The sequence below is a fragment of the Benincasa hispida genome, chromosome 8 (genome assembly GCF_027475165.1).
Source record: "Benincasa hispida cultivar pf3 chromosome 8, pf3_genome.v1.1, whole genome shotgun sequence".
Lineage (NCBI taxonomy): Eukaryota > Viridiplantae > Streptophyta > Magnoliopsida > Cucurbitales > Cucurbitaceae > Benincasa > Benincasa hispida.
This window is the reverse complement of record NC_143485.1, coordinates 19102080-19173327: the sequence shown is the minus strand read 5'-3', so window position 1 is coordinate 19173327 and position 71248 is coordinate 19102080. Positions and strand designations below refer to the sequence as shown.

The 71248-nt window shown below is 34.7% G+C and overlaps 5 protein-coding genes across 10 annotated transcripts; 3 read left to right on the top strand and 2 right to left on the bottom strand.

The window, feature by feature from the left end:
• The first annotated feature begins 25869 nt into the window (after positions 1-25869).
• Positions 25870-30441, top strand: LOC120083486 (transcription factor PCL1-like). Of its 3 annotated transcripts, XR_005483433.2 has the most exons (4): positions 25899-27189; positions 28742-28927; positions 29104-29227; positions 30084-30441. XR_005483433.2 is itself a non-coding variant. In XM_039039258.2 (2 exons), exon 1 carries the CDS (start codon positions 26170-26172, stop codon positions 27169-27171), a length of 1002 nt encoding a protein of 333 aa, XP_038895186.1. In that variant the 5' UTR covers positions 25933-26169; the 3' UTR covers positions 27172-27189; positions 29104-29308. The 3 variants fall into 3 exon arrangements, 1 of the variants encoding a protein (XP_038895186.1); XR_016531362.1 differs by lacking the exon at positions 28742-28927 and having other exon boundaries at positions 25870-27189; XM_039039258.2 differs by lacking the exons at positions 28742-28927; positions 30084-30441 and having other exon boundaries at positions 25933-27189; positions 29104-29308.
• Positions 30442-40255: 9814 nt separating this feature from the next.
• Positions 40256-45042, bottom strand: TOC75-III (translocon at the outer envelope membrane of chloroplasts 75-III). The gene is made up of 7 exons (XM_039038902.2): positions 43708-45042; positions 42737-42958; positions 42507-42614; positions 42211-42402; positions 41857-42105; positions 40944-41198; positions 40256-40853 (listed from the first exon to the last, which is right to left on the bottom strand). Exons 1-7 carry the CDS (start codon positions 44857-44859, stop codon positions 40614-40616), a joined length of 2418 nt encoding a protein of 805 aa, XP_038894830.1. The 5' UTR covers positions 44860-45042; the 3' UTR covers positions 40256-40613.
• A 3664-nt stretch (positions 45043-48706) lies between these two features.
• On the top strand, positions 48707-50896 carry LOC120082885 (low-temperature-induced protein). The gene is made up of 4 exons (XM_039038272.2): positions 48707-48858; positions 49145-49405; positions 49485-50627; positions 50713-50896. The coding sequence occupies exons 1-4, from the start codon at positions 48789-48791 to the stop codon at positions 50754-50756; spliced, it is 1518 nt and encodes a 505-aa protein (XP_038894200.1). The 5' UTR covers positions 48707-48788; the 3' UTR covers positions 50757-50896.
• On the bottom strand, positions 49055-55099 carry LOC120082884 (Major facilitator superfamily protein). Of its 2 annotated transcripts, XR_005483327.2 has the most exons (15): positions 54772-55099; positions 54584-54690; positions 54005-54083; positions 53824-53883; positions 53671-53737; positions 53477-53601; positions 53277-53378; positions 52801-53178; positions 52636-52683; positions 52456-52518; positions 52274-52354; positions 52066-52164; positions 51726-51863; positions 51277-51599; positions 49055-50664 (listed from the first exon to the last, which is right to left on the bottom strand). XR_005483327.2 is itself a non-coding variant. In XM_039038270.2 (14 exons), the coding sequence occupies exons 1-14, from the start codon at positions 54985-54987 to the stop codon at positions 51465-51467; spliced, it is 1698 nt and encodes a 565-aa protein (XP_038894198.1). In that variant the 5' UTR covers positions 54988-55099; the 3' UTR covers positions 51116-51464. The 2 variants fall into 2 exon arrangements, 1 of the variants encoding a protein (XP_038894198.1); XM_039038270.2 differs by lacking the exon at positions 49055-50664 and having other exon boundaries at positions 51116-51599.
• Positions 55100-63589: 8490 nt separating this feature from the next.
• LOC120082592 (splicing factor PWI domain-containing protein) lies at positions 63590-70747 on the top strand. Of its 3 annotated transcripts, none has more exons than XM_039037834.2 (11): positions 63590-63993; positions 64406-64495; positions 64633-64755; positions 65125-65292; positions 65387-65473; positions 65611-65744; positions 66701-67804; positions 68968-69147; positions 69306-69392; positions 69657-69767; positions 69932-70747. In XM_039037834.2, the coding sequence occupies exons 1-11, from the start codon at positions 63973-63975 to the stop codon at positions 70542-70544; spliced, it is 2718 nt and encodes a 905-aa protein (XP_038893762.1). In that variant the 5' UTR covers positions 63590-63972; the 3' UTR covers positions 70545-70747. The 3 variants fall into 3 exon arrangements, with proteins under 3 accessions (XP_038893762.1, XP_090172570.1, XP_038893763.1); XM_039037835.2 differs by having other exon boundaries at positions 63616-63993; positions 64406-64491; XM_090316444.1 differs by lacking the exon at positions 66701-67804 and having other exon boundaries at positions 63592-63993.
• Positions 70748-71248: the final 501 nt, after the last annotated feature.

Sequence of the window (71248 nt, the reverse complement as noted above, 5' to 3'; positions counted from 1 at the left end):
AGAGGTTTTGGATTAGGGGTGTTTATTGAAGATGATGTGAATTCAATCATTGAACTATTACATGTATTCGAAGGAGAAATTACAAGTAGGAAGACAAAGAATATTCAAGAGGTTTTCACATTACATCTTCAAAAACTAGTAAATTCATGAGAAGCCACAAATAATTTTGAGTCCAGTTTTTTTATATAATGTTAGTTCAATGAGTCAAGAAGAGAATGACATGAAGATGACGCGAAAAAGGTCATATAGTTTGGAAGATGGCAAAAAGGCAAAAAAAAAAAAGTGTAGATTTTGTCAAGAAAATGTTGTCAAGTGTGCACTGCATGGGAAAACGTTATGTCAAACCTTGTCAAACGTGTGAATTAAGCTTGTTGCCTCCTAGAGAAGATATTTAAGACAATTTGGAGACTTTCTACATGTTTAGTTTTGCATTTTGAGTTATTAATTAGTATGCAATTAAGTTTTAAGTTCCTAGTCTTATTTCCTACAGTTTGTAATTAATTATTTTTTAAGGACTTTTGAGTTCTTGGTCATATCCACGACCATTTTGCCTTAAAAATGGCTTGTAATGCTCTTGAAAATTCAGATTATCAATATTAAAAAACTTGTGTTTATTCAACCCCTTTGGTGTTGTCTTTTCTTTCAAATCTTGATTTAGATTTGATGTTTAAATAGATTCATTGGATTAATCTTGATCAAGCTAATTCTAGAGTGAGTTGTATTAGGATCTAAACGTGACGATCATAAATTCTAAGTTTGATCTAAGTTAGCTTTCTTTGTGAGTGTTTGCAAGGATCTTAGAAGGACGTCTAACTTTACATCCAACGAACATTGTGGCGCTTATTATTTGGTATAGAGAATTTGGCCATCAACCTTGGCCGACTCTTAATTCTATTTTATGTAATACAAGACATACTAAAATTTGTCTTGAAATCCTCTTCAGATTTGCTCTGAATCATTAAAAAATATATTATCAAAAAAGAAAAAAAAAATCAAAGATCCCAGACACATTTTCTTGTCATTACATATTACTTTGTTCAAAATTTTCTAGTTGTTGATCTTAAGGTTGAGTTACTTAGTCTTAGTTTGTGAGAGTTGAACATTTGAATTGGTTTCATCAGATTTTTAGTGAGATTGCACAAAAAATTTAAGCCAACTCTTACATCTTTGACCCAGTACTAAAAGTCTACCATTGAGTGATAAGCACGAGTGTCCTTGAGTGAAATTCGTGAGAAGTCTAGTGAGGTCCTTTTATAACTAACTTGAAAATGTCACAGGGTGAAGGAGTACCACAAGTACAAGATCCTAATATGGCTATTCTTCAAGTCATTTAAGGCATGATGGAGATGATGAGGGAGGATAGACAAGAAAGGAAGTCACAATAACAAAGAGAAGAACTAGCCTTACAAGAAGATGAGGGAGCGATTAATTTAATTGAACAAGAAAGACAAGTTGGAGGAAGAGGAAAAAATAATTTTGATGAAACCTAAAAGAGGAGAAAGAATTCAAGAAGATAGAGATAGCAGAGTTGAACTCAAATTTCCACCATTTAGTGGAATGGCAGACACATAAGCATACTTGAAATGGAAAAGGAAAATAAAACATGTGTTTGATTGCAACACATATAGTGAAAATAAGAAGATGAGACTTGTTATTGTCGAATTCACCAACTATGCTGAAAATTAGTATTAACATCTCAAATCCAAGAGAAAAACGAAAGAAGAAGATCCAATAGAAACATAGGATGAATTTAAACAAGTCGTGAGAAAGAGGTATGTTCCAATATATTATGAAAGAGATTTAAAAACTAAATTGCAAGCATTGAGTCAGGGAACAAAAAAGTGTAGCTAAATATTATCAAGAGATAGAGAAATTAATGGAAAGAGCAAAAATTCGAGAAGATGAAGAAGACACATGTCTAGATTCCTTGGAGGTTTGAATCGAGAAATTGCTCATCTGGTTGATAGAAATGTACAACTTTACTTGGAAGATATGTATCATTATGCAATCAAAATTGAAGATCTATTGACAGAAGAAAATGAATATTCCAAGAGGTATATTCTAAAGCTAATACCTTTTTAAATTCTAATATTTGGAACAAGGATAGTTTCCTAAATAGGAGTAAAGCAAAAGAAAATTTTGTGGCTGCCAAAAGAGTGAAGGTTGAAAGCTCCAATGATAAAAAGAATAAAGTTTCAAAGGAGGTGAGAGAGAAATCTAGTTCTATTCAATGTTGGAAATGCAAAGGATTTGGACACATGAGCAAAGATTGTGTCAATAGAAAAGTCATAGTGACAAGAAATGGAATTCTTGATTCGGAAGATGAATGTGATGAACAAGATGCCCAACTTGAGGAAGAATCTGAAGCATATAATGATGAATACATTGAAAAGGATAACTCCATATCCTTAGTTCCAAGAAGAATAATTAATGGGCAAATCAAAGGGAGAACTTGTTTCACACAAGATGCTTGATTGAAGGAATTTCATGTAGCTTGGTGATTGATAGTGAAAGTTGCACAAATATTGTAAGTAGTTTTCTTATAAAAAAGACTCCAATTCACTACTCATGAACATCCAAAACCATATAAACTTCAATGGTTCACAAACAAAGAAGAATTGAAGGTAAACTCCCAGACTCTAATTCCTTTTACTTTAGGAAAATATAAAAATGAAGTGCTTTGTGATGTAGTATCTATGCATGCGGGTGATATGTTATTGGGTCAACCTTGGAAATATGATAGAGAAGTCACATATAATATATTGTTGAACAAGTACACATTTTCTTTGAAAAGGAAGAAGTTTACTTTGCTTCTATTATCTCCATATGAAGTACAATGTGATCAATTGAAATTAGAAAAGAAAAGAAAAGAATTTGAAGATCAAAAGAGGAGAGAAGAAAGTAAGTCAAAAGAGAGAATAGTGAAAAATGAGAGAAAAATGAGGGAAAAGATTGTGTGAAAATCAAGAGAGAAAAAAGAGTGATTTTGAGGGGGAAAAAAAAAAGAAAGACTATGAATTTGGTTATGAGAAAGGGGAAGTGAGGAATATATTTTCATTCGAAGCACCAAAATTTGTACCCATATGCAAAGGAATGTGTTTAGTTACTGAACATAACTCTGATGGTGTCAGAATGCATTAAGGTCAATTGATTGATGGTTGATCGGTTAACTGAACCCCATAACAAAAGATTCCCTTTTTATGTGGATTATGTGAAAAAGGTCCGTATCAAATGATGCTTTTCCTAGTGCTTTAAAATCTCTTTTACAGGAATTTATTGACATGCTTCCACATGAAGATGCACCTGTAGGTCTACCACCTTTAAGAGAGATTGAACATCAAATTGATTTTATACCCTGGACAACTCTTCCAAATATGACTGCCTATAGGACTAATTCAACTAAGACCAAGGAAATTCAAAGAAAATTGAAAGAACTCATGGATAAAGGTTATGTTCGAGAAAGCATGAGTCCTTGTTTGATTTTGGTGATTTTAGTTCCCAAGAAAGATGGTACTTGGAGAACGTGTGTTGATTGTCGAGCCATCAACAAAATAGCGATAAAGTGTCGATATCCTATTCCTAGACTAGATGACATGTTAGATGAATTACATGGTGCTAATCTGTTTTCAAAAACTGAACTTAAAAGTGGTTATCATCCAATTCGAATGCATGTGGGAGATGAGCGAAAAACAACTTTCAAAACAAATTTTGGTCTTTATGAGTAGCTTGTTATGATTTTTGGTCTTACTAATCCACCAAGTACTTTTGTGAGGCTAATAAATCATGTTTTGAGAGAATATATTGGAAATTTGTTGTTTTATACTTTGATAATATTCTTGTTTACTCAAAAAATTTGGATGATCATACTTTGCATGTTAAGGAAATTTTGCTTCAACTTAGAGAAAAAAAGTTTTATGCCAACTTCAAAAGGTGTAGTTTTTGTCTAGACCAAGTCAATTTTTTTAGGACTCATTGTTGGAAAGGATGGGGTGAAAGTTAGTGAAGAAAAGGTCAAGGCTATTCACTATAACGATCCAGCTCCCTAGGACTTAAACGAGGTCGTTACTGTAAACATGCATGCATACATTTCAAAACGACACTTTTTTGTGATTTGATAAAAGACCAAAATTAATAATTTTATTAAAATAAATTAAATGAAATTCATTTAATAGGGTACCCAAAAAAATGAAATGAAGAAAATATCACAATAAAATATGATCCAAAACATCCAATGTGCAAAAAGAAAATCAAAACTGAAAATCCTCTAAATCTAACAATTAGCTAAATTTAAAATCATGAAGATAGAGAAAAAGATGAGCAGAAGCAATGACTAGTCCCAGTGGCTTGATCACGAATTTTGCTTGTCATTCATTGACATGTTCTTACCTTTACCTGAAAAAAAAACATGAGAAAGAATGAGTAAGTAACCCCACTATCGGGGTCAGACTAAGTATCTATGTCCAATAAATGTTACTTTCTAGTGGGACATGCATGAACCTATACTTTTCATGGATGGTCGTCTAGTGAATTATTGAACCTGCCCTACCGTAGGTTAGATGTACTTACAAACCTCTAGTGAAAACCCGAAGGAGATCACTAACCTCTAGTGAAGTCTTGAAGGAAATCACAACCTCTAGTGAGCCTAAAGGAAACACTAACCTCCGATGAAATCTCGAAGAGAACACTAATCTCTAGTGAAATTTCGAAGAAGATCACTAACCTCTAGTGAAATCTCGAAGGAGATCATTAGCCTCTGATGAAGTCCCGGAGGAAATCACAACCTCTGGTGAATCTTGAAGGAAACACAAACCTCTGTAGGATATATAATTATGGGTAGGGGATAATTATCTCTAACATAAATAACATGCATCATAAAATAGAGTCACACAATCATGCAAGTATCTTCATGCTGATACAACCTCTTAGCATATCGTATAAAAATTTAACTCATGCTCATACTCATAACATCCCTCTTAGCATATCGTATAAAAATTTAACTCATGCTCATACTCATAACATGCTTCAAACATAATAAAGATAACCTCATACCTCCTCAAGCATATTGATGCATATAGTCTTAGAATCATCAAATTATTCTTAAATTTATCGTCTGGCACAAAAGCGATTCCAGTAGTAAGAATACTTATTTCGAGAATATGCCCAGATGTGATAAGAAAACCAATTTTTTTTTTATATTGAGTAAAAAGATCTGGAACAAACCCCTAAACACAAATTGAAATTATCTTAAATTTTTCGGGTCTAAACCAAACATAAAATTCATGTCTTATAAGAAAATTTACTAAAAATCTTACACAAATGTAGATTATTCCAAGATCGATTTCAAACGTTAAGTAAATTCTAACTTCCATCAGATAACACACTAAAATTCCAATACTTAAATTTAAGACCCAAACTGTAACATCCCGAATTTCAGGAAAATTTAAGTTGATTATCTAAAATTATTGAGTTAAAATTTTTCTTTTATTTGGAAAATTGAAATTAAATTGAAATAATTAAAAAACTTTTATTGATTAAATTGAATTTAATTGATTAGATATTTGAAGAGATAATTAATTTAATGTGATTTTGAATTGATTTAAATATTTGGAAAGATTTAATTTGTATCATGATTTCGTGCCCTTTAATTTTGGTTTTTGAAGTCTAAATTAAGATAATTTAAAAAGTTAATTGATTTATAAATTTAATAGAATCTTTTGGAGATATTGTGATAAAAAAAAAATTGAGATTTTTTAAAAATTAGATGAGAGTAAAAAGAGGCCAAAAATTGGGGAGGGAGCAATGCGACACTTCCACAATTTATTGCCAAAGTTTGAACCGTTGGATATTGCCAAAGTTTGAACCGTTGGATATTGCCAAAGTTTGAACCGTTGGATATTGCCAAAGTTTGAACCGTTGGATATTGCCAAAGTTTGAACCGATTTGGTCAGTCTGCTGTGGTAGACACGAGCCGACACTTATTTTCCTTATAATCTGGGAGGTGGAATTCACCCATTTGATATGTGAAACTTAGATTAGACCATTTTTCGTATAAGATCGGTTTGGGTAAGTTGTTAGTTGGGGTGTCGCAGGGTGCCTGAAACAGCCCTCGAGAGTAAAAATTAAGTTATTGATTTTGGATTTAATTCTTGATCAGATTGGCTTGTTTTGTTAGAAGCATGATTTTTTCTTTGTGATATACTTGTTGCATGACAATTATAAATATTATGAGCGTCGAATTTCTAATTATTTTTCATGCTATCAATGTAGTTGTTTGAGCTACAGGCCATCATTCTCTGCTCATGGATGCATTGGGATGCATTGGGATCACTTACATTTTATAATGATAGGAATGACGAGAGAGACATGTGATCGTGCATATGAGACATGTAAATCACTTTCAACTATAGCTATTTAAAAATTTTGATTTGAAAAAATGTTGGTCAAAATTTTATTTGTTTAAATTATTTTTTTTCTTTCATTATTTTAGAGACGTGAACAAATATTTTTCTTATTTGTTATTTATTTTGGAAAATTGTCTTTACTATTTTAATGAAAATTTATTTTCTCAATGGTCAAAAATATATATATGTAATTATGAATAACGACCCTTATCGGAGGTCGGGTCATGGAAAAATCTTGCCGGAGACTCCGAAGAAAACATCAAATTTCAAGAACCCAACACGTGGGCTCAGCCCACTGAACAACTCCGGCAAAACCACAAGAGCGGCAGCGCAAGGAGGCACGATGGGCAGTGTTCAAACGACGGTCAGTGCCTGAATCTATGGCGATGTGCAGCTGGCCAGATCCGACGTGGTTGCGAGCAGCCAACGACACGGCTGAAGAAAATCGTGCGAACGAGCAATGGCTACAATGCACGCCCAGATCTGAGGCAATGTACGGCGTTGTGACATCGCACACCCACGTGGTCGAACAGCGACCAGATGAACCGACAGAGAAAGACAGAGGCGCAACATGGCTTCAATGGAGACAGAGAGAAGGCGACGCGGCTTCGACGGCTGACGACTGGCGACTGAGGTGCGGCTAGGGTTGAGTTTCCACACGAAGAAGAAAACAGGGGGGTCACGAGCGTGAAGAGGAGAGAGAGATTCTATATTTATTTATTTATATTTTTTCTTTCCTCTCTCTTTGTTTCCTTCTTCTTTTTAAATTCAAATCACCCAAAACACAAATATATATCAATTTATAAATCCAAATCCAAATCGGATCTTAACTGATTTCTATATATACGAATTCATTTTCCGCTCCTAAATTCCAAATATCTTTTGCAAAAAATCAAATTCCAAATCTTACTTGAATTTATATCCTAAAACCTTTTTTTAAACAAATTTAAATCAAATATCTTATAAAAATTAATTTAAATTAATTTTCTTCTCCAAATTAAAAGCAACTTCTAAACCTCTCAAATTTAATTCAATTTCTCAAATTGAATTAAATATTGAATTAAATCCAAATTCTTCTTAAATTAAATTTAAATCTTCAAATCCTTCATCGAAGTAAAATTTTAAATTAAATTATCCTTGCACAATAATGTAATTTAACCTCAGAATTCAAACTAACTCCCAAATATTTCAAGATGAATTTAAATTGCCTAAAAAAAATGTAGTACGTCATATTCTTTTCTGGGTACTAGACTTTCATCTCACCCAACCAATGGTTTCCCAGCAGAAGCGAAGATCATTCTCATTTTAGGTTTCACATCATTCATAAATATTACAAAATCAAAACAGAGATTATGTATTAATAAACAAAAAACTATAGCATGCTTTTGATGGAAAATTAGAGAAGAAGATGACACTTACCCTTGAAGCTAATCAATTCTTCATGTATTCCCTCGACCCAGGTCTTCTTCTATTAGATTTCCAATTTGAAATCCCAATTGGGCACCACCACTTGAGAACTCCCTGTATTCTTGGAAAAAGGAGGATGATTGGATAGAGGAGGATGAGAGATTGAGAGGGAGAGAAAAAGTAAGGAGGGAGTTCTCACTTAATTTTAATTCAAAATTAAATTAAATAAATTATAAATATAAATATATAATAACCAACTTATTATATATATATATATATATATATATATAATTATATAATTATATGTTATATCAAATATAACATAAAACCTATAGTTTTTTATATTGTATCAAATACAATATAACCTATAGTTTGTATTTTCTCTCAACATGACATGACATTTAATATAAATCATATTTATATTAAATTCAATTATATGAATCTCATCCATATATATAATTAATATTCGAATCATATTCAAATATTTAATTCCTCTCAACTATTTATGATATTTAACATAAATCATATTTATATTAAATTTAATTATATGAATCTCATTCATATAATTAGTATTTGAATCATATTCAAAATCCTCTAAAAACATAAAATGTCTCTAACACATTATACTAATTATATCAAATATAATTAATTTAAATAATTATATCATATATAATTAATTTCCCTCAAAGAATTTGAATAATTCAAATTTATCCAAAATTAATTCTCAAGTAAATCCATGTTGAGCTATGGAAGAGACTTTATAGACCTGTAGATTGAAGCTCTAAGTACTTGGATAATTAATTAAAATCTTAATTAAATTACCCAACATCTATTAACTGCTAGTCCCAACATCTATTAACTGCCAGTCACTACAGATATAATTCTGTGTCCATTAGATATAACCAGTCAACAGTGCGATGACCCTTCACAAGTTGCTCGTAAGTACAGTTGGGCCAAAATTATCATTTTTCCCATGTGGTTACATCTAACTCCTTAAGTACCACTGATTCCTTTAATGAACAATAAGTCATAGTCCAACTATGACCAAGTTCTTCTCGAACCAAGAAAGGGTGTGGCCACATTGTTCAAGCCCTGGAATCAGCCCTTAAGGGTCAATTTATCTACTTATCCCGACACGGTCTTATGCAGTCGTGTTCCCAACTCCCCAATCAATACCTAAAATGGTAGGTATATTGAGTTGGCAATCTGGTCACTCTCACACATACAAATCAAAGAACCACCTTCATAGGCAGGAGTTCACAACTCACTCAGGATTCAGGTCATGTCACCTATGGTCATCCTTGTGAAATGTAATTCTCTATTATTAACGTGTTATATAATAAGACTAATCACTTTGTGGTCCAATCTTATACAAATTTTGTATAGGATACCCCCGCTCACATGTTTCCACATGAATGATTAGGATCATATTATTTGTAGCACTTTATAACACTTGTAACATCTACAAAGCGGGTCGTATCTGTAGTGTCACCAGGATAAAGTACCCAGCCTTATCCATCTACTACAGACCATTTAGGTTATTATTTAAACAAGAACCACTTGTATGTCTCTACATACTTGTTTAAATTACGTAAAATAACCTAAGATCTTAGTTTATTAGATTAAGTGTTTGCTCATAAAATAATAATTATTTTATTAATAACATTTTGTTTATATAATATTTACAAACTACGAGAATACAAGAGATTAGGACACCAATCCCAACAGTTGCCTCCTCGAACTAGTGATTCTACCACAAAACTTTTGCTAGAGTTATCTCTCTATTGTATAAAGTCTTCACCTCTCTGGCAAGAATTTGAACAAGCTTTTCCTCATAACTTAAGTTTTCATTCAACTGTAATGGTTCAAAATCTACCACATGGGAGGGATCTGTCACATATTTCTATTGAGGTTGATGCCCTAAAGTCTCGTATCATGTAGTTTGTAAATAGTTTGTACGAACGCTTGTGTTGTATATATATGATATTTACCTCACATCTTGTTTTTTGCTAAATTGTATGTTTTATTTGCTTTACCACAAACCAATAAACATAAAATCCCTGGTTATCAGTATGTAACTTAAGCATGTATGTGGTGACATATAAGTGGATTATGTCTTGAGTGATAACCAAAATTGTCTGTAGTATATGGATATAGGAGGAAAACCTTATCCTGGTAACGCTACGGAAGCAGCCCGCTTTGTGGAATGGTCACAAGAATTGTGACTTGTCACAGATGGTCTAATCCTGATCATTCATGTAGGGGTCATGCAAGCGGGGGCGTCCTATACAAAGAGTTTGTATAAGACCTGACCACGAAGTGTTAACGTCTCGTTATATAACACTGTTCATGACAGAGACTTCACTTCACTAGAATGACCATAGGTAACATGACCTCAATCCTGAGTGAGTTGAGAACTCTTGCCATTGAGGGCGGTCCTTTGATTTGTATGGGTACGAGTGGCCATGTTTCCAATTCAAACCTACCATGTTGAGGATTCATCTGATTTAGGAGCTGGGAACTCAGCTACATAAGATGAAATTCACTTCTTCCACGAGGCAGGGGCAAGTAGATAGATAACTCCCTTAAGGGCTGATTCCAAGGCTTGAACGATGTGGCACACACACCTTCTCTTGGGCCGAAAGGTGTTCACACATAGTTGGACTGTGTTATATTGTTCATTAGAGGAATTAGTGGTACTTAAAGAGTGTGATGTAACTACAGGGGCAAAACGGTAAATTGGTCTAGCTGTACTTACAAACATCTGTGAAGGGTCATCGTACTCATGATTGGTTATATCCAATGGACACATAAATATATCTGTGGTAAGAAGAGTTTAGCTGTTGGTCTTTAGTGGAATGTCTGACAGTTAACGGATGGTGGATCTCGTGGCTAAAGAGTTTAATCAGCTATTCACGGACCGTTGGAGCTTCGAGCTACAGGTTCATTAGATCCCCTGGGTAGCTTGGATAAAGTCAAGAATTAGTGTTTAAGTCAGATTGACAAGAGGGAGTTCGATTATATATGATATAATTGACTGAATGTATGAGATACATTATTATGGAGGAATTTAGATATAAATATGATTTATATCATGTGGAGGAGAAATTACTATAGTAGATATGTGATATAAAACTATAGGGTAAGAATATAATATAATTATATTCATTAATTATACAATTGGTTAATTATATGATAATTGACCTAAAACTTCTCTCAGACGTGCGTTAGTGGGAGAATCTGAAGTCGGTTATTGTAACCAAAGAATAAAATGAAAATTTGTTTCATTTTGCAAAAGTTCGAAAATTCGCAATCGGTGTGAAAACGTAACGATCACATAGTTTGAGAGCTTATACGATAGTTGCTCATCACTTAAACGATCGCACGCCAGCGCCTAAACATTTGCACGCCCATCCCTAAACAATCACTTAACTTTCCTAAACGATCACATAATGTGTCGCGTTTTCTAAACGATCGTCTACCATTTATTAAACGATCACTTACTAAAACCTACACGATTGTATAGCTTCTTCTAAACGATAAGCACACAACTATACAATAGCTCTTTCTCCCTCACTTGTTTATCGTCTACATGATTAGTTCTTTCTCCAACCTCTACCAAATTCACTAAAGACTACACTTTGGATTCTCACTCCGAGAATACCAAAGGCTCCATTTGGTGGTGTCATCCCCGCTGCTGTTCACTTGTTCGTGATTGTTCATGTTGCTGTCGTTTGTGTAGACGATCATGCTACTGCAGCCGATTGGTTTGTTGGGCGATAGAGTTTGCATAGAGGTCTTCCGCTGCATCTGGGTTCAACGATTGAAGAGGGTCTTCAACTGGTATAAGAACTCTTTCCATTGTATTTTTATTTTTCGAAGCATGCCTTTAATTACTGTGAATTTGCATAACTGTCTGTTAGAATATATGTGTTGTATTTTGGTCACAATGAAATCGGAAAGATCTGAACGCGCTCATGGATGCTCTTTATTAAGAGTTCCTTCAATTGGTATCAGAGCCAGGTTCTGATATTCCAATTTCATTGTTGCAATGAATTACATATACATTCTTGGTAGATGCATGTTTGCTTTGTTTAATTGTTAAATTGTTGTGGATGTGCAAATTAATGGATGTTTTCATGGAAGTTAGCCTCGATTTGATTTAATTCTTTTATATTTTCGGTTGTTTGTAAAGGTGATGACGGGCATAAATGCAAGTTATTATAGGTCTTTTATTTAGAATTATGAGGGCTGTTAAGTAGAATATGCGATGATTGTACTAAGAATTTATGAGAAAATGAGCTTGCGTCGATCAGCAATGAGAATCTCGGCTAACCCACTATTATGCGTTATTTTGCGTCCAATTGTCCATCTTTGTAGCTAACACAGGAATTGATCGCATGCGGTGAATCTCGCCATTACAGAGGCGTCGCATACGTTCGACGCAAGGATGTTGCGGCCATTAACCGCATGCGTCCATCGTATAGAGGTTGCTACTACGGAATAATAACCATAATAGAGGGATGAATGCAAGGGTGGTGGAATGTGTTGGTACTTCGGAAATCAAGCATGAACGCATACCTCGAGAGTATCAAAAGGCGATGTTGACATTTCACCTACCACGCCGTTAGCAGCAAAGATTTAGAGTAGGTCCATCACGCTGTTAGCTACAGAATTTCAGAGGAGGACCATTAATGTTGTCGGTGATCAAGCTCTATAAATAGAAGCCTTAGAGCACAACTTGAAATGATTCGAGCTTCTGCCTTCGGGCAGATCCTTGTGATCCAAACAAAAGCATGAGAAGATATTCTTAAGAGTTCTTCATTCATTCAATCATTCCGAGCGATGACCGGAGCCCCGCTGGAGATAGATCTCGAGAGAGACTACTCCACCGCCCAACTGGCAGCCTTGACACACATTTGATGGATGCAAGACATTGCCCATCTGGCCCTCCATATCTCTTCTACCTCTGTATTGTATTACATTGTGACTTAAGAGATCAACACATTTTGTGATCAATGCATTTTTCTATTTCCTTCGATTCTATCTTCATTTTCCTATCATCTTTTACTTTCATCGCAAAGACTAAGTAAGATTGCTAGAGTATCGCATACTTAACTATGCGGCATAGACATATGAAGCATGTAGAAAACCACCGAGAGATGTCCGTTGCACGAGTGTTGTGAGAAAATCCTATTTGCTTAGTGTGATGTTGTAGCAATGCTTGTCTATGAGTTGTTCAGTGGTAGTTAATTGCTCAGGAAGGTAAATGGTGGAACGCATTAAGCAAAATAAGCAGTGTTCCTAGAGATAGGAATAATCTTATGTCAACCATGTTTATGTGATTACTTTGTCTTATCAATGCACCATCCATCATTTAGGCATACTTGAGAGAGTAGTCTAAAAACCAAATATAGGCTTGAGAGAGTCAGATTGGATCGCATAGGCAAGAATAGAGGTTTAGAGATAAACTCTGTTTGCTATTACATAGCGTATGCACCCTACAGATAGGATATGAAAGTATGTGGTCACATCACATGCGTCAGGGAGTAGGATATAGTGGTATGCGGTCATCTTGTTTATGTGTGGGAGCACGCGAGCAAGAATAGAGACTTAGACATAAGGCCTCTCAACACTATCGCATATACATCGCATGCATCTTTGTCAAGTGTATGTAGCATAATCGCATAGCTTGTGTTGGTTGGGGTTACCCTTGCTATCAAACTTATGGATGCGGTGAAGTCATCCCCGCCATTCTATCTATTTTTTTATGCATTTTATTACGCGTTAACAGTTGTCGTGTCTCTATCTCTCACAGTCATACTTCCACTACTTAATCTATTAGTTAGGAGTAGAAGTAGCGCATAGCCCATAACCTTCAAATTCTTTTATTCTTCGCCGCAAACACATTACTTCATAACATTTAGCTACAAGTCCCTAAGTTCGACCTCGGATCACCCGAGAAACTTGCGATCTCGTTATACTTGGCGAGAAAGCAAGAAAACTTATGGCAGGAACGCATGGTCATCAACGCATATTGCATATCCCTTAGTCCAACGCATGACCAGCGACACATGGAGAACGAATGATGAACGCATATTTATTTACCTCCATTTTCCACGCATCAAGTTTTTGGCGCCATTGCCGGGGACTTGGCAGCTAATAGTTTGTTGAGTTTTGGGTTTTTGCAGGCAACCTTTTTACCTTGGGAGTATTGTAGTTTGTGTGACCAAGTTGCAAATAATATTTGAAGTGTAGGCGATGTGCTAAAAGCCAGTATTGACCCCAAGATAGAAAGGCAATCAGTCGCATAAGCTGAAGGAAGTTATAAGCACGTGACGACCAACATGCGTTTTTGGGCATTAATAATCGTTATCGAGTCTTTAATTCAAAGTTTGTTTGAGTCTTGAGTCGTTCGTGACGAAGATCGGAGCAAGGGTTGCAGTTCTTCGAAGAAGGAGACGATCAAGGGTTGATCAGGTCGTGTAGACGATGGGGTAAGCGATCGCTGAGTATCGGGTCGTGTAGACGATGAGATGCTCACGTATGGTTTAATTCACACGCGCACTAGACGATCGTTTAGCTCAGCAAGCTTCATCGCTCAGTAACTGATTAAACGATCGCTTAGTAACGAATAGTAAATCGTTTATCTGTCGTCGTGTTAAGCCATCGCCTAGACGATCAGGCTTCGCAACCTCGTTATCGTCTACGCGATCGTTTAGTTTTTACGTCTATCGTCTAGTGCACGTTGGGCGATCGTCTACCTTCGGTGTTTACTACATGATGGAGTCCTCCTGGCGGTTCAAGACCCGGTTCGCCTGTGAACCAATTCGCTCGATGAAAAATGTAATAGATAGAGTTATTTCATTCTGGTTTTTTGTAAAGTCTCATCTCGGTCCATTAATCCTTAGTTTAACACATGCGATGTATGGTTTTTATATGTCATATGGTATGCACATATAGTAAATCCCACCTTAGGTTATGCATTGGTCATGCATCATCTCTTTTATTGTAATTGTTATAATTTAGAGAAACATGATTTAATTATGTAAAAGCACTTATAGTAAACTGATTTAATTACAGTAAATCCCACCCTAGTTATCAATATGTAACTTAAGCATGTATGTGGTGACATACAAGTGGATCATGTCCTGAGTGATAACCAAAATGGTTAGTAGTATATGGATATAGAAGGGAAACCTTATCCTGGTAACGCTATGGATGTGACCCGCTTTGTGGAATGGTCACAAGTGTTGTGACTTGTCACAAATGGTCTGATCTTGATCATTTATGTAGGGGACATGCGAGCGGGGGCGTCCTATACAAAGAGTTTGTATAAGACTGACCACGAAGTGTTAACGTCTCATTATATAACATTGTTCACTTCACTAAGATGACCATAGGTAACATGACCTCAATCCTAAGTGAGTTCTTTCAATTTCCTCAACAACGAAACATGAAAAACATTGTGAATGAAAGATAGAGATGGTGGAAATGCTAACCGATAAGCTACAGGGCCAATTCACTCTAAGACCTCAAAAGGCCCAATAAATCGTGGACTTTGTTTCCTCTTTCTACCGAATCTCAGAACACCTTCCATAAGTGCTACATTCAAGAACACCTTGTCACCGGTTTCAAACTCCAAGTCTTTATGCCTAACATCAACATAATTTTTTTGTCTACTATGAGTTTTTTGCATACGTGCTCGAATCTTCTGTATTGTCTCATATGTGGTTTGCACTAGCTCAAGTCCTAGTAACTTCTATTCAACAACCTCATCCTAGCATACGGGAGACCTGCAACTCTTCCCATATAGGGTCTCAAACGACAACATGGCAATAGTAGCCTGATAACTGTTATAATACACAAACTCCATCAAATGCAAGTGAGAGTCCCAACTCCCTGAAAACTTTAACACACAAGCGCACAACATATCTTCCAACGTCTGGTTCAAATGTTTTGTCTAACCATCAGTCTGTGGGTGAAAAGTTGTATTGAAATCAAATCGATTACCCAACACTAACTAGAGACTCTTTCAAAAACTAGATATAAAGCAAGGGTCTCTATCCAACACGATAAATATGAGCACCCTATGCAACCTCACTACCTCTTTTATGTATAACTGTGCCCACTTATTCACCGAAAAAGTAGACTTTCCCAAAATGAAACGTGCTAACTTAGTGAGATTGTCTACTACAACCCAAATCATAGTAAAGCCCTAAAATAGTTAAACAACATGCAGCGGAAGTATCAAGGATCCATAAGCTTTCTAATTCACTAATTTTAGCAAAAACTAAAGCATGCTCTTCTCAAAAAGTGGGTTTTCAAAACATACCTTTGATGAACTCTCCAAGAAAACGTCTGTTCAACTGTTGTCTTCACTTGATATTAACGTGAACCATCTCAAAACCTTCCCTACTATTCTCTTGGAGGTTTAGGCAGAGTTGTGGGACTCAAGAACAGCTTGAAGATGTGAAGAAACTAGAAAATACTCACAGCAGCCCAACTGAAGAAGACAGCTTCTTCTTCAGAATAATTTCTCTTCGAAATTTTGTATTATCCTCCTCTCTAACAACTCCACTCTTCTTTATATATAATAGATGAACATGAAAAGAGATGGAGTGGATGGCTTGCAACTCATGCTTGGAAAATCAAAGTAGAGAAGATAATGCATTTTGTATGAGCATAAAGATGATGGTAACGGAAAAAACCCATTTTTCATTTTTTGTGCAACATGCAAATGAATTTCTATTTTCTTTTTAAAACAAAAAATGATATTAAATAATTTTAATTCAAAATTTGAGTTTCTTAAATTAATTTCATAAATTAATTTAAAAAATTAATTAATTTAATATCAATATTAAATTAATTTTTGCACAATAATCATCTTTATATATTTAAATCATATTTAAATATTTATTCTCTTGTTCCGTTTAATTTGAACGTTTTAAATTAATCTCTCAAGCTACCCTAAAGCTTATCCATTTACGAGCTAGTAGGGGGACCTCACGGACCTATAGATCATGGGCTCCAACGATTCAAGATTAATCGGCTAAACTCATTAGTCCGATCTAACCCCCATTCATTAACTAATGGGACACTCCACTATAGCCCATAGTTGAACTCCTCTCACTGTAGATATATTATGTACACTTAATAACCATAATCAGTAAGTCGATTGATGCGTTATTTTATGATGTGGAATTGTGGATGAAATGCGATGGTGAAAAATGCGTTAAGCACTCAAGTTTTCTCAATGGAATCCAAGTGTAAACCCCACTGTGTTCCTGGTAAGTCCAGGGTCGAACTCAGTGACTTGTGAAAACAGATTGCGATGGTAATTTTTAGAAAACTTTGCAGTAATCGATAACTCAATTAATTGTTGGTTTGTTGTTGACTGCGGTAATGAAAAATAAACAGATGCGAAGGATTTGAGAAAATTCGGATTGTGTGATAGATGCACTGAGTATGCGGATGAACGGGTTGAGAAGTTCTTTAGCTAGCGTTACTTAGGAATGCGTCAGACTATGCGATCATGCTACAACCATGCACAACAAGTCATTTTCCAATGCAAATGCGATGCTTCTAAGTCTGGGATGCATGTGTTGAATGCAAAACTGTCTATAAAGCTTATTCCTAAGTCTCTACTCTTGTCCTATGCGATGATGCAAAATTCATAAAAGCAAGGTGACCGCACACAATTATATTTTATCTCTAAGATGCATGCGATGCGTTAATAGCAAACAGTGCTTATTCCTAAGCTCTTATCTCTTGATTATGCGTTCTAATCTGACTCTCTCAAGCCTAGATTCTAACCTGACTTTCCCAAGCTTAGATCATGTCCTTAGACTACCCTCCCGAGTATCTCTAATGGACGAATGAAGCATACATAACACAAGATAATTGTATAGAATGAAAATTTCTAGTTGTGCTAGCTAAATGCTTCTCAACCCATTCAATAGATTTAGCTACTCATGTGTAAATAAGAGAGAGTGAACAGATATAGAGAAGTAAATTTCATTTTGATAAATGAGTTTGAGTACAAAATAACAACGGAAGATAAAGGTAGAGAGTCTGGTAGCAATTCCTTGCTGACCGAGGCTTTTACACTGTCAATCTCTATTCGGTTCAAAAGATATTCCTGCTTCCGCAGGAGTCGGTCCTCTCACTGTTCTTGAAGCTTCCGGCACTCTCCCAAGCTTATCGGAACGATCTGTCGGCACAACCTTCTTTTCTCGCGTCCGCCTTAAAGTAAAAGAAAATCTAAGAACAAGGTTAAACTATGAATAGAACTTGTGAACTCGTGAGATGGTGGACCCCTTTTCTGAAGGATGCCTTTGGTATTTATAAAGCTTCGAGGTGAATGTGGCTTCTCTCTTATGATTGCACAAATGGGATGGCTTTAATTCCCTAACTGATGCGCCGAATATTTGTCACCAAAAAGCTGAATGTACTTGTTATCGTTAGCGGCTGTCAGCTTAATTCGAATTTGACCATCATCAGCTTTTTGTCCCATCGTGATTAATTATGTCTTTCACCCAGATGCGCCCACCAAGTTGCGGCAATCCTTCTTGAGCAAATGTTTGCGAACACAATCACCATAAAGCATTGTTGTAATGTTGCGCTCGACTAATGATTTCCTATGATCGTAATTTTCGCCTTACGTCAACGCATATTCTGCATAAAAATACAAAAATCAACTGTTCCTATGCGATGAACGCATGCGACCGCAATGTAATAAACTTAATGCTTTTTGGACGCAATCTAACACATTTTATCAACGCAAGCCAGCATTTTTTAAGAACTTAGCACTATGATAACATGCATTTCTACTCGTTATCATCGATCCTTCACAGGTTGTTCGTAATCACAGCTAGGTCAAAAATACCGTTTTACCCCTGTGACTACATCTTGTTCCTTAAGCTCCTACTGATCCTCTAATGAATAATTCTGATTCATAATCTCTATGAATCAAATTCTATCTCTATCATGAGAAGGCGGGGCCCCGATTGTTTAAGATCTGGAGTCAGTACTTAAGAAAACAACCTATCTGCTAACTCTAAATAGGGAAGGAGTGGATTCCATCTTACAAGGCTATGTCCCCAGCTATTCATCCGGTCTTATCCCAAAATGGTAAGCTTATTGAGCAGTACTATTGGACTACTCTCACCGTTTGCAGATCAAAGGATAATCCCGAACAAACAGGAGTTCATAGCTAACTCAGGATTAAGATCGAATTAACCTAGGTTATATAATAAATGAAATAGTCAGTTTTAATAGTAAACGATCGTTATAAAGAAAAGTGACTATTTTCGTGGTCCAGTCTATATGTAAGCTCATTGCATAGGATGCCCCCACTCTCATATCTCAACATGAACAATTTGTGGATCACATCATTTGTAGCACCTTACAACTTCTTATAACAACTACAGAGTGGGTTGCATCCAATAGTGTTACCAGGATGAGATACCCATTTTCATCCATATACTTATTAGACCATTTAGGCTATATACTGTCAACTTGATCCTATTTATATCACTACATAAAGTTACAGCATTCAAACTATAGCCAAGGATCCGTTTATTGGATTTTCATAATAAGATGCAAAATCAACAAGTCATTGTTATTGATAAGATAGAATGTTTAACACGAACTGCGAGTTCTAGGACATTCCCAACAAACCTTTTGTTGTTCAAAGCAACCTCACGATGAAATCCATAGACACATTATCCCACTTCCATTCTTGTACGCTCAAGGTCTACAACAAACCTGTTGGCTTTGTCTCAAGGCTTTCACTTATTGACAAACTCTATTATCTCTCTTTTCATGTCATTCCACCAATAACAACGTTTCTAGTCTTGAAACATCTTGGCACTACCAAGATGTATAAAAAATGGGAAGCTATGAGCTTCCAACAATAATTCCTTCCTAAGGTAACTAACTACAGGTACGCATAAGCGACCCTGATAAAGGAGACCGTTATCTGCGAATATAGAGAATTCACCACCCTATCCTGACTTCACCTTGTGAACTTTCTCAACAAGGTAAGGATTACCCCCTTGAGCATCAATAATTTTGTCTCAAGGTCGATTGCATCGATAGTTGTGCCAACTGTGCAGTGACTTCCCCCACTACTATTGCAATCTCAGCCCGTTCAAGATCCTTGAATAGATGAGTCTGTCTAGTAATCAGGGTCGCTGAATGGGTTGTCTTCCTACTTAGAGCATCTGCCACTATATTTGTCTTTTTTGGGTGATACAGAATCTCACAATCATAATCCTTTACCAACTCTAACCATCTGCGCTATCTCATATTTAACTTCTTTTATGTGAAGAAGTATTTAAGCTTTTGTGGTTTGTGAAAATCTATATCTTCTCTCCATATAAGTAATGTCTCCAAATCTTTGATGAAATCTCGAAGGAGATCGCTAACCTCTGGTGAAGTCCAAAGGAAATCTTAACCTCTGGTGAATCCGAAGGAAACACAAACCTCTGGAGGGTACACAACTACAAGTAGGGGTAATTATCTCTAATATAAATAACATGCATCATAAAACAGAGTTCCACAATCATTCAAATATAAGTTCATGCTCATACAACCTCTTAGCATATCGTACAAAAATTTAACTCATGCTCGTACTCATACAATCTTAGAATCATCATATTATTCTTAAATTTATCATTTGGCACAAAGGCGATTCCAGTAGTAAGATTACTTATTTCGAGAATAATGCCAGACGTGATAAGAAAACCAAATTTCTTTTTATCCTGAGTAAAAAGGTTAGAACGAACTCCTAAACACAAATTAAAATTATCTTAAACTTTTTGGGCCTAAACCAAACATAAAATTCATGTCTTCTAAGAAAACTTACCCAAATTTAAATTATTCCAAGATCAATTTCAACGTTCCTTAACAATTTGAACCAAAATTCATCAAAAACAAATCCTAACTTCCACCGGCAACAGACTAAAATTCCAAAACTTAAACTTAAGACCTAAACATTATGGGTAAACAAATGTATGCAAGAAATCGAGGAAAACTGATGGTGTGGCTAGGGTGGGGTTTCCACACGAAGAAGAAAACAAGGGGTGAGGGGGTCACGCGCGTAAGGAAGAGAGAGATTCTATATTTATTTATTTATATTCTTTTTTCTTTCCTCCCTCTTTCTTTCCTTCTTTTTTTAAACTCAAATAACTCAAAACAAAAATATATATCAATTTATAAATCCAAATCCAAATTGGATTTCAACTAATTTTCTATATATACAAATTCTTTTTCCCCTCTTAAATCCCAAATCCTTTTTCAAATAAATTATCTTGTAAAATTAATTTAAATTAATTTTCTTCTCCAAATTAAAAGCAACTTCTAAACCTCTCAAATTTAACTCAATTTCACAAATTGAATTAAATATTGAATAAAATTCAAACTCTCCTTAAATTAAATTTAAATTTTCAAATTCTTCATTGAAGCAACTTTTAAAATTAAATTATCCTTACATAATAATTTAATTTAATCTCGGAATTCAAATAACTCTAAAATATTTCAAGATAAACTTAAATTACCTTAAGAAAATGTGGGACGTCACAAGAGTGGTCAACACCCACCAATGCAACCGAGGTGAGATCTTTTTATGGTTTGGCTAGTTTTTATAGAAGGTTCATTAAAGATTTCAATAGCATAGCCTCACCATTGAATGAACTTGTTAAAAAGCATGCAAAATTTGAATGGGAAGAAAAGCAAGAAAATGCATTCAATGAATTGAAAGATAAATTGACTAATGCACCTTGTCTTGCTTTACCTAACTTTGACAAATCTTTTAAGATCAAATATGATGCAAGTGAGGTAGGGATTGGTGCTGTTTTGATGTAAGAAAAGAGGCCAATCATGTTCTTTAGTGAGAAGCTAAATGGAGCACAACTTAGTTACGCAACATAGGGTAAGGAATTACATGCACTTCAAAAGTTAAGGAATTAACTTTGACAAATCTTGTGGTCAAAGTAGTTTGTTATCTACATGAATCATGAAAGCTTAAATAACTTCAAAAGCCAAACAAAGTTGAATAAGAGGCATGCTAAATGAGAGTTCATTGAGACATTTCCATATGCCATTCATTACAAGAAAAGTAAGGACAATGTGGTGATTGATGCATTGTCAAGAAGGTATGCATTGTTTTCTTCCCTTAGTACAAAGATTCTTGGTTTTAAACACATGATTGATTTGTACAAAATTGAGAAATATGAATTAATGATGTGTATATTGTATATGCAATGTTTAGAAAGGGAAAACATACATGATTATATTGTGTTTGATGAAATGCATTTTAGGAAGGGTAAACTTTGCACAGATGTTCCATCTAGGAGTTACTTATGAATGGGGCTCATGGGAGAGGACTTATGGGAAATTTCGAGTAATTTAAACATATAACATGTTGTCTGAATGTTGTTATTGGTTGAAAATGAGAAAATATGTGAATAAAGTGTGCAAACAATATTTCAAATGTAAAGAGGCTAAGTCTAAGACACAACCACATGGTCTTTACATACATTTGAAGGTTTCTAGTGAACTTTGGGTTAACATTAGCATGAATTTTGTTCTAAGATTATCAAAGACTAGAAGACATCATGATAGCATTTTTGTGGTAGCTGATAGGTTTAGTAAGATGGCGCATTTCATTCCATGTAACAAAACAGACGATGCTAATAACATAGTTAATCTATTTTTTATGAAAGTGGTTAGACTGCATGAAATTCCTAAAACTGTTGTTAGTGATAGAGATGCGAAATTTTTTAAGTCATTTTTGTGGAAAAAATTAGGAACTAAGCTTTTATTTTCAACAACTTGTCACCCACAAACTAATGGGCAAGTTGAGGTGGTTAACCAAACATTTTGGGCTTTACTTAGATCACTAATTTCCAAAAATCTCAAGTCTTGAGAGGATACTCTATCTTTTGTAGAGTTTGCTTACAATAGAGCAATACATAGCACCGCTCATCACTCATCTTTTGAGGCTCTGTATGGCTTTAATCCATTAACTCCTTTAGATTTGTTACATTTACCACCTAAAATTTTTTTTACTAGTCATGCAACTGTTTCAAGGGCAGAATACGTCAAGAATTTGCATAAAGAAGTGAAAGAAAGAATTGAAAAGAAGAATCAAACGCTTGTCAATAGCAAAAACCAAGGGAGAAAGAAATTGATTTTTAAACCCGGTGATGGGGCTTTGGTTCTTCTATAAAAGAAAAGGTTTCCATATCAAAAGAAATCTAAACTTCAGCCAGGAGGAGATGGTCCATTTCAAGTGCTAGAACGGATCAATGGCATGCCTACAAACTAGATCTTCGAGGTGAGTACAATGTAAGTTCTACTTTTAATGTGGCTGATTTGACTCCTTTTGATGTAAGGAATGAAGATTTTGATTTGAGGACAAATCCTGTTAAAGAAAGGGGGGGATAATGTGAATTCAACCATTGAACAATTGCATGTACCTGAAAGAACAATTACAAGAAGCAAGACAAAGAAGATTCAAGAGGCTTTGACACTATATTTTCAAAAGCTAGCAAATGTCCTAGAGGTGTAAATAATTTTGAGCCCAAATTTTTATATAATATTATTTCAATGAGTCAAGAAGAGAATGACATGAAGATGGAAAAGTCTTATAGTTTTTAAGATGACATGAACGTAAAAAAAAATGTGCAGGTTTTGTGAAGAAAATGTTGTCAAGTATGCACTGCATGGAAAAACATAATGTTAAACTCTATCAAATGTGAGAATTAAGCTTGTCGCCTCCTAGAGGAGATATTTAAGATAATTTGGAGACTTTCTACTTTTTTAGTTTTGTATTTTGACTTATTAATTAGTATGCAATTAAGTTTTAAGTTCCTAAGTCTTATTTTCTACAATTGCAATTAATTGTGTTTGAATGACTTTTGAGTTCTTGGTTATATCCACGACCATTTTGCCTTTAAAATGGCTTGTGATGCTCTTAAAAATTTAGATTATCCACGACCATTAAAAGGCTTGATCATATCCATGGCCATTTTGCCAAATTAAAAAACTTGTGCTTATTCAACCCATTTGGTGTTATCCTTACTTTCAAATATTAATTTAGATTTGATGTTTAAATCGATTCATTGGATTAGTCTTGATCAAGCTAATTTTGGAGTGGGTTGATCTAAGAGTGACCATCGTTGATTCTAAGTTTGATCTAAGTTAACTTTCTTTGTGAGTGTTTGCAAGGATCCTAGAAGAACCTCTAACTTTACATCCAATGAACATTGTGGGCACTTATCAGAAGACATTCTTTCTATAAAGGACATTGTTAATATTTTGCGCATTTGTCACATTCCTTGGGAGGAAAACAATGTCATTCATGTTCTTGCAGTTTTGGCTTCTTTTCAAGATTGTTCTTTGATTATAAAGATGTTTTTAGAGATTGTATTCTTCTCTTATTCGGGATGAGAAAGTTAAGGAGTAGTTGTTATGTGTTTGTTTGTTGCTTTTTTTGCCACCCGTCAAATAAGGAGGAAGAGATTGGAAAAGAAGAGGAGGTCAAAAAAGAGAGAAAAAATTGAAAAGGTAAAAATTTATTTAGAAAAGCCATGTCATATAAATTTGTAAAGTTGTCTATCTCAACTTGCCACATCAAATTAACCTCAAAGATTATTTAGAACTATTTTTCAAACATCGAAGTCTAGAATGTAACTTTTCAAAACTTCAAAGACCGAACCACAAATCTAAAAAAAAAATATGGAAAAATACTTTTTTTTGTTAGATTTTGAGTCTAGTTTTCATTTAGCCTATAAGTTTTAAAATGTTGCACTTTTAAACCTTAAATTTTTTGTTTTTTTCTAATTCAGTCCCTAGATTTCAAATTGTAACAATTTTATCCTTGAGATTTGAGTTTTGTTTTAATTTGATATCTATGATTCAAGGTTTATACTTTCAAGCTCAAATTTTCATTCAATGCTCGCTTTAATCTTTGACATTAATGTCCATTAATTAATTTAAAACAATTATTAAGTGAAAATTTAAAATTAATTTTAATAGTGATGAAAAATAATGAAACTTAATTAATTATTGTCTTTAAGTTTTTTTTAAATTAACTAATAGACACTTACACTAAATAGCATTTGGTAAAAAATCAAGGATAAAAATGTAAATCTCAAAACTTGCCAACCAAATTGTAACAAAATACAAAATCCAAAGATAAAATTCAAGAATTTTGAAATTTAAAAGATTAAATTAAAATCAAACTTTAAACTAAAAATATAATATATAAAATTTAAAGACTATATAGAACTAAAATCAAAATCCAGATGCGAAAAAGAAATGTTTACGAGTACTTTGCTCGAATAAATAACTGCATGAAAATGAAAATGTAAATAAAAGGATATATATATATATATATATATATTATATTTTTTTTTTTTTTCTTTTTTTTTTTTTTTCTGTTTAGCGGTGAGTACATTATCTCAATCTGCCCGTACTGTAAGGCCAAAACTCGTGGCTGCCGTTTGTTCGGCCGTCATCAATATTCCGTCCAAATTAACAGCTGTCATCCAATTTCCTCTCTTCCTATTGGTTAGTCCACTAATTTCCATTAAAATACTAAAATTAACAAAAATAAATAAATTTTCGGGAAAAAAAAGGGAAAAGTTCAAAAGTCGGTGCAAAACAATATTAAATCCACATAATGACTTAACTACCCTTTTAAAATCAAACTCTCTTTGCTTACATGTAGCCTCCCAGCGAATCACGCGCCGTATAAGGATTGTAAACAGAAGGATATTTCCGTAAATTCAACAAATTAAATGGAACTCGCTTTACCACGTCACTGCTTCAAATTCTAATCATGAGAGTCACGATATTATTGGTTGGTGACCTAAGGATGGACACGTGGAGGTCAGATAAAGCGAGTAGAGAGAAAAGTATAAGTAAGAGCGAGTGGGAATTAGCGAGAAGATATTTAGCGGATCAAAAATATCTGGGTAAGTCGTCCACGTTGGCAAAGGGAATAGGCCGATCTGGAAACGGATATTGCACTTTTTATGGCCTTTCCAATAAATAAATTTAAAAAAAAAAGAAAATATATTTCTTTTAATTGCTATTTTCTCGAAATATCTTTTTTAAAAAAAAGGAGTTGATTTTGTTCTTCATTGCTTCCATTTCTTCTTCGTTCTTCGTTTTTCTTGTTCTTGTTTCTTCAATTTTCTTTCGCCGGAAATTTCTCGACTGCGATCGTAACTGACTTTAATTCGTTGCCCTAAACCCTCGGAGAAATTAGGTTTTAATTGTTTGGTTTTGATTGAATCTCGTTCTTGAGTTGAAACAGAGGAACGAGCCCTAGGTTTTGGATTGGAGGATGGGAGAGGAAGTGAAGATGGCGGAATATGAGAGCGGTGGTGGTGACGATGAAAACTGTGCTCATGAGGAGCGAGTATTTGAATGGGAAACGGGTTTGCCTGATGCCGACGATCTCACTCCTCTGTCTCAGACTTTGATTCCGCCGGAGCTTGCATCAGCATTCAGTATATCGACAGGGCCATGTCGGACACTGATGGATGTTAATCGAGCGTCGCAGAATACGCTATCGAATCTTCGTGGATTTCAAGCACAAGCGTTCTCATCGAATAATTTCAAGTCATTTAACGATGATCGAACTCGGGATCATGATCCGACGGTGGTTGAAGGAGATGAGGCAACGGAGAGGGATGCAGGGTCGGATTCTAGGAAATTGAGGAAGGTTGATTGTACGGAGGAGGCTGATTCGGCTCTTCGGATGGATAATTCGATGGATGATCCATCGGCTCGGACTTTGAAGAGACCGAGGCTTGTATGGACGCCGCAATTACACAAACGGTTTGTGGACGTTGTTGCTCATCTTGGAATTAAGAACGCAGTTCCTAAAACTATTATGCAGTTGATGAACGTGGAAGGATTGACTCGGGAGAATGTTGCGAGTCATCTTCAGAAATATAGGCTTTACTTGAAGAGGATGCAGGGATCTTCCAACGAGGGCCCGTCGTCACCGGACCGGATTTTTGCATCCACGCCTGTACCACAGACCTTGCACGAGTCTACCAACAGTGGGAATGTCAACGGAAATGGCCATTTGCCGGTTCCGACTCCAATGCCGTATGGACCGCCGATGATGCCGATGCCGGTTCTTGGCATGGCAGCGTCTGGTCATGCTCACAGTTATATGGGTATGCCGATCGCTCATCCGGGAAGCGCACAGGGATACCCTGGCTTTGAAACGCATCCTTTCAATATGATGCATCAGAGAGATTGGTCGGGGAACAAATACAGCTCGATCGTGCCTTACCCTCATCCTCATGTACCTCCTAATTCTAATGATAAGTGAATTCCCGCTAATTCTCAGGTTGGCTGCTTGATCTTACTGAGTTTTTGCGTATACCTTATTAATGAGAATTTTGAGAATACCCATATATTCGAATTATATTTGTCCTAAGTTCTACTGGAGCGATAGTACAGCTTTGATATCTGAGAATTTTGACATACTATCGGTTTTATAGAATTCATTGTACTTCTGGGGCTTAGTTGGGAAATTATTCGAATTATATTTGTCCTAAATTTTTTCCTCAATTTTTTAGTTTATAAAACTGGATTCTGCAATTGATGCTTGCGTCTCTAATGAACAGTCTGGGTTTGGAGGGGTTTGTGTGTTAGGAATCAGTGGACTTCTCGAACTTAGCAACAAACTCTGTATCAGACACGTGAAATGGTGAACCCCAGATAAAACTGAGTTTCGTAAAGCAGTATTATTGAGTTTGATGAAACTTGAAAGCTTTCTTTTTGTTTAAGTTTATTTAGTGAGACAAGAATATATGGCGTGTTATTGGCTTTTGGGGACTATTTTGAGACACCAGCTTTCTGATTTTGTTTTTTAAACTATTCCCAATAACTGTAGTTAGATGAACTTGTAAGAATTAAGAATAGGTTTATTTTGTATTTATGATTTTGGAAGGAAGAACATAATTTATTCTAAGAAATTGGACATCCAGTACTGTAAACCAAAATAAAAAGAGGGGGAAAAACCCTGAAAAACAGTTCCCCAAAAATGTGTAAACTGAAATTTTGTTCTACTAAAGCAAAAGGTCCTTTTTGTTATTAATAGCCTTCACACAACGCCATGTTACTTTTTTGAGTTGAACCACTGAGTAATTAACTTTACTCTTCAGCTTTCGATTCCTCCTATGCTGCACTGCTCAGTTTTATCACTTCATTACATTAGATATGCTTGTTTTGATCTTTATTGTGTAGTCTCCACCCCAGGACGAGCATGCAGATAAGGAAGTCCATTAATAAGCAATCTAAGATTTCCCTTCATCATAGAGGAAAATCTAAGCATTTATTACCTTTTTTTTCTCGTGGAAATTAGAATTCCACCTGCAAGCTTTGATCAATCAACTGTCCTCCCACAATGACCATACTTCAATTTATGGCTTGACATTGTTGCCAAATTTTGTTTAGAAATTTATTGTTTGTTTTCATGTAATCTTGCTTTTTTCTCATGTAATGGCTCCGTGGATATTTGAACTGTTCATGTTATTATGTGCTCTGCATATTCATATAATTTTCTCTTTTTTGAGTGCATGGATCCAGTAGAACAGCGGGAGTTGAACATTTTAGGTCAAATCAGTCCCCTCTTTGGATGTTAAGAATGTTTAAGATTAAGCTATATGAATTGCAAGCACATTGTAATAATGTATGTAAAACTAAACTAGTGTGGTGTAAGGAGATGCAATAAATTGCAATCTGTTTTTGACCTTATACTATATAAATTTTCCTTCTATAGTCTGCTGTGCTTTTAGACCAACTGCATCAAATCACTAAGCTTGTTATTTTTACGCCATCTTTTTAACCATGGGAGTTATATGACAACCTGAATAAAAGTTACAAACATCATTCAGGTGTGATCTAAGATGCATGACACTGTAGTTACAGGAGGCAAGAGATGGTCTAATCTCATCAAATTGAAAAACTTGCCCATCACCTCTGGTGAATTATAGAAGTACCAAAGGGCACACCAAATGATCCTTGTCAGTGGAATGGATATGTGTGTTGTTGATTCTCTCCTTCTTAGGATGACATGAAAGGTTAATTTCCCTTTGATGAATGCCTGATTGGTTCTCTTGAATATAGCCTTAGTATTTGGTCTTTGGCTTCAGTTTCATATGCAAAGATCTTTTATAAGTTTCTCTATTTGGTTAAATTGGTCCAATCTTGTCTATTGATTGGTTACCTCAACTTATGATTAGCATGCCACTTGCAGATGTCACTCTGGAAGGAATTTGCTTTCGATAAGGTCTCTGACATAAACAGGGGGCACCCAGATTGATGATACGCAACATGTACCCAAACGTTTCCTATCAATTATATTATTACGTTGTCTATCAGTAAGTCAACAATTGCCAATTATTGAATACCTTTGAGATATTGAAACTGTATCTCCAAGAAGATTGAGATTTTCATTTTCATTCTAGTTTTTGCAATTCACATGCACTTGAATCACAAGCTCTAGTGGATGTACGTACTCTAGTGATGCCTCTCGGTCTCTTGACTAATAATGACTGCTGTGAAACTTGATGATTATACAAGTTCACGGTCTCTCCACTTAAAATCTTTCCTTCATTCTTTCCTCTTCAGAACTTGGATTCAACTTCTGAACAAAATCATATCATAATACAAATATTACTGTTCATAGACATAAGTGAGGACCATCTTATTCATTATGGACAAGAAACGGCCCCATATCCATCCCCCATGTTTATTTCCATCTTTGTATGATACACATACATACATAATAAACTGTTTATTTCGGGAAATCCAGCTTCTTGGTTTGTCCTTTGCCTAAACTAGACTTGCTCTTGTTTAGAGATGTCGTCAGTTCCATGTGCAAACTTACAGTTGGTACTGCTTTCACTTTGGTTTAAACTTTAACTACTCGTGGAAAGCAGCTCTACGTAGGGTCTAACTTGGCTTACAGGGATTTAACCTTCTCGATCGTATTTTCGGGTGATCGACAACTTCTGGCTCCATGGCTCCTTTGTATAATCCAGGGATGGATCTTCTGTAATGTCAATTTCTTATCAAACTCAGAAGTTAATTCTGGTCAAAGTGTTTATTGACTAAATCTGTTGTTTAATTTATGGACATTGTTTTCCCCCCAAGTTTCCCAGGCCTGAGCAAGTTGTCTTGAGATTTTTACTGTAGATAATTGATTCTCTCTTGTTGTCTCCTCTGTCCTATTAGGTTTGGAACCTTTTGTTGGAGAGAACTGTCTGTCAGACAGTTTCAGCTGAAGGACATATGAAATTTTGACAAAACAACATAAAAAGGCTCCATAGAACTATCAAAGAACATATGTCCAAACGAAACCTCAATTCTATCTGTCTTGAAGAGCCTGCCATCAATGTGCTGTAAGTTTTGAAGTATATATTTTGTCCTTCCGAAAAATTTTAGTAGGACGGGAGTACCATAGCCCCTTTCTCTATGCTAGAAATTTTTCTTCATAAATAATTTTTTTATGCTAGTGCATCTCAAACTATATTTAAAAACAAACGATAAATGGAGGTGATATGGAAAATGAAAATTTTCCCTTCAATGTCAAGACAATTAGGCCAAAAATATAGTTAATTCAAGTATAGTTCAAGTAGATAAGACCAATTATCATTCTATACATTGATTGTTCAATCCTTTACCCATGTTTGAACTCGAAATAGAATATATAGTGGAATATAATACAAAATATCATAGGCATTGCTTAAATTTTTAAAAGTTTTGAATGGAACAGGTGATATGAGAATTTAGAGACTAAATTTATAACTTATATTCAATTCTCAAAACATATATTTTCTCTATTTTTGTTTTTTAGAATAATAGGAAAGGAAATTTGAACTATAAACCTCTTGATCGCTAATATATACTATATGTCAATTGAATTATGCTAGCTTTGGCAAAACATGCATTTTCTATATTGTGCTTCAACTTTTGTTCACACTAGATTTTTCTTTATAAACATTAGTGGATTCCACATCAGTGTTAGTGGATCTCATTCTATTTTTAAAAGCATGTTGACAGGATACAATAAATGTAGGCAGTATGAAATTACACTCGTGGTATTAGAAATTTGCCTGTGTCTCAGTATTGGAGAATAATTTTGCATAAAATATTCATCTTAATTAGCATCATTATCTATTTCAGATTTTTCTTAACAAGTGGTCTATCTTTTACTCACTTGTAATAACACAAGGAAAAGTATGGTTGAATTATAAGGAAAATTACCCAAACTAACTTAAAATCCAAAAACTTCTACTTAATTGACATTTTTTTTTTTGAAAACATGTTTCTTCAACCTTTTGAAGATGTAAACACCTATTTTGCCCTCAATTTTAAATGAAACACTTCTCGCTTCTCCCTTATGGATATTTGTTTCAATGGTTGGGTTTGGGATGGGTTAGGCATCCTGAGCCCAACCCTTGTTTGGGGCAAGGGTTTAAGAAGTCAAGGTTTCTTACATTTTTTCCATGGGTTACACTTTTTTTTTCTAATTGAGCTTAAGGAAGTTTGTACATAATTTTAGTTTGTAAGTTTTTATTGTTAGTTTTCAGTTGTAAAAATAGAAACTATATTCTGTTATTTTTTTAAATTTAGTTGTAAAAACAAAAGCTATATTTTGTTTTCCCCTCTATAAATAAAGCTTTCCTCTCCTCATTTGAGAGAGATCACTTTCATCCAAAATCAGACTTTTGATATTACACCAAATTGGTATCAGAGCTCCAAGAATCCTTGTATTGATGGCCGAAAGAACTACAACACGATGCTTGTTGTCCGTTGTGAACTCTTTGGAGAGAATTTATGGCACTTTAATGAGTCTCCGAGAAGGTATGGAAACTCTTACTCGAAGGGTTGAAATGTGGGCAGCCACACCTGAAAATAGGGGGAATGATCAACCATTCATTCAAAAATGGAGAAGAAGAGGTAGACGTGGTGCTAGACAGTTAAGAAATTTCCAGTTTCAGCAAGAAATTCATCAAGAAAGACCTCCAAGAATGCATAGACAACCCCAAGAAAGATATCAAGAAAGCCAAGAATGGAACTCATCTAGTGAACATGATCAAGAAGAAGGGTTTTTTGCGCCAAGAAGAAAAAATGGGTGAGAAATTTGAAATAAGAAGTAACTTGCATGACTACAAAATGAAGATTGACTTGCCAATATACGATGGGAAGCGTGACATTGAGGTATTTCTTGATTGGATAAAAAATACGAAAAGCTTCTTCACCTACATGAACACTCTCGAGCAAAAAAAGTGCATCTAGTTTCCTTAAAGTTGAAAGCCGGTGCATCAGCTTGGTGGGACCAACTAGAAGTCAACCGGAGGAGAAATGGTAAACGATCAATTCATTTATGGGAAAAGATTAAAAGATTATTGAAAGAATGGTTCCTCCCTCCCAACTATGAGCAAACATTGTACAACCAATACCAAAATTGTAGGCAAGGAGCACGATCGATGGCTGATTATATTGAACACTTTCACCCATTGGGAGCAAGAACGAACTTGATGGAGAACGAACAACCTTTGGTTGCAAGATTTGTTGGAGGCCTACGCATGGACATCAAAGAAAAGGTAAAACTACAACCTTTTCACTTATTATCTGAGGCTATTTCCTTTGCTGAAACAATTGAAAAGGTGAATGAAATTCGCTCCAAGAATTCATCAAGAAGAACTGCATGGGAAGCCTCCGCAAGTAGGAAGGTGAATGCTGCAAATAAAACATCCGACTTACCAAATCCTCCACCTTTAACCAAAATAAAAGAGAGAAAAAATCAAGAAGGGGCCGAGGAGAAGAAGAACCCTTACTATGGGCCCTCTTTGGGTAAGTGTTTTCTATGTGGCCAAGTTGATCATTTATCCAATGCGTGCCCTCAGTGAAAAACAGTAGCTTACATGGAGGAAGAAGAAGAAATGTTGACTGAAATCGGTGAAGAAAATAAAGAGGAGGCTGAATTTATTGAACCAGATGATGGAGATAGACTGTCTTGTATTCTTCAAAGGATGTTGATCGCTCCTAAAGAAAACTCTAAGCCCTAAAGATATTGTCTCTTCAAAACAAGGTGTACACAATCAACAATAAAATGTGCAATGTCATTATAGACAATGGAAGTAGTGAGAATTTTGTCTCTAAAAAGCTAGTAGCAGTCTTAAATCTTAAGGTGGAAGCTCATCCAAACCCTTACAAGATAGGTTGGGTGAAAAAAGGCAGCGAAGCACAAGTGAAATTTGCATCATCCCTCTTTCAATCAGTAGTAGCTATAAAGATCAAATAGTGTGTGATGTGTTAGACATGGATGTATGTCATATTCTTTTGGGAAGACCTTGGCAATTTGACACCCGAACCTTGCATAAGGGGAGAGAAAATATTTACGAATTTCAGTGGATGGGTAAGAAAGTGGTACTACTTCCACTAAACAAGAAGAATGATGTGGGTGTAAAAGTGAAAAAAGAAGACAGCGGCCACTTGTTTATTACAATCAGTGGCAAAGCATTGATGAAAGAAAGGGAGCTGACATCCTTGGACTTGTTGTTGCTGAAAAGTCCGAGGAAACACAAAAAGATGGAGTCCCACCGAAAGTACAAAAGTTGTTCAATGAATTTCCTCTCCTGAGAGTGGAACCCGAGGGGCTGCCCCCTTGGGAAATATACAACACTGCATTGATCTAGTTCTAAGAGCTACTTTACCAAATTTACCTCACTACAATATGAGTCTGAAGGAGTACGAAATTCTCTACCAACATATCGAAGAATTGTGTCAAAAGAACACATTAAACCAAGCTTAAGCCCGTGTGCAGTACCAACTCTACTCACTCCCAAAGAAGATGCCAATTGGAGAATGTGCGTGGATAGTAAAGCCATCAATCGAATCACGGTGAAGTATCGTTTTCCAATTCCTCGAATAAGTGATTTACTTGATCAACTTGGAGGAGCCTTAATCTTTTCAAAGGTGGATTTGAAGAGTGGATACCACCAAATACGAATTAGGTCGAAGATGAGTGAAAAACGGCCTTTAAGACTAACGAAGGCTTGTTTGAGTGGCTTGTCATGCCATTTGGCTTATCAACTGCTCTGAGCACTTTCATGAGACTTATGAATCAAATACTTCGTCCTTTCCTTAACAAATTTATCGTAGTATATTTTGACGATATTTTGGTTTATAGTAGGAACGTTGAAGAATATTTATAACATCGTCGTAGCTTATTTCAAGCTTTGACAATCGAAAAGTTGTACGTCAATACAAAAAATGTCACTTTCTTATGAAGGAGATTGCTTTCCTTGGCTTCCTAATTGGCCAAAATCAAATTAAAGTTGATCCAAAGAAGATTGAAGCAATCATTCCATGGACAACTCCATCAACAATAAAAGATATCCAAGCCTTCCTTGGCTTAGCATCATTTTACAGGAAGTTTATTAAAGACTTCAGCTCCATTGCAACATCGATTACTGATTGTTTGAAGAAAGGCAGCTTCATATGGGGTAAAAAAACAACAGCTTTGATTGTATTAAGAAGAAGTTGAGCACAAGCCCTGTTTTGAAATTACCAGATTTTTCAGCCCTATTTGAAGTAGCAGTGGACGCTTATGGAGTAGGAATTGATGGTATATTGTCTCAACAAGGACACCCAATTGAATACTTCAGCGAAAAGCTTAGTAACTCGAGAAAAACTTGGAGTACCTATGAGCAGGAGGTGTATGATCTTGTTAGAGCCCTTAAACAGTGGGAACATTATCTACTTTCCAAGAAGTTTCTCTTATTAACAAATCATTTCTCATTAAAATACTTACAATCTCATAAGTCATATGCATGCAAGGTGGATCTTTTTCATACAAAGGTTTGACTTTGTCATTAAACACCAATCGGGCATAAAAAATAGAGTGGTTGATACCCTAGGTCGAGGCCTAATTCTTACTACTTTAGCCACGGAAGTAATGACTTTCTCCCACCTTCCAGAACTATATGAGGATAACAAAGATATCGTAGACATTTGATACAAATGTACTCACTATTTGAATGTTGAAGACTTCCATATTATGAATGGCTTCCTATTCAAAGGAGAATGACTATGTATCCATCACACTTCTCTTCGAGAAGCCCTCCTAATAGAAGCTCACTCTGGAGGTTTAGCAGGGCACTTTGGCCAAGACAAAACATTTGAATTAGTATCCAAACGATTCTATTGACCACAACTTCAAAAGGATGTTAATAATTTTGTCAAAAGATGCGCTATTTGTCAGAAAGCCAAAAGAACTTCTATAAATGCCAGATTATATACTCCTCTACCGATCCCTACAACCATTTGGGAAGACCTATTTGTTGATTTTGTTCTTGGTCTACCCAAAACACAAAGAGGATATGATGCAGTCATGGTGGTTATGGTGGATCGTTTCAGCAAAATGGCCCCTTTTCTAGCATGCAAAAAAACGAGTGATGCAGTCCATATTGCTAACCTCTTCTTCAGAGAGGTAGTTCAACTTCATGGAATACCAAAATCAATCGTCTCAAATAGAGACGTGAAATTCTCAAGTCATTGTCGGTGTACTTTATGGAAGAAGTTTGACACTAGTTTGAAATTCAGCACCACTTCACATCTGCAAACTGAGGGCTAGACTGAAGTAACCAATAGAACTTTGGAAAATCTCATACGATGTTTAAGTGGTTCACGACCAAAGCAATGAGATTTTTCCCTTGCTCAAGCGGAGTTTGCTTTCAATAACATGAAGAACAGATCAACGGGAAGATGCCCCTTCGAAGTAGTACATCAACCTCCTAAACTCACATTTGATCTTGTCAATTTACCTTCTTCTATGGATATTAGTCTTGAAGCTAAAAGTATGATTGAAAGAATAGAAGAATTGCACCGAGAAGTTCATGACCATTTAAAGAAGACTACACGATCTTACAAAGAAACTAAAGACAAGTCACGAAGAGAAGTCAATTTTAAAGACGGAGACCTTGTAATGATCCACCTACGTAAGACAAGGTTCCCAACTGGAACTTACAACAAGTTGAAAGATAGACAAATGGGGCCTTTTAAAGTCCTACAAAGATATGGTTCGAATGCTTATCGCATTGAGCTACCGATTGATCTTCACATCAATCCAACTTTCAATGTAGCAGATTTGAAATCCTACTTTGCTCCTGATGATTTCCAGTTAGCTTCTTAACAAACCTCAAGGACAAGTCTGAATTTTAGGGGGTGGAATATAGTGTAAATAACAGAACTTCAGTTTGTAAGTTATTATTGTTAGTTTTCAGTTATAAAAACGGAAACTATATTCTGTTATTTTTGTAATTCAGTTGTAAAAACAGAAGCTATATTCTGTTTTCCCCTCTATAAATAAAGTTTTCCTCTCCTCATTTGAGAGTGATCTCTTTCATTCAAAATCAGATTTTTGGTATTACACCCGTTTGTCAGCCAACTTCAAGACACCACCTCTTCGACCGCCACTTCCAGCAACCGTCGTCAACCGACCTCCGTTCGTCACTTACGGCAACCTTGTTGACAAACTTCCAACCATCGACTTTGGCCAAACTTTAGTCGTCGTCGACCAACTTTGAAAAACATTAATAAAAAAACACTTTTCGTATATAACTAACCAAACAAAACCTGTATAAAAATACTTCTAAGAAAGAATTGTCAAACACACGTGTGTTTTTATTTTAAGAAGTTTTTTAATCAAAAGTGTTTAAATAAAAATGAATTTTTGAAAAACAATTTTTTTCTAAGTCATTCCAAAATACACTTTCTCTTAGTTTAATTAGAATAATATTTTTTAAAATACACTTTCTCTTTTTTTAAATTTTTTTTTTCCATTTGGAGTTTTTTTCTTTTTAATTATTATTATTTATTAGATTACCTTTTTTTTAATTCTCTCTTCCCTTCTTTGTTTATATGTTTCTTTATTTTAGGAGATTTCATTTATTTTCCTCTATAATTGTGTAATTAAGTATATTTATTTAGGCTATGTGTAGAAAACTCTAATTTAAATTAGTTAAAATGGAAAGTCTAAATGAAATTTTATTTCAAAATCTAGTAAAATCAAAATATCAAATTATTAAAACAATAAATAAAATAAAATTATAATTTGAGTCAAATATCTATTTGAAAATTCAAAATACAAATATTCTTCTAAAATTTTTAGTTTATTTTAAATTTAACTATAATAAAATAATTAAGATGACAAATTTAAACTAATCTAAAATTTAAACATGTACCTCAAATGTCTCTTAGTTATATTTTGGTTTCTTATATTACCAAAATATCTAATAGAAAACTGATCTAATTTTAAACTTTTTGAGACCATTTAAAAGTAAAGATTCTTTAACATTTTACTCAATTTATAAGCATGGTTGGAAAGAATATGAAAACATGTATAAAAACAAGTGAACATTTAGCTAAAATAAGGTTGTATCGACGAAGATATGACCAAAAAAAATTATTGTTCGCATAGAAAAAGTATGTGACCATTGACATCATGTGCGTGTTGCTATGTTTTTGCAATTTTTTTGTTAAGTCTCCATCAATACAATTTTGTTTTAGTTAAATGATTACTCATTTTCATATGTTTTTTCGTGTTCTTACCAACAATACTTATAAAAAGAGCAGAATTTAAAATAATATTGAATATAAATAGTCTTACAACCTTTAAACTTAAGAGTAGTTTGTTTAGTAGGAATCCAAGATTACCATGGAGTGGAAATTTGGATTTATGCATTTGTACATGGGCTTTCTGGATTCTCGTATTGAAAGCATCGTTTTTACTTTTTTAACCTTTTTTCATATACATATATACATCATTTTTCTTTATTTTCATTTTGTAATTAAAATAAGTATTGTCGACTATAATTTCACTCTCTTGGGTTATAATATAGTTGTTTTTATCTTTTTAGAAAGATATTTAAATTTAAATTAATATTTGTTTTGTTAAAAAATCTTAAATTAATATATATTATTTTGTTGAAAAAAATAACAAATAAAGTAATAAAACTATAATAATTGAACAAAAAATTCAATTAGTAAAAACAAATATAAGTTCAAATTATATTAAAAGAATTATAAATTAATGAATAGTCGTTAGAACATTCTTGTAACATTATGTAAATTTAAGACATTCCCGAGTAGAAGTCCTACAAAATAAACATGATTGTTCATGTATTCCTAGATATCTTTCAAAATATTCTTACAAAACAAACATGGTTATCAAAGAATGTCGAACATCTGTAATTTCGGACATCGATAATTTCATGCATCTGAAGATTCCTATTATTTACATGCCCAAAAAACAAACGGTCTCTTAGATTCATTTTACTTTTGGAGTATTAAAGTCAAAGATTGTTCAAGTTGTTTAGTTTACAAGCATGGTTGGAAGGAATGCAAAAAAACGAATGAAAATGAGTGATCATTTAACTAAAACAAATTTGTAAATCGAGAACTTATTGATTACACACATGAGGTCAAAGATCGCATACTTTTTCTACGCATACGATTATTTAGTTTTGGTCATATTTCATCAACTCTGTTTTAGCTAAATGATCACTTGTTTTCATACTTTTTTTTTTATTTATTCCAACTATATTTATAAATTGAGCAAAGTGTTAAAGCATTTCTACTTTTAAATGGTTCCACAAAGTTTAAACTTAAATAATTTTTGTATGAGATATTTTGGTAATATGAGAAACTCAAAAAAATTAAGGGAGAAGTGAGAATTGTTTCATTTAATACTGAGGACAAAGTGTGAATTTCACATCTTCAAATGATTAAGAAAAAAATTATATCTTTAAAAAAGAGATCAATAACATAGAAATTCTTAAATTTTGGGTTAGTTTGGGCAATTTTCCTAATATGGAAATTTTAATCTCTTAAATGTAAAAGGATATCTTGATTATTGAATTTTGAGCCTAATAGATCATTAAATTTTATAAAAAAAAAAAAAAAAAAAAAAAAAAAAAAAAAAAGTGTATAATAAACGGAAAACATGTCTAGTGGTTAAAAAGGGTAAAAAAAAGACATTTTACAAAGGTACATCACATCTTCAAAAGGTTTAAAAGAAAAAACATGTCCTCAAAAAAGAGGCAATTTACATAAGAAGTTTTTAGATTTTGGGTTAGTTTGGACAATTTTTAATTTAATCTCTTACAAGTTTTTTGAACTTTAAAAGATATTTAGATTATTGAATTTTGAATTTTGTATCTAATAGATCATTAAATTTTATAAAAAAAATATTTAATAGATCATTGAACTTTCATGAATTTCTAATAAGTCCTTCAACTTTCATGAGCTTTAAAATTTAGCTCCATATAGTTTTTTAGAATTAACTTTATCTTCTTTTGATTTCTTATATTGGTTTCCATTTATCTTAAATAAAAAAAAAATGAATTCTTAGTCAAATTTTGATAACAAAAACAAGTTTTAAAGACCATTTTTTTTTATTTTCAAAATTTGGCTTGATTTTTTAAAACATTAGTAAAAAGTAGATAACAAAACAAAAAATTTAGAGGTAGAATGTGTATTTATAGGCGCTTAATTTTCAAAAACTAAAAATCGAAAATCAACTTGTTACCAAACGAGATCTTGGTGACTAAATGTTTAATTCAACCAAATATTAGAGATTAAACTAGATGTAAAATATTAATATTTTAAGGTTTATGGATGAGCATGAAGATTTAGAAATAATATTTAAAAATATATATATTGAATATTAAAAGAGGAAAAGAATTTAAACCGTCAAAGCGAGCATAACTTAACTAACAATAATATATAACAAAGTACATATGATGTTTCATAACTTAGAAATGTGTCTTAAACATCATTTTTTTAGAAGTCATTACTTTTAGACAATTAAAAGTTATGTTTTGTCAGCTCCAAATTTCAATATTTTGTCTAATATAGTACCTTAAAGAAAATGCTAAATGTGCCAAATACCCTATTAGTAAGAACCTTTTAAATGGTCTCGACTTGTTTAAAATTTATATATTATTAGACACAAAATTATAAATTTCAAATTTAGTTCAAAAAAACTATTAAAACCCTGTAAAGGGCTAAACATGCAATTTAACCCATCAAAAATATTTTATAAAATCAATAATCCGAGATTAAACAGACAATTATGATTGATTTTATCCCCAAAAAAAAACAAACAAACAAACAAACTTGCCCTCTGATGACTTATGATATTTAAAAATAATTCTGAAATAGTTAAAATTAATATTTTTAAAATTACTTTGAAACTTGTTTTTAAATATTCAAAATTAGTTTTGAAAAAAATAAAAATTACAATTAAAAATGTAAAATCAAACATTAAAATTACTTTTGAATAATTAAGTGCATAACTTGAAGTGATTAAGCCCAAAAAGAAATAAAGATAGCAATTACTTAGCAACGTTCCAAGTTCTGGAATCAGTAAAATTATTCATAAAGTTGAATTATTGTTCAAGCAGAGCATACAATTAAACCAAAGCAAAAAAAATTAACCTAGCATGGATGATTTTCTTGCACCCCTTGGGCTAATTTACCATAATCAGAAAGGTAACAAAGTAAAAAAGAAAAAAAGAAAAAAGGGGCAAGATAAAATGGTAAAAAAATAGACAAGTTTCAAAGGAGAAAAAAAAAATCACTCTTAACTTGATTCTGCATATCATCTTCAGAATACAGCTCCCACATTCTCCAACCACGCAACCTAAAGAGCCGGCTATACTAACCAAAAATGGAATACAAATTTAAACTATCTCAAAACCTTTCTCCAAATCGGAAAAACAAAGCACCCGTGCCTGAGTTATTGTCGACAGCATACTCGACCCGAACAAGGCCTAACTTGACACCAGCACCATATGACGAACCATGACCCATTCGCCTATATACCTCAGTTGGGTTTCCCTTCACATCCTTCGAGCTTCCAAGATCGTTTCCATGTTCAGCAAATGCATATACATGTGTGCCTTTAACAGGGATCCGTAGCTCAGCTGCAAGCTGAAGAAAACCAATAGGCTAGAAATCAGAAGGCTGCTCTCTAGATTTCATGTTGAGAGTTAAATATTTCGGAGAACATTAGAGATTTACCTCGAGGATGTTTCGTGCTGCGCCCAACTCACCCATATTATAACCCCTCACAGAATAGGGCCCTCCAAGGGTAAAAGCATCATAACTTGGAAGGTCTCCTACACAGCCACCATAATGGCCATGGAGGACAAGCACGGGAGGAGGGGGTTTGCCGGCACCTTCTTCCACCTGCTTCAGCTGGAAAAACCGCGTCAATGTAAGCTGGTGGCGGTTGAAGAACGGAAAATTGCTCCCCACCCCAAGGCCTTGGTCTACCTGTAATATACACATGATATTCAACAATCAACCAGAGAGAAACTTTGTTCTATGCCATAAAAATTTCTCAGCGAGTACATTTTGATTGAAAGAACCTGAGCAGTGAGCACTAAGACCACCCATACACACTTCAGTTACAAGTTCTAAAATCTTAGTCACAATTTCAACTGAGAGGAAGAAATTGTAGGGAAAAACAAGCACACATGAAATGAGACAAACGGACTCAAATTTTAAATGCAAATACAAGCAAACGAAATGGTGGATCTATAGATCTCCACCATAGCATACACAAACAGAAAGAAGATAGTTCTAAACTTGTCAAGTAAATCCCTCATGATAGAATATATTAAATTATGAAATGAAGGTGTACAAAACCCTTTTAAATCTGTGTTCTTTCTAACCATTATTTCTATGAAAAAGGGGGCAATGAAAGGGTGACAAAACAGGTCAAGATGCAAAAATTAAGATAGGCTCGCACCTGAAACACATTCCTCTCGCTGACTGTAGTGCCACTAAGGAATTTAGTATTATCCATTATTTAGTATGAAAAGGAGGCAATACAGTTGCTTCGATAAAACAATGAAAGGGTAATACTACATGGCATCAAATTCATACAATACAAACAGGTCAAGATGCAGATATTAAGACAGACTCGCACCTGAAATACATTCCTCTCGCCAACTATAGCACCATTAACGAATTTTGTATTATCCCGCGTTATATTTGCCTGTAAAAATGCCATCCGGTCGGTACCAGTCCCACTCAGAGTTGTGGGTGGTCCATCAGCACTAATACCTCCACCAAGCAATGCCCTCTGGCCATTTGGACAGATATTACTACTTTCATCTCGTGTGATTATCTCTTCCATTACAAGCCCATACGTAAATTTGCTTTGGCGGGTGAAATTCTATTCAACAAATGCCAACATCAGAAACATTGTTTCCAAAATATACTATACTACAAAAGAAAAGGAGATAAATATAGAAAATACTAAGCAGTCACTGATAAGCACCTCAGTAATATTAGCTTTAACACCAGCTCGATCAACCCATATAGGTGGAACTTCATCTGCCCCTGGTCCGCCAGTGAATACAGGACTCAGTTTTCGGCTGTTGAAGCAACTAACTCGAAGAGTTCGATTGCGTAGGTTATAGACACCATCCAGATATGGATGCACATACTCAAGCTTAAATGAAAGATCATCCTGAATAAAGAAAATTGTGGAGATTTCACCATTAAAAATTGTTTGGGACAAGCAGCCTGAAGCAGTGAAAAAGAAAAACTAAACCATAATACTGATTGGACTACCTGAGGATTAAAAAAATTACTTGTTGTTATAGTACCAAGAATAGATCGATTTAATCCTTTGATATTTCGATGTTCAAAAGTAACCGTTCCACCGGGCTGCAGTGAAGCCTAAAAGCACAAAGCCCACAAAAAAGAAACATGTTTGATCATAATTCAAATCTAAACGATGGTAAAAGTAATGGACATAAGCATAACAAGGTAAAAATAAATAGACAAGAAACATAACATACCAAAGTGGGACGTCCACCACGCCCAGGAACAATGCTCCATTCTGAACTGACTTCAGCAGTTTTTTGGTCAAGTTCTTTAAGTTTAATTTCAACAATAATCCCGCCTTCATTCTTCTCGTCAGGTCGTGGATTCACTTCAATATTTGAAAACAAGGCAAGTGAGTTGATGTTCCTCAGAGCTTGCTTTCCTGCTTCTATGTTAAAAACATAGCCTGGGCGAAGCTGTGACACAATTCAAAATTTTCAACGCATGAGAATGCCTAGCCACTCAACAAAGTTGCAAATTGCAATTGTGCACCCAATGATCCAAGAAAACAATTATAACCAAAAACTCATTTGAGATCATGTAATAAAATTTCAAAAGAACGGTCTGGCCATAGTATGAAGTTTAATTTTGAAACACCAAGAAGTTAACATTTGTTTCTCTTTCTTCTTAAGATCAACACCAGATTTGCAATTTTGGTTATATAACAATTTTGGTGTGGACTTGGGAGCACTGTCATGTCTATTTAATCTCTAAACTTAAAAAAAAATAGTTATAAATAAATAATCCATTACATTACTAGATTTTGAATTGCGTCTCTATAAGACCCTCCCATTAACACCATCACCTAAATGATGATGCGACATACTTATTGAATAAATATTGACTCATTTGGAACAATGTGATGAAGAATAGTAGAAAGAAGCAGACAACTGAACAAAATAAATAGAATGACAGTCTGAAAAAGGATTCGATATATCTGCCACATTATTCCAATTTTCTACTTCCCTCCTATGTTGTCTAACAATTACTGTTTCTCCAGTAGCATATATGATAACAACATTAACACAGTCGACTACATAATTGAAACTCTTTAAAGTTTAAGAATTAAATATCCACAACCATCAAACTTTGTGATCACAATTGTAATTTAACCTACGATTACTAAAACAACCAAACACCAAGTGTAGGTTTTAAAGGAATCTACCTGTTTGGGCAGTTCCCTCCTCACCACAGGGAGTTGAGTATTTCCCTCAACAACATTACCAAGCTTATCCTGGAACTGAATCACCAACTGAGTAATGTCCCCTTCCACCACCTCGCAAACAACCTCCTTGGTATTCAAATTCCCAAAATTCACCACCTGAGCGCAAGCATACCCTTCATCATGGTACCATTTCTGAACCCTATCCCGAATCTTCTGCAAAAGCCTCGCACTGACCTTCCCCTGTTCTCTCAACATCTGAAGCACCTCCCTGTACACTGGCATTGGCAACAAACATGGTCTTGCCCTCTCAATTCTCCTCTTGTAATCCTTCTCTTGGTTCCTAAAATACTCAAGCTTCTCCTTGTCCGTCATATCGGCGTCCATTTCCACTGGCTTCGACTGTTGCATCAAACCAACATTGATACATCTGAACTTATCGGCGGACTGCCAAGTACTTTCAGTGAACGAAATTGTGACACCAAGAGTACCATCAGCGTTAGTTTTCCCTTCCAAATCAACCTTCTCAAACATCCCACAAGTCGCAAGAGTTTCCAGCTCTTTCTGAAGCTGAGCCTTAGTGTAAATCCCGCCAGGTCTCAAAGAAACCATCTCAAAAAACGAGTCCTCGGTACCAACGGTGATTCCCCTCCGGCGGTCAAAGAAAAGAATATCAGAAACCTTATATTTCTTAAACCCACTAAGCTTATTGAGCTGCACAACAATGTTAGCAGGCAAACCATGAGAATCCCATTCCTGATTCTGAGGCTCGTCAGCCAATGCAGCAGGGGAAAAGAATTTCCTCCAAAACCCACCACTGTCTCCACCGCCACCACCACCTCCACCGCCAAATCCACCACCCCCACCAAAGTTTCCATCCCCATTCCCAAGAAACGAACAGAATTTGAGAACAAGGGTGACAGAGGAGGACAGAGCAAGGGCTTTAGCGATGGATTTGAGGTGGGGTTTTGAGGGGGTGGATTGAATGGGTTGTGGGGTTTGGGAAGAAGAAGATAGATGGCATTTGAAGGTGGGAAGATGGGGGTTGGTAGAAGCGGCGATTTGGGGCGGAATCCGGCGAGTGCGGCGGGAAGCCGGTGAGTTGGGGAAATTTGTGGAAGTGGGGAGATGGGTATGCGCCGCGAGGGCTGGCATTTTGGGTTTGAAGAAGAAGGGCAAAGAGAAAGAGAAAAGGAGATAAGAGAATGAAGAAATGGGGATTTTGGTTTGGTTTCGCTCTCTTTCTCTCTCTCTCTCTGCTTCCTTCACTACTCTCTATTGGGGTTTTTCGAAAATCGAGAGTTTTTTTTTTTTTTCTTTTTTCTTTTTTCTGAAGGCGACTTTTACAATGTTAATTATTATTATTATTTCCTAATTTCTATATTTGTCCTTTTTATTATTGCTAATGGAACTTTACAAAAATTAATCGACTTTTCTCTGTCTTATTAATATTATAATTAAGATTAAAATATCACTTTCTGTCTTTATATTTTATTTTTTATTTTTTTCATTTTAATCATCTACTTTTAAATTTTAGTTTTTATACTTACCTATTTTGTTCTTAAAAATTAAATTTTAATAACGTTTTTACTAAAAAGACCATAATTCAATTGACTTTATATGGGTTAACAACCACAAAAATTATACTAAAAATAATAATAATAATGGCATTTTTCATTTCAGTTAATTGTATTTCAATGGATCTCAAACTCAAAAATATCTTTTCATTTATTTTTTAAAAATTATTTTAAGTTAATTGTTGAGTTTATTTTTATTTTAAAATTACGTATAGTAATGACCCTGGTTAAACATTTTAATGAATAAGAGAGATGAAAGCAACGAGAGATGAGATAGAGAGGAAAAAAAATATTTATCGATATAAGCAAAAGGTTATATAACCTTGATTTCAAAAACTAGGTCAAATAGTATTTTCTTCTGATAGTTTGGACTATAGTACAATTTTTTTTCTTTTATTTTGAATTCTCACCCAACAATGACTCTTAAGTAATTTTGGTAATGTAATTGGAATCAACTTTTGAACTGGAATTTGTTTTAAATTCCAAAATTGACTTTCAATTTCACTCCACCACTACCTTAAAAAAGAAAAAACAAACAAACAAACAAAATTTAAACTTTATTTTCCCTACAACTTTATGTACAATTTTTTTTAAAAAAAAAAAAACAAATCGAAAAAAATGTCAAACTATTTACATAAATAACAAAAAAATATAATGGTAGACACTAATAAACTTCTATCGACGTCTATCACATAGTATCAATGATAGACTTCTATCAGTTTCTATCAATAATAAACATTGATATACTTCTTTCAGCTTCTATCAAAAAATATTAAATTTTGTTATTTTATGTAAATAATTTTCTTATTTTTCTACTTTTGAAAATCCTCTTTTTTTTTACATTCTATTGATTTTGTTTTTCAACCTCTAATAATTTTTTCAAGTGGGTTTATTGGGATAGTCTTTATTCTTCAAAACAAATTTAAGTAGCCATGGACATTCATACAATTCAACAAATATATAGAAGAATCACTAACAAAATAAAAGCATACACAAAATTTTTATGACTAATCGTCGCCAGAGCGAAACGGTAGGTAATATTGTTACACACTCTATCACAGTTAGATAAAGACGTTACCCTCACTTTGAGGGCCAGAGCCTCAAACTCCCCCCACAAAAAGAAAAAAAAATTCAAAAAATGAATTACAAATCTGATTAATCAAGTCAGCACATCTGGTTCACCTTCTCTGTATGAAAAAAAAAACTTGTCAAAAGTCTTTGTTTGAATGAGATCACCTCACCTCCGAAAGACTCTTGACATCAAAGTATGAAGTCTGTCTTTGCTAAATCTGAATTGTCCCACCACTCAGAGAAAGACTTGAACCCAAAGCCGTAGCTCAACAAATATTTGAGAGAATGTTGAAGCCATTAAATAAATATCAAACCTTGAGCATGGAACTCTATAAAGTGGACAAGAGGCTTCATTACAACGTCTTATCGAGAGAAACAATATAAATACTTCTTAAAATTGTTGAATGTGGATTTAAAAATTTATATTTCTTTACTAATTGATACAATTTGAACTACATTTTTAATTTCTCTCTTTATCCAAATAGTACAAATCTTTCAATTATATTCTTCTCCTCCAATACTTTATCCTTCCTTTGTGAGACGTTTGCGGTAACGACTATTCCAAAACTATAATAATCAACTGCAATAAACATTATTTTAAAACTCTCAATTAACTACAGTCAATACTATTTCAAAACTCTCCTTCACTATAGTATTTACTATTTGCTACCGTTTTGTTTACTATTTTATTCTCAAACTAAAATAGTTTACACCCCAAACACATATTATTATAACCCAAATTAAAATAATCTACATTTCAAACACAAACTATTATAATGAAACTATAATAATCTAGGATTATAATAATCAATTCTTTGTCCCGAATACACCCTTAATGGTTACACCTAAAATCAAAAGGCATGTTTATTGGAAGAATTGTGACTCTTCCTTTAGAAGCTGTCTCTAAAGGACATGTATATGAAAAGAGATGACATATGAATTCACCAATTAGATATGCATTTGAATTGTATGTTTAATTAAATCTTAAATTTTTTTTATTTTCTGTATAGTAAATTAATGATTTTTTAAATAGTAAAAATTATCAAAAATATCCTTAAATAATGGTGTTGGTTTCGATTATACCAATAAACTTTAAAAATTTTCATTTTAACCTTTGAAATTCAAAATTTGTGTCAAAATATGGTAGGCTTTTTACTTTAAATTAATATGTGAAAATTTTATGTTCACTTATGCAATCAAATCTAAAAAAATGCACATAAAAAATAAAGACACATCATTTGTGAACAATACATGTTGTTGTCTTCCTCATTTCAATCTCAAGCCTCCATTTTTTCTTATTTCTCTGTTTACGATTTTTTTCCTAACTTAATTCCAAAGTAATCTCAATATATGTTTAGATTTGTTCATATTAACAACATATAAGTAGACAAACTTTTCCGTCCATGACTTTAACGACAAAAGCTTTAAGGGTTGTTTTGAAACAAACTTCAAATTTTGATGGTTAAAATGAAATTTTCAAAGTTTAGGAGTATAATTAAAATCAACCTCATAGTTCAAGAATATCTTTGATAATTTAATCTTAAAAAATATTAAAGTTCAGGGACTGAATTTATAATATGACCTAAATTTATTTAGATAGCTATTGGCTTGATTATTACAGTAGCTTTGATATAATCTATATTTTATTTTTCATCCTTTAGTAGTGATTTGAGGGGAAGGTGGGAAAGAAAATGACCACATAAATTAAAGAATTGTCTAGAAAAGAGGTCTGATATATTATGAAACATGAAAAAACAATCTTTCAAAGAGACGAATTTATTAGTGAACTAAATAAAAAAAAATTATCACACTTAAAGTCAACATAGCAACTCATAACTTTGAAAATAAACTACGGAAACGATCTGTTTGTTTAAAAAAAAAAAATGTAAGATACAAATCATCCTAGAATTTCAACCAGAATTTTTTTAAAAAAAGATATTAATTTACTATTTTAACATTTCTTTTAACTTAACAATGAAATGAGAAATCGAAGATTTGACGTTCTGATTGATAACATATATCTTAATCCAATTCATTTATATCGAATGAATATTTTGTTTTTGTTTTATTTTAAAGTCTTACAAACACATAAAAATGGGAGGGAGGGAGGGAGGGAGTAAGTAGTTTTTGAAGACATGAAGTTGATTTGTGTGTGTTGGTTGGTCAATTGCTAAGAAGTAGGCTTATGTAAAGGAGAAAGAAAGGCTTTAATAAACACTCTTGTTGGATCTTCCTTTCTTGAAAAATTTTAGCCCACAAATATATTTAGTATAACAATTCTACATGTGGTTCATGTTTAAGTTCTCACCTCCAGCAACTTCATCCCTACAAATTCACCTCTTTTTTCTTTTCTCCTCTTCAACTTTATATATACACACATGCTTTCATTGAGGAACAATTAAATAGAAACAAAAGAAAGAGACTCAACAAATCATCATGTCTCAGTTCAATCACATGCAAGCATATGGTGGCAATGCCAGCCCAACCATGGAACAACTTCTTCGAGGTAGAGACCAGTTGTCGTTTTTTTGATGATTTTTGTCCAAAATAGGTATAGGTTCTCCAGCCCCTTATACTTCACATATTTTGAAATATGGCTAAACTTTATGATAGTTATTTTTTAAGATATGAACCAAAGTTAAAGAAATGTTAGTAAAAAGAACTCTCATCTCTTTTGGAACTGTAATCTCAAGCATAGCACACAAGATGAAAAGTGCTTTTTGTTATAAACAAATCCATTGAAAATTACAGCTTTTGCAGAATTAACATGGTTTAGTAATTTCCATGTGCAGAAGGGGATGCTTCGAGATGGTCTCCAACACACGCATCCCCAGTGCTCGTAAAGGACCACGACCCCGAAGAGAATACCAATCACCATCAAAAGAAATCGGTTTTCACCAAGGTGAAGGAAAAAGCAAAGAAACTGAGATACTCTCTCAGCAACAAGAAGAGGCACGGTGAAGACGAGAACACTACGCCGTCGTGGGGTTATAATTTGGATGAGGATGAAGATGAGGAGGATGATATCGATGCTGAATATCTTGGAGCCCCAAGTAACTTTCTTTCCATTTCCATGCTTCAAATTCCATTTATTGATTTGAACTTAAACAACATCCTTCTTTTCATTTGTAGTGTATGAATCAGAGCTCGCGCCGGAGGACTGCAAAGAGAATGCTAGGCAGCATCCTCGAGCAGATCCTGTGATTGCTGAGAATCATGTCTTGGCAAATACCATAAAGCTTGCATCTGGACAAGACGAAAAACCTTTCAACTCTACAGAGACGTCATCTCATATGATCGTCGGGTCGTCTCGTGGCAATAGCAAGACATCAACTGAAATTACAACTGCAAATAGCACCATGAAGAAAATACAAGAAAATGAGATTGCTAAGCCTTCTAGTCCAAGCAAGACACTAACTGAAGCTGTGACTGAGAAGTTGGCACCAGTTTATTCCACTGTTACTGATGCTACTCATGCTATTGCTTCAAAGATTCAGAGCCTCACCGTCTCAGCTCCGTCCAACTCATCAACTCGTTCTTCACCATCAACTCCAAGAAAAGCTTCTTCCCCAACAATTCAGAAGACAAGTTCTGACCCAACAGCTACACAAGCACCAAAGCTTGGTAAAGGAACTGAGCAGATATGGGATAAAGGAGTTTCAGTAAAGGAGTACTTGATGCACAAGTTTGAGCCAGGTGAAGATGAGAGAGCACTTTCTCAGGTGTTGTCCGATGCACTGAGTCCAAGAACAAAGCCTGGTGTAGGTGTGGTAGAGAAGATGAGAGAAGCAGTCAATTCTATGTTGCGGGCTGGGGAGGTACAACAGCCAAAGGCTACACATTTGAGTGCAAAATCTTCGTCACAGGTTGAAGTGGCACCACAACCAGTGGCTGCACACTTGGTTCCGAAATCTTCATCAAGGGCTGAGAAGGCACCAGAGCCAGTGGCTGCAAAATCATTGGTGCGAGCTGAAGTGACACCACAACCAATGGCTACTCATTTGGCTGCAAAACCTTCATCCTCGGTGGAGAAGGCACCACAGCCAGTGGCTGCAAAATCTTCGTCACATGCCGAGGTGGCACCACAAGCAATTCTGGCAGTACATTTGGCTGCAAAACCTTCATCACAGGCCAAGGCAGCACCACAGGCAGTTCTGGCTACACATTTTACTGCAAAACCTTCATTACCAACGGAGGCGACACCACAACCAATGGTTGCACATTTAGCTCCAAAATCTTCAACGAGCGCGCCAATCTTTACCACCACTCATAGAGGTGAGTTATTGCAACTTCCTGTTTCTACTTTTACACCCTGTGACATGCATGTGCATATAATACATAATATAACTTTCTGATGCAGTGGCTGAGGAAGAAAACCTTGAAAGAATACTCCAAGCAAATTAACGGATATATGCAGCACATCAGAAGTTCTAGACACAGACACCAAACAACAAAACAATAAACAATTTACAACTATAGTTCCCTTCATTTGTTTGATTGAGTTCAGTTGTATTGTACCAATAAAATACTTCTGCAGTATTGTCTATTTCAGATTGACGTGAAGAATGCAAGGGATGCTTGTGTTCAAATCTTAATTTTCCTCATACGTTTAGAAATGTACTCTTACGGGTTTATTTTGAACATTTAATAAGGAATGTTTGTTTCTACAAATAAGGTAGTAAGGAATTTTGTAAATTCATAGTTTCAGTCTTTCAACTCTTCAAACGTTTTAAATAAATATAGCCACGAACTCTACAGTCAAATTTTCAAACAGTTATGCATTTTTTTTAAATTTAATTCAAATATATGACTGTAGACAAATTGGCATTATAATAATATAGAAAACAAAGCTGTAGATTTCAGACATACTGGTAAGAACATTTAGAAATACACATTTCAAGAAGGGAGAAAAGCATGTGTACACCTATTCAATTTGAGACAGTTGTTTTTTAGCCACTCTATATTTGCATATTTGACAGATCCCCGTCGTGTCAGCATCTCCAAGTGAGATATATGTTGCAGTGATTCTGCAAATGTTGGGCAATTCAACCGCTGCAAACATATGTTTATTACTGAAATCTCATGAAGGAGAATTTGGCCGCTGCATGTATATCACTTCAAGATTTTGGATTCTATTTCTTCTAGACTTAGACCTTTGGTCTCGGGAACTTGAAGAGCTACAAAAAGAAGTGAAAGCAATGCAATGGCACCAAAAAGAAGGAAAAGGTTTTCTGCTCCAAGCAATTCCTGTAAAATAGCAATTCAAGCATCTATCCACCTCAATGATTACAGAAATAGTGGGGAGAATGGTAAGAATAAGCAACTATTCTTAGATGGGAATTAGTAGTAAGGCAAAAGTAACGGAATAACAACCTTCAGAGGTGAAAATGCAAATGTGACAATAGCATTTGAACCAAAATTAGTAAGAACTGCAAGACTGATTCCTTTCCCTCTAGTTCGAAGTGGAAATATTTCAGACACCATAAGCCAACTGATTGGTCCAAAGGATATCTGTCATGGCATTTCAAAAAGTTTTTCACATCCTTTGCTGATAAGAACAACTAGCAAAACAAAAAACTAGTGAAATTCTAGTTTCGTTTTGAGTTTGTTTATAATTCAGGAAGACTGATTATTCTATAAAAGTGTGCATATGTGGGAAGAGAAGCCTGATCAACAAATACCTTATGGCTAAAGGAGCAAGAGAAAATTATACCTGATAACAACCTACATACAAAAGCAGGGCAGCTACAGCGACAATGGGGAACCCACCAAGAAATTTGTAGTAAGCCGAAAGAAGAAGCAAGGAAAGCGCCTGCAGTAGTATAAGATGGCAGAATTAGAACCCCAAGCAAGCCATTCTTCAAAGACTACAAGGTTATTGGAGATGCCGCCAAGAAATGGATATGGTTAAAAATGCTTACAATTCCACTAACACCTCCAATGAGCAAGGGTCTTCTTCCAAGATCATCGACTTTTAGAACAGCTACCCACGTCATAAGCAACTGGAGGAAGAACGATCAGGAGCAAATTAGGAATAATGATCAGGAGACAAACATTCTTTCCTTGATTTAGATTGCATGTTCTTTTAAATTATCTCTTTCACCTTAAACACCCCAATAACAACTGAGACTCTAGTAGCGTCAGAGGCAGCAGCAAATCCTGCATTCTTGAGTCATAATGGTGTATATAAATTATGGTCTATCAGAGAGCAACAAAATTGGCTTCTTGAGCTATAATGGAACAAAACTTTTGGTTAAGTAGAGAGAGATGGGAGGGTCAAAACCTGAAGAATGGGACCTGCATAATATAGAACACTCGGCTGTCCAGTTATCTGTTACAGATGATAGAATTTGTAGATAACTTGAGTTACTTGTTCTTTATGCTAAAATGTCGTTCTTCAAAAAGAAAGGACTAATAGAAAAATCAAATTTTAGAGATAACTACACACCTGCTGAAAGAGAACCAAACCTCCACCAATTATGAAGGCTTTCAAACTCGGGCCTTGAAAGACCTCCCAAATACTCCCTTCAGATTCCTGCTCTGAATAGGCAGATTTCAGGGAGAGAAATGTTGCTTCTATTTGCTTCTCGGATACTTTATCACCAGGAGGTCGTCCTCTAAGTTTACTCAAGGCCACAATTGCTCTCTCTTTGGAATCCTGTGAAGTCGCTTTACCTTGAACGGCCCTAAGAAGTAACCAACGAGGCGATGGCGGGAGAAGCCACATTCCTAATCCCATCAATGAAGCAACCGGTGCACTAAGTCCATACATGTATCGCCATCCTCCAACTGCATTAATCTGAAGACTTCCAACTAAATACCCCATCTGCAGAATGCCAAATTCTTCGAAAGTTAGCTAATTTTCACAGTGAATTCTCAAAATGGAAGTAGCTTAAACAACACGGAAAAGTTTATGGGCAGTACCAAAATTCCTAGCACTATAAACAGTTCCTTTAAAGATACTAAAGTTCCTCGAATCTTGGACGGACACGTTTCGGCTATATAAAGTGGAGCCCCATGCATGGCCTGTTAAATTGAAAAAGAACCAAAGCGAGTTAACTTTATATATCAAAATGTTCTTGTAGTCCAAGGGACTTGTATGGAGAGTAAAGCAATAGAATTACCAGACCAATACCAAGGCCGTAGAGAAGCCTTCCCGCCAGAAGAACGCCCAGATCAGGGCTATAAGCAGTGGTCAGGCTACCAAGGGCATATAGTACAGCTGCTATAATTAGTTCCCTCCTTCGTCCTTAATAATCAAAATAATAGAACCAGTCAAATAAACTTCATAAGAAGCTTCAAACTTCAAAGCACGTACCGAGAAAGTCTGCAATTGGGTACACAAGGAAGGAACCAAGAAGTGCTCCATACAAAGAGCCACTAACCTAAATTCAAGGGATACACAAGACAGAAAAGTTTTGGAGATATTGGCATTGTAGTTTCAATTGTAAGTCCTATATGAGAAACTCACCACAAGACCAAGTTGAACGGCAGAAAGGTTAAACCAACTGGTGCCACTAAGCTCCGGTGACTAACATTATGAAAGTAAAAAACAGAAAAGTCAAGAACCATATGCGGTATATCTTCTCAACTAGAGAACACTTTTTTGGTGTAAAAAGAAAACTGATTCTATCAGAAATATATAGATGAACCTGCAATGAGAGGGTAGCTCCAGATGTGGCACCAATGTCATATCCAAACAACAAACCTCCCAAGGCAGGGAACAAGAACCTAATACAAAATTTGATGAGGCAGTTTGCTGATTCAAAAACCCCAAAAGTAATCAAATGCTTGCTAGCTAAAACCAAACCCAGTTGATGAATTGACCACATATGGTTCTTAGTTCAATGAGAGCAAACCCCCTAAACCCCAAAGTAACAAAATGCTAACTAGCTAAAACCAGACCCAATTGATGTATTGACCTCACATGGTTCTTAATTCAATGAAGAACAAACCCCAAAAACCCAAAAATAATAAAATGCTAACTAGCTAAAGCTAGACCCAATTGATGAATTGACATCACATGGTTCATCATTCAATGAAGAGCAAACCCCAAAAACCCAAAAGTAATAGAATGCTAACTAGCTAAAACCAGACCCAATTGATGAATTTACCTCACGTGGTTCTTAATTCAAAGAAGAGAAAATCCCATAAACCCAGAAATTTATTCAACGAATAGCACAAGCACAGATCAGAAATCAGCAAAAAAGAGATGGAAACCGGAAACGTACGGCAAAATGACAGAAGACCAAGAAAACTCTTCTTCATTGGCTGCTTCAGAATCAACCGACTTGGTTTGTTCCTCCCCAGATGAATAATCAGCCCGATCACCACCAACCTACAGAGCAAACAAGAATTAAAGCAAAAAAAAAATCAAATCAACAGACCAAATCCGAATGGAATTCCGAGATTTCTGGACCTTGGGAATGAGCCTGAGCTTGGAAACAGAGGAAGAAGAAGTTGGGTTATGGAATAAGGCCTGTAAATTGGCAGTGAATGATGAAACCAGCAATGGGGTAGTGCGAGTAGAGGAGAAGAGAACTCGGGAAGCCTTCAAATGGGTTTTATGCGTGTATGAAAGAGAGGGCTTATGAGTGAAGAGAGGTCGAATTGGCAAACAGAAGGCCATGGCCATGGCAGAGCGATCGCAGAGAAAGAAAGATGAACGTGGACATTGTCACACTGCTGCATTTCATTGGATGTTTTATCTATTGTTGTGTTGAGAATCTTGTGGCTGTGGCCATCTTTCATTGCTCTTTTCCTTTGACTTGTGATGTTTTGTAGTGTTTTTTCCTTTTTTTTTTTTTCAAAGAAAACATTTTTTTAAGTACTTTTTCAACTCTCTTTCAACAAATTATATGATTGAAATTAGAAGATGATTTTGCCCTTAAAAAAATTAGAAGATTATTCTAAATTCTTTATTTTGGGGAAAATTTTTTAATTGAATTTAATTAAAACTTTGTGTATTGTGTAAGAGTTGGAAATGAAAATAATGATAATAATGCTGAGTAATAGTTTTGATTAAGGTTAAAAAAAAATTTCTCTTCAACTTTGAATAATATTTTACTCCATCATCTTTAATGGGTAGCGATTTAATTTTTGAAATTTAATAAGTAACGATCTAAATCTTATTTGGTAATCATTTCGGATTTTGTTTTCTATTCTTGAAAATTAAGTCTAAGTACCTCTTCCACATCTAAAACTTTTATTTTGATGTCTACTTTTTATATATATTTTTAAAAACCAAGTCAAATTTTAAAAATTAAAGAATGAGTTTTTAATTTTTCTTTTTTTTAAAAAAATGGTTAATAATAGAACTCTCCTACTTAGATTGATACTAACCATGGTACGAAAATGAAAGGAGGTAGACTCAATTTTCAAGAACCAAAAATAAAAAACGAAAGTCTCATCTGGTAACCATTTCATTTTTTGTTTTTTGAAAATTAAGTCTATTTCTTTCCTGCTTCTTACATTCATTTGCATATTTCTTAATTAGAATAGTTGAATTTGTAGCCAAATTCTAAAAACAAAAACAAGTTTTAAAAGCTATTTTTTTTGTTTTCAAATATTGGTTTGATTTTTAAACCATTGTCAAAAAGTAAATAACAAATAAAGAAATTTGGTAGTGGAAGTAGTGTAGCTAGACTTTCAAAAACCAAAAACAAAAAAAAACGAAATAGTTACCAAACAGTGCCGAAATTGTTACAAAACGAAGTCTTAGTTAATATATTTTACAACTTGTAACAATTTAGTCTATATCATGACAATTCTATTCAAGATTAGATGTCATTTTTTATTATGTAACGGCTTAGGTTTCATATTAAAAAAAATCAAATGCCATCAATTTATCTATCTACATATGTAAGGAATTTCGTTGAAACCTAATCATATTTTTCACGATAAGGACTAGATTGTTACCAATTGTAAAGTATATAAATGAAATTGTTACTTACAAATTTGAAAATACAAGAACTAAATCGTTGTTAACTAAAGTTTATGAACAAAATTGTTACTTTCGAGAAAGTTTGGGACCAAAAGTATTTTTTTACCCTTTTAGTATACTAGTAATGAATTACCATATGATGTGTGTTTATGAAATTTGCTACGTGAATGTTGAAGATTCAATTTTTTAATTGTGAATCATGCCAATTTATTTTAGTAAATTTTTTTTTTTTAAGTAACCACAAACTTGACTAAAATTCCAATTTTATAATTGTTTAGTTTAAAAGATATTAATTATCTTAAAATTATTTACGTTTTTATGGATCTAGGTATGTACTTTAAACTTATTTGATGTTTTATGGATTATGAAATCCTAATTTTAAAATTATATCATGGTGGTTCATAAACTAAAAAAAATGTAACTTACAAATGCGTTAATTATGAAGAAAAATCGTGAAGATATTGTAACTTTTAAAAATATTTATCAAAATATTATAGTTTTGAAATTATATATGAAAATAGGGTAGTTTTGCTTATGTGATGGGGATTTTTTTTTAATGCTCGATCAACATTTTTTAATTTTTTTTTAATTTTATGCAACACTCAACCAACATATATATATTTTTTATATTCATTCAATGGTTTGAGTGTTGAACATTCGACCAATTCACCCCTTTTCTTTAAAAATAAAAATTTTAAAAAAATGTTAATTTTTTATACCATTACTTTTCTTTCCCTTTTTAATAGAAAATATATACTTTATAATGATTTAGTATTCTATTTGTTAGTAATAAGAAAAGTTTGCCTTTGTTATAATTTTTAAGAGACATTATAGTAAATAATAAATTCTCAATATTTTTTCTTACATATTACAATTGTTGTTCATAATTGGAAAATAATAAAAATATAAATTAAAATGTCCATATCAATGCAACAATTTAATGTTTTTCATTTATTTATTTTTTTTAAAAAAAAAAACAATGTGTCCCACAAGGCAGACGTCGTCGATTTCGAGCTGGTTGTCATTGTCAACGTTGAACTCTAGATTGCTCTGGTTCCTCTTGATCCTCTGGTGGCTTTGGTACCTTTGGAGGTACTTCATAGTATAAATATTTGTTATGCTTTTCACGGTCGCGACCATATCCTTGCATATATGAAGATGATAGACAAACTTCTGAATCATAATATCCTGAACCAAATGTTGGCACCATCATCATCGGACCAGCATAACCAGTTTGGCCCTACATCTTAAGGAAATTAAACACGAGGATTTCCATGAGCAGCGGAAAGATCATTCCAAATTACAATCATATATGAACTTTACAATTACAGTCATAAACAGAAACATACGGTTATGCATTAATTACATAAATTACAGCATGATATTACAAATAATCAAGGAGAAACGCTACACACTTTTGCAGACTCATCGCCAAGCTCCTCGATCACAGTAACACAGCAACCATGAACGGTCATCTAACACGACCGCTACACTGCACGAACACCGCGAATTCGAACTCCGCGATCGTCAAGGTCACGAACAGCCCCGAACACAACGAACGGCCTCCACAGAACCTCGACAGTTTCAAGTTGAGTATGACACCACCAAGAAGGCTACCTTGGTATTCTCGATGTGAGAATCCAGATGGTGGGCTATGTATGAACTTGATTTGAGGCAGGAGATGGAGGAAACAACAATCGTGTAAATGATTGAGCAAGTGAGAGATGGAAAGAACCTATCGTATAGGTTGATGCCCAATCGTTTAACAAAAGCTAAACGATCATTTAGCTCATCGCTTAACTGAGTGTTTGTCGCCTACTAACACTTCACGATTGTTTACCTTACTCCAAGTTGTCGCTTAGTAAATCCTATTTACTTGACAACTTCCGTGATAATATTTTTTAGAGAGGAAATCTCAAAATCACAAAATTCAATATTACTAAAATTAGGAAAACATTTTTCTTTTTATCTCACGTTTACCATGAAACCACCAATAAACTCCCACTCAATTGGTTATTAGAGAAAAATAGTTAATTATCCGATAATTAATATTATTATAAATACAAATGATAACCAACTTATCATACTATATTTATAACCTATAGTTTTAATATTTCATCTCACGAAACATACAAACCATAACTCTTTTTCTATTTAATGACACTTAATGTAAATCTCATTTACATTAATCCTCTACTAGATGTATCTCATGCATCATACCGATCATATCATATATAATCGAATTACTTTTTGTCAATTTGAATATTTCAAATCAACACCAAGAACTGATCCTCGACTGAATCCATTGAGCTACCAAGGGAATCTTATGGACCTGTAGCTCGAAGCTCCAACGATATGTGAATAACTGACTAAACTCTTTAGTCACAAGATCCACCATTTGTTAACTGCCAGACACTCCACTAAAGACCGACAGCTGAACTATCATCACCACAAATATATTATGTGTCCATCTTAACCAATCAACAGTGCGACAACCCTTCACAGATCGCTCGTAAGTATAACTCGACCAATGACCGTTATGCCCCTATAGTTACATCTAATTCTTTAAGTACCATTAATCCCTCTAATGAACATAAGTCATAGTTATACTATAACCGACTCCTCTATTCCAAAGAGAAGTTGTGGCCACTATGTTCAAGCCCTAGAATCAGCTCTTAAGGGAGCAATCTCTCTACTTGTCCCTGCTTCGAAAAATTTCATCTTGTATATTGAGTTCCCAGCTCCCAGATCAGATAAGTCCCCAAAAAGGTAGGCATGTTGAGTTGGCAATCTGGTCACTTTCACCCATACTAATCAGAGGACCGTCCTCAAAGGCAGGAGTTTCCAAAATACTCAGGATTGAGGTTGTGTCACCTATGGTCGTTTAGGTAAGATGTAAGTCTCTAGTATCAACGACGTTATATACAGAGTATAGTCATCTCGTGGTTCGATCTTATACAAACTTTTTGTATAGAACACCCCCGCCCACACGTCTCTACATGAATGGTCAGGATCTATCATCTGTAGTAGTTTACAACATTTACAAACCTCTACAAAGCGGGTCGTATCCCCACTAGGATCATGTATCCCACCTTAATCCTTATACTACAGACCTATTTAGGTTATCACTCAAGGCACGATCCACTTGTATATCACATATACATGCTTAAGTTTACATAAGATAACTATGGAGTTTTGTTTATTAGATATGAGTAAATGCCAAAATGACATAACAGTTATTTTATTCATAAAACAATGTGTATCATTACAAACAACGGGACTCCGGGAGAATTATGACACTAGTCCCAACAACATCTATGTCATAGGAAGCAATTCTTCCACATTGTGGTCAACCTCATCAAACTCATTTTTTCCTACTCGAGTACGTCCCTATGCCTAAAAACTAATGGAGGTGCAATAGGTATATCCATATAATGCATCTTCTCTATGTAGCTCTCGTTATTGTTGCATACGGCAATGACCTGATTTGGATCATTTGCAACATCATGAAGGCTACTTGTAAGCCCTTGGATTCTGTTACCTAGTTATAGTAGATGTTAGTGCTTGGGAAAAATTATTAAGATTAAGCTTAGGAAAAAGTATTGTGGACAAGTGGTAAGGAGGAAAATTGGAAGCATAGTAGGTCGAAGTCAAAAATTTGGCTAAGTATGCAAACTACGAAGGTAAGAGTTTAATCCATAGCATAGTAAAGAGGGAAACATTGACTAAGTGTTAGTAAAGAGGTTCGACTCATATCATAGAATATTAGGAAGGGTCAGAGCATGGTTGAGTAAGTAAAATCATAGCATAGCATAGTAGCATAAACTCATAGAAAGATTACCTTGGACGAATAGTGTTGGATGCATGGTAAAGGTAAGTTGGGCGCATAGAAAAACTTCCAAGACACTTTAGTTGAACAATTTGAACGAAATATGAGGGAAAGAAAGTCACCTTGGGTACGTAAAAGACATCTTGGAAACTATGCTACGAGAATGAGAAGTTAATGCCATGAGCATAAGAAACTATGTCGTGAGCATAAGGAGCTTTGCGATGAGAATGAGAAACTATGCTATGAGAATAAGTAAATGGAGGTATGCATTGAACATGTTTAGGTGAGAACACAACATGCTTACATGAAAGTAGGTGGTGACAAGAGTTATGCGTTGGCTCAATCTGAGGAGGACACTTAGGTTGTATGCAAGGAGGAGGTGTCATGCAAGGCATCTAGATTTCTTTGTTTGTATTGCAATAATTTTAAAATAGCCAAACATCCAAAGATACCCGACATCCTAAAATTCCTCAATTCTAGGCATCTCCATTTTCGTTGAAATTATGAGTTTTCAAGATTCCCTACTATCAGACATCTATAAAATTTCAATCCTTACCCTTGTCCATAACTAGTATATAATTAGTCACCACATTGTTTTCGTTCTCTTGCCACTTTTTAATCAGGTTTCATTTGCAGAGAGGCTCTCACGTAGAACTATAATGAATTTTGTACAAGGTATTTTCATATTCATTTTCTTACTTTTTGTCCATTTTGAATTCCCTTTCTTATTTGATTCTTAATTTTTCCTACCATTTCACAATTTTGTTATTGGTGTTATCTATTTAATTTTGAAACTTTGTTGTTTTTTTTTTCCCTCATGAGATTTATGTTGAGATCTTACTTTGAAATTGGAGGTCTCAATGTCTCTCATTTAGTATGGAGCGCGTCTTAGATAGGGTTTATGTATTTTCTTTCTATTACATTATTTGTTAAGACTGAACCATAATTAGGGTTAATTTATGTACGTATGTGTTTTTTTTTTTTTTTTGGGGGGGGGGGGGTTAATTGAGTCCATAACACAATTTAAGTCTAGACCTTATTATTACAGTATGACTTTCATTTGATCAAACTTTAACTTTAGAAGTGTCTATCAGTTCTCTTAAAATTTCGATTTTTTTTCTTTGAACTTTTAAAATTTTCTAATAAGTTCTTAAGCTATTAATTCAAATTAAGTATTATTGGATTCTCAATTTAAGTCAATACCTAGTTCTACCGTAAAAGAAAAAGAAAACCTACAATCGTTTTGACAAAAAGTCCAACGATGAAATGAAGATAAAAGATTTGATTTGATTTTTTTTTTTTGGTTAAAAGATTAGCTTTTATGATCAAGTTTGTTATTAAAAAAATGTACAATTATTTCGATAGAAAGTCCAAAGATGAAATGAAGAAAAAATCGATTTTTTTTTCTTTCTGTTAAAAAATTGGCGTTTTATCTGCTCCTGACCAAGACCCAGAAAGAGTTCGCTTTGTTTGGGATGAACTCGCAAGTCGATTTAGTAGAGAGAGAGAGAGGGGCTTTTTGCGAGAGTCTGATTAGCTCCTATTGGGTTCTAGGCCGACGGTTAAGCTTTTCTTCCAGGGTAGTGAGAAAAGAGCGAATTGAAAGATGGGAACACGTTGATCTTCTTAGCTCTGGGAGAGAATTCCATGATTCTAAAATAGTTGGTCGAGCACCTTGTCCCCTATTCCTTCGATTTTTTTTTGCCTAAAAAAGACCTCTCTTTTTATTGAAGTTTGTTTCAAAATATATAAAATCTAAAATTGTTTTGGCCGCAAGTTGACGAAATGAAGATATAAAATTTGATTTTTTTTCTTTTTTTTTAAAAATTAGATTTTGTATTCAAGTTTATTTCAAACTATATAGATGTATACATAATTTTTTTAATTTCTTCAAATAATTTCTTCAAATTAGATTGTATTGCTAGTAAAAGCATAGTTCAACTGATATGATACAATAGAATACTATATGTGTCAAAATTTTGTTATATTTGTAAATATATATATATTTTTTATAGATTAAATTATAAAAAATACCCTTAAACTTTCAAAAAGAGTTCAAACAATGCCCTTGCCATTAGTTTTGATGGGAAATATTAAAATTTTGTTCAAAAAATACCCCTGAACTTTCAAAACGTTTCAAAAATACCCTTAACTTAATAAAAGTTCAAAAATACTTTCACCGTTAGTATGGAACAAAAACAGTTAATTCTTATGATAAAACTGATTTTATCAATAAAAAAAATAAAAAATGCTCCTATTGATCCATTTTTGAAGTTTTCTTAAGTTCGAAAAAACCAATTTTAGAATAAATTATATAAATATTCCCACTTTTTTCATATAGATACTCTCGTATTTCTCTTATTTTTCTAATTCTTAGCTTACAAGAATGTTTTCAACAATCAAAATAAAAACAAAAATTTTAAGGGAAAACATAAAATACCACAAAATTTCAAAATCAAAATATCATGTTGAAACATACCAAAACGATAAATAGTCAAAATAAAAAAAGTATTTGACTATTTATCGTACATATAGTACTCTCACATTTCTCTTAATTTTTCAATTTTTAGCTTACACCAATTTTCTTAACAATCAAAACATACCAAAACACTGCGATACTGAAGGCCACCTCATGAAGTGCCTTGGAGAGCAAATTGGAAGGAGTGCCTCTTCATGCACGCATGTCAAATAGAGAGTGATGTGGTGCCATAGGGCAGGACTGCAACGTTTGTCTGGCAAACTGTCTCTACGAATGGCGCGGGGCACAAGTGTTGTAGCACTTGCACAACGTCGTACCTCCCCTTATTTGATTTCACCGTTTTACCTCCCGTTGCTTGCTAATTGTTTCATTTAAGTCCAAACTGCATCCGAAACGTCTCGACTTTTTTTGCTCGATAACCTATATAAGAACTAAAATAAATATTAAATTCTTAAGAACCAACACGATTTAAGGTGATACTTTTTTTATTTGTCTATTTATCGTTTTGGTATGTTTCAAGAAGAGATTTTGATTGTGAAATTTTTTTGGTATTTTATGTTTTAACTTAAAATGTTGGTTTTTAGAAAATTAGTTCAAGCTAAAAATTAGAAAATTAAGAGAATTATGAGAGTAGCTATAGGAAGAAAATGGAGATATCTATATAATTTATTTTAAAATTGGTTCTTTTCAAATTTAAAAAATTTAAAACAAATTCATCAATAGAAACATTTTTTAATATTTTAAAAAAGTTTTAAAGTCATTTTTTTCACGAAGAATTAAAGATTTTTGTTCAAATATCAATGGTAAAGATATTTTTAAATTTTTATTAGATTAAATATATTTTTTCTCTGAAACTAATTGTAAGGATATATATATATATATATATTTTAAATTTAGAGTATTTTTGAAACATTGGAATTTTCAAAAGTATTTTGGACACAAAATGCAAAATTTTTTATAATTTAACATTTTTTTATATCTGAAACACAGCCCAAGAAGTAAACCAACCCTCGATATTTTTCATACAAATAATCTTGCCCTAATTCCACGAGGTTGAATAACGACGACGATAAAAGAGTGCAAGATTCCCAATTGATGGTTCCGTCCGTCGTTTCGAATCGTCTTTGCAGATTAATCGAGAGCTGAGTTCAGTCCAATTCGTTTCGGCTGCGAGTCACTTGCAAGCTCTCGCCATAGCTGCAACTGTCGGGGAGTATTCGGAGCTTCTTCTCTCCTTCAGTTTCTCCCCAAGCCATCGCTTACAAGCACCACTTGCAGATGTACTCCAACTAACCCTAATTCCTTCTCCACTGTCTCTCTCTCACCATCTCAACAGACCCACCTTGGTTCCCACCAAAAACCCTAGAAAATGTCTGGCGGGTTTTTCCGGGTAATGATCTAATTGCACTTATAACTTAGTTTTCAGCTCCTTTTTATGGGTTTTTATTTGAATCGAAACGAATCTGCGTGTTTCCGAAGCTAAGCGTTTACGTTTGGCTGGGGAGTGTTTGGGATTTAGTTCTGTTTGATGGGACAAGTTCTTTTTATGTAGCTTTCACTTTCATTGTCAAGTCGGAGGACTTCGCATCTTCTTGTTTTTGTTTATGATTATGTTGTGTTCTAGCTACAAGAATCGTTCTTTCTCTTGTTAGATGAGATTAAAAAATCAATTCATAATTAATTTATCTTTGATTGTGGATTGTTCATGTATGGTTTTGGTATCCATCTCATTGTACTCATACCCTCCAGTGTTTTCTCGAGGTTTCATGGATGTTTTTCTTTGTTTCATTATCATTAACTAGGGTACGTCTGCGGACCAAGACACTCGTTTTTCGAACAAGCAAGCAAAGCTGTTGAAGACACAAAAGTTCCCTGCTGAACTAGACCAGTTGGTTTGTTTTTTTCGTCTTGCAATTGTTATTACGTGTTGGTTATTTAATTGTCACAGATGTTTGTTTTATGTTGCTATGAATGATTAATTATTTTAAGGGCTAATCAGTAATTCTTAAGCACGAGCGATGTGTTTTAGGTGGATATGACAAAGGTGAAGATGGATGTTATCAGGCCGTGGATTGCTACGAGGGTGACTGAGCTTCTTGGGTTTGAAGATGAAGTTCTTATTAACTTTATATATGGCCTTTTGGATGGCAAGGTAATAACAAGAATTTTACAGTAGAATTTCAGGCAATTTCAAGCTACCTCAATATTTTATTCCACAATTTTCTTCTTACTTTTTGTGAGTTTAACAATTGCGGGATGAGAGATCAAACATCAACTTTTGGGATGGTAAAAAATTGTATCATCCACGGAGCCGTTGTATCCTTTCAGACTTTCTTATTATAATTGCATTATGTGATATTTGATTGTTCCTTTTTGATAATGGTGGCTCTGCTCAAGCCGTACTACACTAGTGGCATGTGGCAGATGAATTGTGGCTGTCCCAATTTGCTAAAATATATATTCTACAGAAATGATTTAATTTGTACTGTTCAATTTGCATCAATTAACTGCTTTGGTGCAGGAAGTAAATGGGAAGGAAGTTCAAATACAACTCACTGGGTTCATGGAAAAGAATACTGTGAAGTTTATGAAAGAGCTTTGGATACTACTTCTCAGTGCCCAGAAGAATGCCAGTGGTGTACCTCAACAATTTTTGGATGCCAAAGAAGAAGAAATTAGGAAGAAGAAGGTTTCTAGAATTTCATATTTATTGTACTGCTAGTAGTTACTTAGATTACTTGCTTGGTGTCTTTCTATTGACTAGTTCCCTTTGATTATTATAGGCAGAGACAGATTTTCTTGCAAATGAAATTCAGAAAAAGAGAGAGAAGGAAAATCGAGAAATTGAGGAGCAGAGATCGAAGAATATGGTAAATTTTTTATTCATGTTGGAGTTATAATTGATTTAAATTGGTTTTTGGTCATAACTTTTCTCTGTATTTCCTCTGGCATTCAGCTAGCTTCTGCAATTATTTGGGTTCATGTCCTTTACCTCAAACTACTGTAGGACGATGGGGCTGAAAAGGTGTCCAATTCTGTTTTGGAGCCTATGTCAAAGAATGTGCGCTCAAGGGCTATGAGAAATCATCCAGAGGACGAGGAAGTGGCTGAAAAAAGAAATGGTGTTAGGGGGAGAAGCAGGTAATATATTACAATAAACTGATTTTCAGCTTTAGTGCAATGATTTGTTTTTGTACCTTTTATTATATGACGAAGAAGCATTTTTGTACCTTTAACATATGACAAAGTCAATATTCTCACTTATCAAAAAAATATTGTGACTTGAGAATTCTCTTGGGCAAGGACATATTTTGTAGCTGTGGGAGTCTTAAATATGATAATATTTAATTTGCGATTGATAAAATTTCTGCCACTTTAAGATGGATTGTCATTTTAGTTTGTACGTGCTAGAAACTTGTCCTGCATTTTGTCTTCCTGAAAGTGCCCAGGAATCTTCAACCAGATTCTTGACTAGAAGTCTCTTCTTTGACAATGATATACATGTCTGATGTTGTATAATTTTATTGCCAAGCTTAAACTACAACTGACCAAGATTCTTTCCTTAGAGGAGAAACTAGAAACTAGAAACTAGAAAGTATTTTGTTTCCTATGACCATCAAATTATGGAATGAGTAAGAACTTATAATATGTTTTAACAGGGTCTCTAGGTCTCATTTAGCTGTTCGATCTCCTACATCTCCTAGGTTATTTTTTAAATGTATGCATACTGTCCTTTTGAAAGTTCTTATCATATTTCGTAGGTCACATTTGACAAATTTGTAAGTATGTGGCTTGGGTCTTTTGCAAAGGCTCACCTTCAAGGTCTTTAAGCCAGCTGATTTCTAATTCTAGAAGTTACTCAAAGTACGTTTCCTATTTTTGATATAATGATAGTGATCCAATGCAATTAATGAATTTATATTTGTTAAAAGGGTGCCTCACATTATTTTCTTGTCATTTCTAAATTTCAGTGATGCATATGTTTATTTGTACAATGACAATAATTTTTTTTTAAACAGAACTATGTGGTTACTATGGAGCTTTTTAGAATCCCCTTAGGTTGTACTAATGCAAATGCTTTTGACATATTTTTTTAGTGATAGACACGAGTCAAGGAGTCTGTCTCGATCACCTCAACGAAGACGACGTTCTTTTTCACGAGGAAGATTGTCTAACAGTCCACGGCGAAGGGACCATCGTGATTCATTCTCTCCTCGACATAGATCATCACATTCGAGGAGAAGGTCCAGAGATACTTCACATCGTAAATCTCTTTCTCCAGCAATGCGCCAATTGCGTTCTCCTTCTCAACATAGTTCACCATCTCCTCATCGCAAATCACCATATCGGTCATCTTCGCCAGTGCAACGTCTATCATCATCACCTGTGCATCGAAGGTCACCATCACTTGATAAGCATAATAGATCACCATCACCCACAGGGCATCGCAGGTCACTATCACCAATTAGACGTCGTCATTCACCTTCACCTGTTCGACGTCGTAGATTGCCATCACCTAAATGGTATCGTAGATCACCATCACCAGAGTGGCGTCGTAGGTCACCATCACCAGGACGACGTCGTAGGTCACCGTCACCAGGACGGCGTCGTAGCTCACCGTCACTAGGACGGCGTCGTAGGTCACCATCACCAGGACGGCGCCATAGGTCTCCATCACCTATACGACGCCGAAGGTCTCCATCTCCGATACGACGTCGAAGGTCACCATCTCCACCACGACGTCATAGGTCACCATCTCCATATCGTCGAAAATCACCTTCCTATGTGCGTCGCCGTAGATCGCCATCTCCATCACATCGTCGTAGATTGCCATCTCTGGAGCGTTACCGTAGGTCGCCCTCACCTATTAAAAGCCACAAGTCCCGTTCTCCTGTTCGACGACCTATGTCACCTTCACCATCACCAGTACGGAAATTGGATAGGTCATCACCACTTCATCATCGCAGAACACCCTCACCTCAGGAACGTAGATCTCCATCAACCTCTTTAAGCAAATCTCCTCCATTGCCACAAAGGTCATCTCCAGGACATCGCAAGAGATCAAGTCCTTCTCAACACAGTCATAGATCCACGTATGATCGGAGTTATTCATCAGAGGAGCAGGGAAACCTATCGCCTGTCAAAGTAAAATCTGCACATCAGAGGAGGTCTCTGTCTCAATCTCCCATGGACAGAAGCAGGTAATTCACTTTTGTTATGTTAAGCTTGCATCCTGAAGTGATAGTTTCTACCTACTTGACCGCATATGTATTTGATGATTGTCTGCAATAAGTACACACAATTTGGTCTTATGTTAAGAATTATACCTAATACAAGCTATGTTAGTAATTTGTTGAACAAAACTGCTAAATGGTAAGAGTACTAGCCATCTACAGTAGAATAAATTTGCAGCCTGTGGTTGAAACATTTTAGTGCTTGAATTTGTGAATTATTTTAACTTGATATTTTATGTCGAGAACATTACAAATAAATGTCATAGTGAAGCTTCTAAAGAAAATTAGTTTGCAGGCTTTCAATCCGATTTTTGATTTCTTCTTTGCCTTTGAAAGATGTTTCAATTCAATTAAGAGGTAGGCCAGCAGGTAGTCAAGGACAAGGCCTCTAATTGTCCTGGCCATAAATGGAAACTACAGTGGTCTCGGCACAGCATAGTAGTATCCTAAAGGCAAACTTATAGGATCACTTCATGATACTGGTCCTCAGAGGCAGTTTTCCCTGTTGGCCCTGCTGTTAGGGACGACCCATTTTATCATTATTACTATTTTTTTGTAGAGGAGTGTTTAAAGATTTGGATCAAATTCTTGGATGTCAGTTTGCTAGTTCTATTTTGTATTCTTTTAGTATTTGTTTTGGCTCATAAGATTGCCATTTGATGGTGGGTTTTATTCATCTGTTTTATGATAGGGGTTGGATTTTTTTTGACATTCTTTGGAGCATTTGGAAGGATTAGGTGAATTTCTAAAGGATTCAGATATGTTTAGAAGAGATTTGGTCTCTTGTCAAGTTTAATGTCTCTTTTTGGTCTTTTGTTTTTAAGGCCTACGTTCGATATTATTCTTTAGATCTTATTCTTTTGGATGGAAGTCCTTTTTTGTGTACTTAGGTTTGCTTGTTTTGGCTTCTATTTACCTGTCTGTTTGTGTAGCCTCTTTTGTAACCTTCTGATTTGTCTCCACGCACACGTTCTGGATGGATAAAAACAATATCCTGTAGTTTTCAGTGTTCTGAGATCATATGATTCCCTTGTGGGATTAATATGCACATAATCTTCCTTTTTCTTGATGTCTTTCAGATGATTAAGGTTTGTTCATGGTTTTGTTCACATCTTAAAATTGTGATACAGAAATGTTCAGACATCTTCAGCATCCCGACTACCTTCCAGATCTTTAAGATCGCCACAAAGGGATGTTAGGGAATTGAATAATTCCAATAACAGATCACGAGCTTCATCATCGTCTTTGGAGAGGTCTCCAGCGCCGGCAAATTCTCCACCAGTTACAAGGAGTGCTAGTGATGATAGGAGGTGGTCATTTGTCTACTTTATCATAATGCCTGTTGTATTTCTATTTGATGATCTTTCAAGCTTTTTTTGGTTTATATACTCGTATCTTTGGGAGGTCATCTAGATCTTGTTCTTAGTTATCCTAGGAAGATAAAGGAGCAATTTACCTATGATTGTAGGTTAAGTTCTCCACGATCACGGGCAAAGCAGCATCGTCGTGACAATCATTCAACAAGGGCAGAGGAAGAAGAGGCCACCTACACTAGGTGAATTTAATTATTTGAGCTAATACACAATTCATTAAGGATTTAAATATTGATGTCGACTAAAGAAACTTGTAAAAATTATTTAAATTAAGAATTGGTTTGTTTCTACTTCCAAATTAAGAATTGATATTAAACTCTCCGATTCATTTGGATATAACAATAGATACGTCGATGTATTTGATCCTTAATTTCGATCTATTTAACTAAATTGTCACTAACGGGTTTTTCTTTTCTGGAATATTTTTTAAATTATATTCCTTGTAGGGAGAGTGAGAATCTTGAATCTGGGTCTTCATTGAGAAAATCACTGAATTCTTCAATTGTCGGTAAGATGAAAGATTCTCTTGCGGATGTCAAAGTCCCTTCACCTGGAAGGTTAGTTTACGGACTTGTCCCTGATGCTTTGGAATTTAGAAAGAAATATCAAGAATTAAAGACCTCATTCTCTATCTCTTGCAAAATGATTAAGATATTTTAATCGTTTATACGTGAAGTTACATGCCCGTTACTCTTGTTTTTGTTTTATATTTATTTTTTAGTAATAAGCATTCTCGACGGGAGGTGCCTGGTAGTCCCGATCAGCAAAAATCTTCATCATCACACAAAGAACCTTCACTTGTTGAGGAGCAGCAGCTGTCATATTCAAGAGAAGGTGTAAAACATGATGAAAAAAGCTACTCACGTCGAAGTAAGGCCAAGGAAACTGAGCCTTCGTCAGTCGAAAATAATCATAACCGGAGCGAGGGCTCAGATTCTGACTTGGAGGAAAGCTATAAGCGTAAAACTGGAAGTAAGGAGAAGAAAAGACACAGAAAATCAGACAGGCGTGACACTTCTTCCGACTCTGAAGACAGCTATGATACTGAATTGGAAAGGAAGGAGGCCAGGAGGAGAAAGAAGGAGGAGAGGAGGTTGCGGAAGGAGAAGAAGCGCCAAAAACGTGAAGAGCGACGGCGCAAAAAGGAAGAGCGGCGTGCAGAGAAGACGAAAGCTAAGAACCTCAGTGATGATTACTCGGATGACGATCGAGTTGCAAAGGAAGGGTCTTATCACAGCGATGGTGCAGACGAGGCTGAGCACAGAAGGCTAGAGATCGAGTTAAGGAAGAAGGCACTGGAATCATTCAATGCAAGGAAAGGGACAAGGTCCTGAATTTATTTATTTCCGGTACATTATCTTGTCAATCCTCGGGAAGTATCTTAAATTTCAGAATAGTTTGTATCAAACACATCTCCACACAAGGGTTACTTTGTTCATCTGTAGCTTCCCTTAACGCCATGAGGCTGAATCGATAAATGGTGATTTTCATGGATGTTCATTTGAATGCAAACTCAAAACAGATCTTGCTACTTGAATTAATGAGTAAAGTTTCCATCTGATGGAAGCATGATGGGCTTCTTGGCTTTCTTGAGCTTCTTTTGGGGCCATCTAGAAGGGCGATGATATCTACATTGCAGGGATCAAGGTCCTTTCATTTTGCTATTGAATCTTTTATGGCATTCAAGTTTTTAGCTACTAGAGAAAATTTTATCGAACGTTTTACTCAATGTTATGTAGCTTTTTATTGCCCTTGAACCTTGGAAAAAAAGACCACTTTTTATGTGTGGTTTTCATACTTGAGTAAAGGTTCGAATTTTAGCGAATTTTAAAAGGCGAGTAGTTTTTGAAAGCTACTTTTTATAGTTAAAAAACTGGCGTTGATTTTGAAGACACATCTAAAGTATAGACAACAAAAGAAATAAGTAGATGGAAGTGTTATTCATAGATTAATAGAAAATTAAGGGGTTGTTTGATGACCAATTGGTTTTCGGTTTTAGAAAATTGGGGTTGTTTCCTCATAATTTTAGTTTTCATAA

What these genes read in the sequence shown, in the direction of transcription:
- LOC120083486 (XM_039039258.2), top strand. Translation starts at nt 26,170, where the DNA reads ATGGGAGAGGAAGTGAAGATGGCGGAATATGAGAGCGGTGGTGGTGAC.
- TOC75-III (XM_039038902.2), bottom strand. Translation starts at nt 44,859, where the DNA reads ATGCCAGCCCTCGCGGCGCATACCCATCTCCCCACTTCCACAAATTTC. An exon ending in GTGGTGGACGTCCCACTTTG is followed by an intron (nt 42,615 to 42,736) that starts GTATGTTATGTT and finishes TTGTGCTTTTAG; the next exon opens with GCTTCACTGCAGCCCGGTGG. An exon ending in CAGCACGAAACATCCTCGAG is followed by an intron (nt 40,854 to 40,943) that starts GTAAATCTCTAA and finishes GGTTTTCTTCAG; the next exon opens with CTTGCAGCTGAGCTACGGAT.
- LOC120082885 (XM_039038272.2), top strand. Translation starts at nt 48,789, where the DNA reads ATGTCTCAGTTCAATCACATGCAAGCATATGGTGGCAATGCCAGCCCA. An exon ending in TGAATATCTTGGAGCCCCAA is followed by an intron (nt 49,406 to 49,484) that starts GTAACTTTCTTT and finishes TTTCATTTGTAG; the next exon opens with TGTATGAATCAGAGCTCGCG. An exon ending in CTTTACCACCACTCATAGAG is followed by an intron (nt 50,628 to 50,712) that starts GTGAGTTATTGC and finishes TTTCTGATGCAG; the next exon opens with TGGCTGAGGAAGAAAACCTT.
- LOC120082884 (XM_039038270.2), bottom strand. Translation starts at nt 54,987, where the DNA reads ATGGCCATGGCCTTCTGTTTGCCAATTCGACCTCTCTTCACTCATAAG. An exon ending in AGCTCAGGCTCATTCCCAAG is followed by an intron (nt 54,691 to 54,771) that starts GTCCAGAAATCT and finishes TTTGCTCTGTAG; the next exon opens with GTTGGTGGTGATCGGGCTGA. An exon ending in TTGGAGGTGTTAGTGGAATT is followed by an intron (nt 52,165 to 52,273) that starts GTAAGCATTTTT and finishes ATACTACTGCAG; the next exon opens with GCGCTTTCCTTGCTTCTTCT.
- LOC120082592 (XM_039037834.2), top strand. Translation starts at nt 63,973, where the DNA reads ATGTCTGGCGGGTTTTTCCGG. An exon ending in CTGCTGAACTAGACCAGTTG is followed by an intron (nt 64,496 to 64,632) that starts GTTTGTTTTTTT and finishes GATGTGTTTTAG; the next exon opens with GTGGATATGACAAAGGTGAA. An exon ending in GAAGAGGCCACCTACACTAG is followed by an intron (nt 69,393 to 69,656) that starts GTGAATTTAATT and finishes TATTCCTTGTAG; the next exon opens with GGAGAGTGAGAATCTTGAAT.